Here is a 68,397-nt window from a genome sequence, read left to right on the forward strand (position 1 = left end):
AAATTACCACCACTGCGCAGCTTAGTAGTCCGAACGTAGTCACATCTTTCTTACTTTTTTCATCCACTGGGCACTTTATGTTCGTTTCGTCGAACTACTATATTGATCCGTGCGGAGGCCTTCTCTCGTCTTAGGGGTGTTGATCCAATCCCCCATGAGTTTCTATTTTAATTACTGTGGAATATAGAGAATCTTGGTAATGTCCGACTGAAAAAGTGGCAATTTTATCCGTCAGCACCATTCAACAGAAAAGTAATTCTTAGCATATTGGCAAAGCAAAAGTTGTAACTTTTCTAATCAAATTTTTAAAAATGCTGGTGTTTACAAACTCTGTTTTTCATTCATCTTCAAATAGCATCATGTCTCTTTGCCGCTAGTTTCATGTGGTTTCTGAGAAACGGCAAGAATAGTCAAAAATGTGGAGCTTCGGTTTTTTTCCCCCTTATTCCAATGTTATAATATTTGATTTTTTTAAAAACTTAAGGCTGCAGTGGACTCCTAAAATCGTGAAAATCACTCGAAAAATCGATTTTCTAATTTTGACCACTTTATATTAGTTAAATGATATAAGAAAGCATATTAATTATTAAAATCATAAGAATTTGTAAGACATTTGACAATATAAGAATTATTTTTCTTTTTTATTTCAAAAACTTGTTATTGTGAGAGTTTTGTGTAGTGTTTCTCAAAACAAAAATTTTGCATCGAACTGGAAATTGAAATAGTTCCGTGCGCTATAATTTTAATGACTATAAACTTTTTTGACACGTTCTCTAGATCAATAAAGAAAACTTGTAGAGAAAAAGTTTCGAAATAAGGTGCTATAACATATTTTATAGTCATTTCAATGTTCCAAAACGTTCATAGAGGGATGAATTTAATTTTTTCTTTTTTTTTTCTTTTTGTCGAAACTTGCTTTTATTGAAGTTATACTTCTTCCAACAAGGTTGCGTTAAACGTTTAACGCTACATTTTTATTGGCCGGGAAATCACGTGGTAGGATCCAGTTTTCCCTCATTCATTTCCATATTGTTTTGGTTCTCACTAGCATAAAAATAATAAAAGTAATAAAAGTATTGTTTTTCTATAAATATTTTTTTAGTTTGTTTTGATACACATATAATTTAATAGGGTAGTATTTTTTATTTTCAAATTTAGTGGATAACAATTGTAAAAAATGAGTGAAAACAATCCCACGGACAATGCGACGGATTTAAGGTTATGTCAAGGTACGTCTCTTGTGAATATCAATTGATTGTTAGGTTTTCTCTTCTGAAATTACATTATGACGCATTCACATACATTATTAATACAAATACATTTTCCAGGGCGAGACGATGAGGCAACCAAAAGCACTTCCACTGGTTCAAGTGGTCCACGAGGAAAAAATGCACAATATTACCGTGATTACAGAGCACGGAAGCGAGCGGAGCAGGAAAAAAAGTCGTTGAATAGAACTAGTGATCCTTCTACGACTGCTGATTCTTCTACAATTAACGTCGCAGGTTGTGAAATTTAAAAATAGTGCGCGGAGGGACTCCACGCACTATTTTTTTTTTTTCTTGCTTTGCGAAACTTGCTGTATGAAAATTAGTAGAAAAATGTGTAAATATTTTGAAGAGAAATTTAAATAGAGTTGAAATTAACAAATAATCTTTAAATTTAAGGAAAAATTTAGCACAAGGAGCTTATTTGAACTTCAAAATAAATCGACAACTTTCTTGAAAAAATTTAAATTTTTCATTTTATAGCATGAATTGTGCATCAAATTATTTTTTTTTGTGTTCTCTCTCTAAATATAAACAATCCTTACATGCTACAGCAATGTAACATTATTTTTTAAGAAAAACTTAGTATAAGTCCACTGTAACCTTAATAGTTATCACAAATTTACTAGCATATTTGAGGTCAAGTATTAAGATTGGCTGTTGCGTGAAAATACGGTCATTAGAAAAAAAAAGTTCATGGTGATACCTTTTTTTCCTCACATTTTCACAATGAAATATCTATATATATATTTCTCTTACACGGCGACAAAAAAAAGCCTCATTTCAACTCCCCGAATGGCAACGCTAGAAAATCGACCAATCATTGCCGTTAAAAATGTCGCATGCCAAATCTAGCTGTGGTGGCTCAACATATAGCGCTTTTTAAAACGGAAACTAAAATAACAATTCAGCTGCGGCAATTTTATACTATTAAGCTAGGCAGAAGTGAGTAGTCTTTGTCTATAGATCTCTATTTTAGTATTTTGTTGAAAGCGCTTTTTTTCACGAATTTATAAATTACGAATTTATTTGACGATTTTTGATTTATATCACGAATTTATTTGTTTTATTATTGTTATTAGTTATTCATTGAAAAAATGAGTCTCAGTCAACGAGTCTTTACTTGAATTCAAATTTATTTTAATGACTTAGTATTTACTAAAAAGATGCAATTTTTTTAAAAAAAAAAGTTTTTACATGGATTTGAATGATTGTTTTGAATTCTTAGAATTTTGTGTATATGCAATGTACTTAAATTAGTAGCGAGCGCAGCAAACCATATAAGATTGCGTGGCAATTTTCGGGGGTTGGCGAGCGTTAGCGAGCAGGAGGCGCAGCCCACTAGTACTTAAAATAACTTCACTTCATAAAATTTTAAAAAAAGCCAATGAATAAACATTTTTAATATAAAAATGATGACGTATACACAAAATAATTAATTCAGCTATTTGATATGTCAGCTATTTTAAATTATATCTGACATTTTAATCTTCATTTAAAATTCGCTTAATACTCAATTCAGTTTGAATCCATCAATATATCTGAATAATAGACATTGCATGTAGAACAAGTCACGCAAACTATTGTCATTTTCTTCACATAGCATCGATTTCGATTCACACAAAAACTGTCCAATCGATAAAAATTTAAATCGTTTTCATTCTCACCGCTTTTCAATAAACTTCAATTCAGATAAACTCTCGATTCAGATACTGTAAATGAGATTACCTCTCGGCTTAATATTTACAGCCGTGTTATTGACCAGTTATTCCAAACGCAGATTTCGCCAAAATAATAAGTGGACGATGCCAAAAAATTTCTTTTTACTTGATTACTTGGTGGTCACTGATCTCTGGTTTTTCGTGCATTATTCCATTTCGTAGGCCGATCTTCTCTACTTGTTAATAATTTATCTCTTATTATACCGCGAAATGCAGCGGAAATTTCAAAGCGGAAATGAGTAGGAAGTAATGATATGCTTTTTCTTTGATGCATGCTAAAAGAGGGATTTTTTTTTATTGAAAAAGTTAGGGAGGGGGAATTTGCCTTATGTGTTGTCAGGTTTTGTAATTAATCATTAAATAAAAAGGAAAATTCGCCAAAGTAACAAATATTGGTAGTCTAATAACTGTTTATTTTTGACAAGAAAAATTTCTGTGCAATTAATGGGGTGGAAGTACTACAAAGAACCTAAAAGCGTAAATTAATAATTCTAATTAAAGTAATACAGACATTCAAAAATTAAGCAGTGCGTTATGTTAATAGCCTTTCATCTAGCTGCTTCTGGAATGCATTTTTTGTTCTAAATAAATAGGTTTCTTTTAAACTGAGCTCTTAATGCAAACATTAAAAACACTTTTAATTAAATTATGATTAAAATTCAATAAACAAATATCGTAATTTTCTATTTGAGAATTAGATTTTAAGCTTGTTGGATTTGAATTAAGTAAAATGAAACCTTTCGAAAGTCAATTAAAAAAAAAATTTAATTTAGTAAGCAAATATTGTAATTTTCTATTTGGAAATCGGATTATAAGCTTGTTGGATTTGAATTAAGTGAAATGATACCTTTTGAAAACCAATTTAAAGTTATTTTTGAAGTTTAATAATTATAGTAATTTTCTATTTGGGAATCAGATTTTTAGTTTTTATGATTTGAATTAAGTGAAATGAAACCTTTTAAAAATGAATTTAAAGTTATTTTTAAAATTTAATAAATAAATATCGCAATTTTATATTCGGGAATCAGATTTTAAGTTTGTTTGATTTAAATTAAGTGAAATGCACCTTTTTAAAATCAATTACATAAATTGAAAAAGTAAAATCATGACTTTAAAAATGATTTTATTTCATTTACGTTACATAAAACAGTTTCACTGTCAAATTTCCTTTGTTTCTAACAATTTGTGTTATTTAACATGAAAAGCACTGAAAATGAGTTAAAAGGAATTATATGATTTATCTTTGATGCACTTTAAAAAAGGGATTTTTTTTTATTTAAAATGCTAGTAAAAAGGAACTTGTGCTGAGTTGTGCTGTCAAATACTGCAGTTATTAACCCTTTAACGGGCCCTTTATTTCTATTAAAGGTAAATTAAAGCAATTTTGGAATTGAAATTGTTTTAAGAACAGTTATTGATATAAAAAAAAACACAACTTATTTAGTTTATAAAAATGCCATTTTTTTTGGTGGTATTTAACATGACCTAACTTACTGACTTTCATTTTTCTTTATTTATAAAATAAATTCCGTAAATGCCATAAACTTCAAAAGGAATTATGTATTTTATAACTTTTATACGTTTTTTAAAAGTGACAAATGGTTACCAATTTTATTCAAACTCACTTCAAGAAAGCTGAAGTTATTGAAAAATGGAAACCTAAATTAAATGTGGTAAAACGTGGTGGTAAGTATACTAAACACGGCCTTCAAAAGGGTTAAAACGGGAGAAATTGCTAAAGTAACAAACACTGGCATTCTTGTAACTGGTTATTTTAAACAAAAAAAGTATCTGAGTAATTAACAGATAAAAATGCATTTTATTCGAGTATTTGTGTACATAAATCAAGAATATAAAAAAATTAATAATTTATTATTATTAAAATATTGTTAAATTAATTCGGTTAGTTATTAGAAAATTAAATTCAGGCAATAGGTTACGTTGTCGTATATTGTAATTAATCATTAAATAAAAATAGGAAAACTCAAACACTCGTACTCCTAACTGTTTATTTTTGACAAAAATAACAATTAGGCGAGTAATTCAAAAATAAGAATGCCTTTAACGTGAATATTTTTGTACAAAAATTAAGTTCACAAGTAAATGAAATGAGTTAATTAGAATAAGAAATGAATAACATAGAAATAGGTTTTCTTTCAGAGGTATGACTCCAATATGTTAAGCAAACTTTCCATTGCAATTAAATGTTTGCCCAGTCTAATAAACATTTCACAGCAAGTTGTTAATTTGCATGTCAAATTCGAAAATTGAAAAAAATAATTTAAAAAAAATCAAACTAAATCTTTGTTTATGAACCAGTTTCTAATCCGGAACTGAATTTTAAGTGAAATTATATCTTTTGATAACCAATTTCATGAATTAAAATTCCCGTAAAATATGTTTTTTTAAATCGAATATATCAAATTTGCTACCAAAGCTTTTGACAAACTAATAGCACGAAATTTAGCGGAACTGAATTGGAAATAGTTATACGCATATTTCTTTAAACTATGAATAAAGAGTATAATTTAAATCATACGTGACTATTTTATAAACTGTATTTATAAGTCTATTAAGATTTTAAAAAATGTTAAGAGAAAATTACGAAAAATTAAACTTTTACAATTACACCAAATTTTCATTATAAAAACCAAACTTTCGATAAACTTCTTGAGAACTAGTTAAGATTTTTTGTAATGTGAAATATATAGTTCAAGAAGTGTTCGTTTAACATGCATGTGAATTTACAGCATTAAGATCATTTGTGGAATTGTGTTAATTTAACTTAAACCAAGTAATTTTATATAAAATTACAGCGATTTACAATTATGACAATATAAGAGAAATAGAGGCACACAAACTCTTAACTTTTATTATTACTGAGATAACTTTTTATTTTAGAATTTTGCTATTTTCGCAATTATACTCAATTAAACAATACTTTGCGAAACCTAATGTGCAAAATGTTTTGACCTTCAACACCAAAAAATAAAAATGTTCTTAGACATTACTCTAAATAGACTGAATAATTGCTCTAATCTTTGTCATCTTTCATTAAAAGAAAGAAATTTTTTTTTTATTTCTTTTTAAATTTTTAATATTCAGAATTCTAAAATTTTTCAGAATTAACATTTAACATTTTTTTACATTTCCTTACAAAGTTCAAATATTTGTATTTCGATATTTTTTTCTGAGTTTCAATTTACTAAAACTTTTCCAAAACTTTTTTAAAAATTTTAATATTCAGAATTCTATTATTTCATTTCAAAATTCTAGTATTTAATACATCTTTACACATTTTTTTCTTTCAAAATTTTAGTAATCAAAATTCTATATTTTTCATATTTCTGATATATAAATCTTTTCTTAGAATTATTTTTCTAGCATTCAGAATTCGATATTTTTAAATTCTAATATCTAATATTTCTTTTAAAAATTTCAATCTTATTTTCAGAGTACTAATAGCTAATATTTTTTTGGAGAATTTCAATTTTATTTTCAGAATTCTAATATCTAATATTTCTTTTAAGAATTTCAACTTTATTTTCAGAATTCTAATATTTTTTTAATTTCCTCTAAACTTTTAAGAATGTTATGAAAAATATTTATATTAGTAACTAAAACTTTTTATGAAATAATTTTAAAAAATTGAATAAATGAACTTTTTTTTCTTTTCAAATTGAGTGGGAAGCCTATAAATATATCATTCTGGAACACTTCACGCAATAAGACAAAAACAATAAACAAACAATTTGAGTTTGAGGGACATCTTGTTTTCTTCCATTTACTGTCTTGTTTACAATTGATCAATAAGGGTTTCTATGGGAATTTCGTTAATAAACAGTGGTTAAACTCCAAGCTCGTACAACAATTAGGAACTCAATCGAAATATCAACAAAATTGTGCCAAATACAATTTTACAGAATATGTTTTTTTTCTTTTTTTTATGCATCGTAACTTTTATGTTATGAATGAGGTTATTAACTATCACAGAACTGAATGCTAGATGTTCATTTTCTTTCGTGAACTAATTTCTTAAAAACTGGACCGAAATTCTAATAGTAGAATTATCTGTAAATTGATTCTGATTGATTGAGAATAGATTTGTAGTGCTGACAAAGCCTTTTTTTTTTGGCAGGCTATGAATAAGTAGAGCTAAATATATGCCTTTTTTAAACTCCTCTATTACGATAATTTTTATTGTATTCTCACGTATCATCATGAGTATCCTGTCTTACAATAAATACCGAATACATAATAATTATCAGTAAAAATACCAATAACAAGTTATAATTACAGACAATGAAAAAACCGAACACTAAAATGCTTAAATTCCTTTAGGCAACGATAATTATGAATGAGGTTATTAACTATCACAGAACTGAATGCCAGATGTTCATTTTCTTTTGTGAACTAATTTCTTAAAAACTGGACCGAAATTCGAATCGTAGAATTATCTGTAAATTGATTCTGATTGATTGAGAATAGATTTGTAGTGCTGACAAAGCCTTTTTTTTTGGCAGGCTATGGATAAGTAGAGCTAAATATATGCCTTTTTTAAACACCTCTATTACGATAATTTTTATTGTATTCTCACGATCCATCATGAGTATCCTGTCTTACAATAAATACCGAATACATAATAATTACCAGTAAAAATACCAATAACAAGTTATAATTACAGACAATGAAAAAACAGAACAATAAAATGCTTAAATTCCTTTAGGCAACAATAATTATCAAAAGAGATTAAGTTGTAAGCATTTGATAATTATCAAATACGATAACATGGGTATTATCGATTACGATAAATATCAAATACAACATTATCATGATCATAATCTGTAGCAATTATCGAATACGATATTATCGTTGTTATCAATAGATTTCGTTAAAACGAAGACAATATTGTCAAGCAAAACATTATGCAGCTTAGTTAACATGAAAAATACCATGGTATATCGTGAAATATTGTTGTTTCCTAAAAATATGTCATAATATGTCAAAATATGTCATAAACTCCAACATCGTAATCCTCCTCCACATAAACCTCTTGCAGGGAGGGGATAAGACAATTTTCCATGCTATTTTAAGTAATTTCTAAAACTAAATAGTATTCAAAATTTTAAGAATATGAAAATATTTCAGAATATTATGAAACTTTCAATACTTCTTTAATTCTTTAATACACCGAATCTTTAATATACCGCAACAATACACCTTATTCTACACAATGACAGGCAAATTGAATTGATTATAGTGTTGAATGGCACAAATTTAAAAAAAAAAAGACATGCTGCGACAAACATGCTGCGTTTTTAAAAATAAGTGAAAGGTTAAGATCCATACAACAAATTTATTTTACTAAAATACATAAAATTGTTAAAACGATATTTAACACGCAAATACATTCGAAAATATACAGAATAAAATCAGATAGTGTTAATATGTTAAGTGTTAAGATGTTATCAGATAGTGTTAAGCGTTAATATGTTAAAATGACATAAAACAGTTTCAAATGGTACGTAGGATACAAAGTGAATAAAATTAAATAAAAACAATGTAATAATATAATAAAACTATAATAATAAAATGAAGAGCGTGCGTCTCTCTTGCAACCATTTGATTTAGCGTCCTGAAATTGGAACACAAGGTGCAAGAGGCAATTTTAGACCTTGATCATAAAAATCATTCAAAATTCTCAGTAAGATCATTCGGGAGAGTACATTTGAAAAGTGAAATTTTTTCATTGATTGAGGACTTGCCATTGATATAAATTAAACTGCAGGCAATGCTGCTTTATCAAATATTTTAAACACAACATCAGTGATGTTTATAAATTTATAGCTCTAATAAGTTAAAAATGGAGTTCATCGTGCTTTTAATGTTTAATTGTTTTTTACTCTTAATGTCTGGCAAAATCAATGATCAGCGTAACGCGTATTCTGAAACTAAATGCTTAATATTAGAGGGGTATCTGTGTGTTGCTTGCACAGAAAGTATCCAGTTAGACTTTCTCCCAATTTTTCTATTTATTCATTATTATTTTTTCGATTAACATTCCTAGCTATTTTATATTCTAGTAATTTATTTCGATCGGAGGTGTGTGCCTTAGTTGCACAAGAACTCCGTTGCTACAACGCAACACCCCTCGCCCTTGTACAGAAAGTAACTTTAGCAGCAGCTGAATAAGACATGTCTGGATGTGGAGTAAAGGCCCCAGCACGGGTTACCATAAACAAGAAATTTTTAAATTATTAAAAAATTATTAAATAATAATTTATTTAATTGTTATTTTTCCACATTTAAAAAAAAATATTCAAAGAATTATAAAAAATGGTATTTAAGCAGTTAGTTTCGAGATTGGCTGTTAATTAAATGTTTTGATCTAATATAGTTAAAAAATCAGAATTTTATCCGCGCCAACAAGTCTCATAGCCAATGAGAATCAAGCTCACGTTCATCAAAAGCTGAAAGCTAAATCATGTAATAAGGTTTACGCATTCATATTTTTATTTTCTATTGCCTAGCTGGCCTAGTACAGGTGCCTAATAATCTTAGTAACAGGTGTGTGGTGAATACCATATGGAGTCACTTATTTCCTTGCATTTGGGTTTATACTTTAGTCGAAACGTTATATAATAATATCATGACCGGTCAATATCATGATCGGCTGTTCGGGGGTTCGAATTCCAGCCTTCACACAACAATACTCCTTTCAATATATGAGGCATTCCCAGTGTCTTGCACTCCTCAATTGGTGACATTTGGACCATCGGAATATGAACCCAACTATTTGTATTTATGGCTGAACCACAGACCAGCTTGACATTAAAAAAAGTATAACTTTCCATCCCTCACAATAGATGGCACCACAACATAAAGTAATACGTCATATTCCTCGGTTTACCTAACTACAATCTCTATATTACCTCACAAAAAGCGCTATATAACCCACCTCCAATGTATCTATCTACAATGTCCAATTTAAATTTTTCGGTTTTGAAATCTCGCTAGCAGTAAATGGTTACAGAACCGTAAAAGTAAATAAAAATTTCTTGTAAAATTTACGGATAATTGGATGGACAGACTGCTGGTTATTTCATCGCTATTTTAGAAGGAAAATTCACACTATTTATAAATTTTACCATTTGTAAATTTTTGAGAGTAAACACAAGAAGCACTAATGTTGTAGAACTATTTTCTCTGGTACGTTCGTTCATTTAATCATTTACCATCGAGTTTGCAGTTATTATCAATGCAACATTTATGAATTGGGTTATTTATAAGCACAGTGTTCGTGGCCAATTCTATACAGTAGTTTAAACTTTGAAATACAAGACACATTCCCTCAAAAATGATTTAAAAGAATTATATTTGTAAGATAATATGCTAAATCAATTTTTTTTTATAAAAAATCTTAGTCCCAAAAATATTTCAACTTTACACTGCTAGAAAGAAATGGCTCTATAATGGTTTCAGCACAAAAAATATCAAGAAAACAAGCATAAAAATGTCATCTAAAATAGAAGAAAGTGAGAGAAAAGGCCTTGTAGGAGAAGTTAAAAGCAGAACTCATTGCTTTGTTTGCTATAGTATAAAGCGTCTGCAGTAATGATTTATGTTCTTAAATAATGAATAAAGAAATATTCAAATTGTCAATCAATAAGAGCTCATCGCGTTTAATCAACTGATGGTCGTCTCAAATGTCACATCAAAATATGTTATTGAATTTTTTTCTTACTTTTTAATGTAGGACAAAATAACAAGAAATTCATTTGATTTCGCGTGACCGTGTCTTACATAGAAAAAAATAACTGTAATAATAGTTAATCTTCATATTTAAATTGTTTCCGTTGCCATCAACAGAAGCTCTTCTTTAAAATTATTGTTACTTACCATCGATACTTCTAAGCATGATTGTTAGCCTCGACACCAAGTCACTGACGACTTTATTTAGGTAACTCATGGAAATAACTTTTGTTTGAACATGGTAAATTAATAGAAAATTAACCAAGGTATATTAAGAAATAAAGGTATCTAAACTGTTTGATTCAGCGTTTTTTTATTTCCTTAAATACTTTATGTAGTTCGTTCACCAGAAGTTGACACTTGGCTTCACCTTCTTGTACGAAGAGTGCATTTACGCTTAAAATTGAGACAACCCTTAATGCGCGCCAAACGCAAACAGTGAATTCTTTTTCAGTCACTTAATTCGCTTTATTACCTGCTATTATACCTTTCCTTACTCTAGATAATTAAATACATTGCAACAAAATGTCTCAAAAAAGCCAAACTATTCACTCAAAAGAGAAATATCATCAAATTTAAGAAATATTTAATGTTAAAAAAATGCACATAAAGATTGCGAAAATAATATTTTTGTCATACGATCGCCAAATAGCAACCTTGTTTAGAATTTTTCAAATTCTTTTTCAAAAAATAGCGAAATAGTATAGTCGGATTAAATGGGATGAAGGCGGAGCCAAGTGCCAACTCCTGTTGAACGAACTATAATTGTGTTCAAGTTTAAATAATAATCCTCATTAACATATCCTTTTTTAAAATATGTGGAAACTAAAAAGCAGGAATAAAAAAGAAAACTTGATTTACTAAATTTCACTATTTTAGGAAAAGGAGTATATTAAAACCAAATTTTGTGATTATGGAAATAACTATTAAATTATCATAATCAAATTTAATTAATACAATTAAATTAACAAATAGCATACTAAACATATACACAACATACATATATGCTAACATATATACTAAACATATCTACATAACATATAACATATATACTAAGTTAACATATAACATATATACTAAATTAACATATAACATATATACTAAAATAACGTATAAACATATATACTAAACATATATGTTGCCACAATCCGTATATTTAAATCACAACTTGGCTTCATGGTCAATATAATAGAAAATATTAAAATAAATTTTCTAAACAGCTTAAAATTGCATTCTAGTTTGAATATTATAATTAATTTCCAATAAATTCGAAATATTATTCTAAAATATGCGAATACTTCAAAGAAATAGTTTGGAAAGAAAAATAAATTCATTGAATTTGTTTAGAAACTAAAATCATTATTTTAAGTAAAAGACTATAGTTAATGTGTGTGGGTGGCGTATCTAGAGCTTTATCACTCATATAATGAACCTGACATTATTAACTTTACTAAACGACAAAGAATTAAATGGGCAGGCCTCGTTATCAGAATGGACGAAGACCATAACACAAAGAGTTTTCAATGCCAGATCAGTTGGCACACGAAAAAGAGACAGGCCGAATTTGAGATGGATAGAGGGCCTAGAAAAAGACCTTTTGGTCTTAAATACAAAAAACTGGAAAACACTAGGAGGAAAAAGGTTAGCCTGGAAAAAATCTTCTTGAGATGGCCAAGTCCCACCCTGGGCTGCCGAGCTATTGATAATTATGATGATCATAGTTAAACCGAATTTTATAATTGTTTAAAAAACTATTAAAGCAATAAAATTACGAGAGTAATTCTTTTTGATACTTTAATTAAAATTCTATAATAATTCTTTTTGATACTTTAATTAAAATTCTATAATAATTCTTTGTGTGAATTTAATTGAAATTAAGTTTAAAATCATAAATTGCAGTACATAGTTTTTTGAAAGAGTTCTTTGGTGGCGAAGTTAAGCTTGTTATTAGTGGTCGTAAACCCGAAAAATTGGGTCGGCTGTTCAACGATGATTATAAAATAAAATAAGATGAAAGCTCGAGGAAGGGGCAAATTTTAGGTTTTCATACTGTGCCTAAACTATGAATTTTAAAGCTTTTTTCAACTTCTTAGTTATTATTTCTACATTAAGTTTTTTTAAGGCATGGGAACTGGCCTATAAATTACGATATAACAATATTAAAACCTTTTAAACTTTACACGAGCCCCGGAAACACAACTGACACGAATCATCTGATTGAAACTTTGACACGAACTATAATAAACTAAATTCAGCTTCTTCGTCAACGGTTACTAATAAAATTATCAAAACTGTAATCTATGCAATTATACTCTTGTTAATGAAGTCATGCGTTTTTTAAGTTGATGCTAATGTGATTTTTAAACATTCTATCATTTTCAAGAAAATACCCTTTTTTTTAAAAAAAAAATAAGCTTCACTATTGTCCTAATTTATATTAACTTAAAAATCCTATCTGACAACTAAAAGTTGCCTTTTTCTTATAGTTTTTATCTTGATTTTTTAATCTTGGTATACTTGGCAAAAAAATTAAACTTTCATATATCCTATTAATAATTGAATTAAATTTTAATAATGACGAGCAAATCAATGTTAAAAATTTATTATCTTTCATCAAGTACTCCATACATTATTTGCTTTTCCTATTAAATTTGAAGAAAAAAAACAGCGTTTTTGTTTTATAAAATACATATCGCTCAGAATTAATTAAAAAAATGTATCATTTATAATTATCTATTAAAATATAATTTATTCATTAGGTTTCAACTTCACAATTGTGCTCTAACTTTAAGAATGAATGTACAGATAAGAAATTTAATAACTTTGTATGAATTTTCTTAACTTATAAAAGGCCTTAATCATCATTCTAACAGCTTTCACTTGGCTAATTAATATTTATATTTATATCCTAATATTTACTCATTAATTAAATTTCAGTGTCATTAAATATCAACTATTGTTAGGCATCAAGGAAGTTTTGGGTAAAACGTCAAAAATCCATTTTGCTTAAAATATATATGTTTAACACTTACGGTATTAACTATTTATAACCTTTTCATAAGCATATCATAAACTTATTTTAAATATTAAAAGAAAAATTGTAATACACCTGTAAAGCTAATGTTAATTTAGTATGAATCGATACCAAATAATTGCATATTAAAGCTAATAAAGCCATTGCCATTTTTATTTCAAAAATGTATCCTTTAAAACTGCCTAATACTAACTCACAATAATTAAGAATAATATGTATTTTTGCAATTAATGTCTAAGAATAATATGCATATCATTTATCATACCACCATATTTTTGATTATTTCATCTAATCCAATACCAATTAAAAATGTATTAAAATTTATACAAATTAATAAAGGAAATTTTATTAATAAAATTTGCTTATTTTTCTAAATTTAGTTAACCCTTAAGTGACATCGTGTTGCATATACAACAAACTCTTAACCCCTTCTTTCTCGTTCCCGTGATATTGACGGGCTGGAGTGTTCAGTAGTAACGCGCTAATAAGAAAAAAACTAATTCATTTCTTTTGCCCGGAAAACATTTTATTTCGCATTTTACACACCAGATAGCAGTACCAGGATATTTTTTAAGGTAATTGTAGATAGTTAGTTTATTTTAAACGAGATTACAGCACTAATCAAATAGGTAATACAAATACGAAAGCCAAAAAAACAGGCACTTTTATGACCGTTTTCTTGAAAATTAACCGATAGTTAAGGGGTTAAAGCATTTACAATTGGATCTATATTTAACGAAGTCGTTTAAACCCGATAAAAAGTTTGTTATGTGGAAAATTCGTTAAATAGAAAATCTCCATTTGAAACACTTAAACAACACAAAACAGGTTTTAAATTCTTAAACACACGTAATTAAATTAGCAATTGAATACACCTTTACTTGTAAATTATTATCTACCATCGAATTGTTTCAAATGTTTTTTACATTTTATCATATGAAAGTTTGGTGATGATTTCTTCATTATTTCCGTCTTCCTCACTATTTATTGCTGCATTGTTTTTATTTTTCACACTGTCCCAAAATATTCGATTCAGTTAATGTTTCTGCGGTTGCAGCTTCAGAATCAATGAAAAGAACATCATTAATCAGTACATCATCATTAATTTCGCTGTTCTCTCTTAGCTGTACCCACATTTTTTTTTTCAAGTTTTTCTAAAGCAGTGACTCCCAAAGGGGTCTATATCAACCCTCAGGGGTCGACAACAACCTGCAAAGGGACCATGTCAAGTGAAAAAAAAAATTGGGGGTCCATGAAATGAAAATGGGGGTCAACGATAGTGGATCTCACGATAGCAGGTCGTGACTTTTAATTTTGGCATTTCATGAATGGAATAATCAACATTAACTGATAGCACCTACTTACTTACATTATAATATAAATGCATATATCTATCTACATAATTTATAAAAGTAGCTATGAAGTAAAAATTTTATTAAAATTTAAGTTATTAGGATTAATTTTTGATGCATGAAACTGAATTGTTATAAACTAGCAGTCGCGCCTGCAGCTCCGCCCAAGTACGTTTTTATGTTCTCTGCGTGTAAGGTTTCATTTTGTAACAAAAAATTATATTCCGCGCTAAATTGTAGCCTAGCCTGTGTCAACTCTTTAGCTAGGCTAGACGTCTAACTTTATTTGCGCACAAGATCACTGAGATTTGTTGCTTAGTTTTTACGTGAAAACGCAATAAACAGGACAACAATACGGTTTTGTATACAAACTTATTTCTGCAATTACAATATTAGTGGTGGAGTACGGGTTTCATAGTGCACTATTTTATTCCATCTACATGTTAATTAAATTAAATTAGTAATTAAATTAGTTTGAGTTTAATTAATAAACGTTTAAAATTAACATGTTATTTTCTCTTAAGTTTTTCACTCTACACTTCACTAAAGTTAGAAATTTAAATCTTTTACAGTGAGTAGCACTACACCAGCTGTCATTTACAAAAAATCAATATGAGGTAAGCAGGGGGTCTACCCAAGACCGAAAAACATGGCAAGGGGTCTACGAGTCAAAAAAATTCAGGAACCAATGATTTAGACAATTATTGCAATCCTGCAACAATGCTCTTAAAGCATATTGCTCAACTTTTTTCTACTACATGGCGATATTGACGTTATTTTGGAATTTAAGTTTAATTTGCTGCTCACAAAATTGAACACGTTTGTCAGGAATATTATTCAAATTGAAATGAATGAATTGAATTGAATAAATTTCATTGAATTGAAAGGTTTGAAAATTTGAATCTTTATGCCATTTTTCACAATGTTGCAGAAATTCATCAATCAATGCTTTGTCATTTTACATAATGCATGCTTTTAATATACTTTTTTTGTTTTTTATGCGCTTGAAATGATGTATTCTAATCTATAAGCAATTTTTTTCTCAAATCTGAGCTGTTGAGATTTAAGACTTTAACTCTAACTGTAGTCTCTAAAGCAATAATTAATGATAGTGTATATGCTAAAGTCAAAAACATAAGTTAAAAACTTGAAACTGTTAAAATTACTCAATGTTTTTTTCCAAATTAAGTACGTTAAAGCTTATTTATATGTATTTTTATAAGTACAGTATAATCTCGATAAATCAAAAATCACACTACCCTCAAAAAATTTCGAGACAGCGAGTTTTCGAGATAACAAGTTCAGAACAAAATGTTTTAAAAAGTAGAAAAAAAAATATTCAGAAATCTGATTCTAAAAAGTAGAGTCATGAAATCTACGAATAACTACTAATAAATATGTTGTTGTTGTTTCTAATGTCACTTGCCTCACTAGCAAGCCTACTTGGTGAAACCGAGCAAATTTAAGGCAGAGGGTGCGTTTCTTGTTTTTCAGTGACGCCATCTATGGCCAAGATTACGTCTGCAGCCACACACACGTCACAGCCCGTTTAAAGGGTGGACCCATTCATACATTCATACATCCATTCATTCATCCACAGATCGTAATTTTGACCTGAATCAGAGAACGATCGACCTCCAATCCAGTACACTCAGAGGTATTGATTTGTCATGGGAACATGGAGGACCTTGCGACTCGACAGATTTAACGTGCATCAGTCACCATTTACTGCACGGAGTGTCTTCGGCCGGCGGGGTTCGAACCCACGAACTCTCGGACATGGGACCAGCGACCTACTGACCAGGCTGTCCCGGCCAATAAATATGTATGTAATGATAGCTGACTATAAGTCTAACTACATCAATGATATTTTTATTTTTAAAAGTTAGACAAGATTAATTAAGCATTAAAAAATAAATAGTTTACATTAAACTTAAATTGTTTTTTTCTTTTTTTTTCCAGAAAAAAATTCATTTTTTATTTCGAAAAAAAAATTCCCATAACAAGATTTTGTGAAGAAACTCTTCGACATAGGCATTCAAATTAACATTAGGCAGATATATAGTACGCAGGAGAAAAATATTCTTTCGACAAAACAAGACTTTCGAGATATCGAAGTTTAAGATATTGAGTGTATACTGTATAATAATAGTATACATTAAGCATACATAATTTCAACGATTCAAAATTAAACATGGCTGCTTAATAGTCATAAAAATTGAGGTAAAAAATAATGTACATTTTATTGAGAAAAATAAAAATGAATAAAAATTGGATTATGTGTAAATTAAATCTGTTTTCCTTCTCTAGAAACTTAACCCTTTCGCGCCGATTGTCACAAATACGTGACAGCATAAAACCGTATCAATCAGGGTAAGAATATAAAACTGGTAATCAAAGTATTTCTTTAGCAGTTTATTTGTGGGCGGAGTTATAATTGTTTGATTTATTTAATTCACCATTACTTTGTTCAAAATAAAACTATTTAGTTATACTTTGAATTAACATTGATTATATAAATGATTAAACTAACAATAATTAACGTAAAAGCAAAGTATGTCTGTCAAATTAGCAACGACTACATTTAACTTACCGTTTTTTATTTAATTACAACTTGATTCTGATTTTGTACGAATGCTTTTCTGAATTATCCGTCCCCAAGGGGTTAATACTGCTAATTTCAAGCATCCCAAAAGGCGTTTCGTGGAAAAGTCACAGAGGTTCGAAGATTTTTTTTTTTAATGGTATTGATTTTTGAAATTGTAATACTACTCATATCTATCCTTCAGTCCTAACATAATTTATTTTTATGAAATCATTGCTTAAATAATTTCATAAAAATAAATTACGTTAGGATTTGAAATCAGTACCAATAGAACTCTCACCAGCACACTAACAAGACTCCGGACTGGACACTTTAGGGGGATTCATGGTGACGGAACAAGGACCTCTGCAAAAATTGCCCAGACATAGAACTAACCCCCATACATCTTTTCAACTGTCCCGCTATACTCGCGCAATTGCAGCAAATAAGTGACAATCCGCGGGCTGACTTATATGAAGAGAATTACCTTCAAATTGCAAATGTTGTATATAAGACCTTTGATCAAATTTGAAATTATTTTCTGTTCATAACACGACACTAACCAACGTTAGGATTTAATGTTCGGATAATGTTAAATTGTGCTAGTATATATTGTATAGTTTAAAATGGTGCAAAAAAATGCATATCTTACAATTCAAAAAAAAAATTTTTTTTTGGACCAAAATTAAATAAAATAGTAAAAAAAATTTTATTTTTATAAGTAATTACTTTTGATAAGTGAGTGTTATAGTTGTGAACAAAAATTTTTTGATTTCTTTAAAAATTTCTCGAGGTATTCCGAAGTACGTAAAAAGTGAAACTATTAAGATCTCCGCTCTTTCGACTAAACTATTGGGATCATAATCTCCAAATTGCTATTTGGATTTCTGTCTATCAAATTAAGGGTTATCCATGTAAAAATAGCAATTAATATTTTTTATGATAGTTTATTTTTTAATTTTATAACAGTCGAGAACTTTTTAAGTTATAACGTATAAAATTCTTACATTATTTAAATTACGTAATTTAAACGATGCAACGATGTAATAATAATAACGATGTAACAATGTAGAAACGATTTAAACCACGTAATTTAAATGATGTAATAAACTTGTTGGTAAAATGTCAAAAGAGTCGTATTTTTAAATTATAATTTCTAAGAATTATTAAACCTTTTTAGTTTAAAGTTTGTATTTTGTCCTTTAAAACTACATAATTTTAAAATGGTGCAAAAATATGTATATCTTACAATTTTAAAAAAAAAAATTTGACCAAAATTAAATGAAATGTTAAAAAATTATTATTTTTGCGAGTAATTGCTTTTGATAAGTAAGTTTTAACGCCATGAGCAAAAACGGTTAGGTTAGTTTAAGAATTTCTCAAAATATTGCAAAATACGTAAGAAGTGAAACTAATATTAACTAACACGAAGTTTTGCCCGCTTTTCTGACTAAACTATTGGGATCATAGTCTCCAAATTGCAGCAACCCCCTAGATCCTAAAAAATCCATATCCGTATTTTTATTCAGAAAAAGTAAGTTTTTGCTTCTGATTTTGCAACTTAAAATGAAGACTGTAGTAATTAATTAGCAAATTTTGATTTCACCCTTTTGAACCACTAGGATTGGCACTTTTAGAAATGATATTGACTTTTGAGACTTGTAAATATTCATATTCAAACATGAATCCTAACATAATCCATTTTTATGAAATTACTTAAGTAAAATGCCAAAAATTAGAAGCGAAATTTTAGAAGAACCAACATTATAATAAAAAAATTACAAAAAAATATTTGCATTTATACAAAATCGCTTCAATATCAAACATCGAATTTTTGAATTCAAAATAAAATGACCAAATTCATGATCAGTTAAAACAGTTTTATTTTTCACATATCATATTCAGCTTATTTTATTTATTTTCAAATTATATACACACCAAAAGCATTTAAGAACTAGACTAGCAGTATGTGAAATCAACTGTCCGAAAACCTAATTTTAAAAACTTTAATCAATAAATAAACTTTACGTTCTTCAAGTTAAATATTTCCACAAAAAAAAATTCGTTGACCTTTCTTTGGTTAATACAATTTTTATTTTTATTTTATAACCGTAGATGAACAGCCGACCCAATTTTCAGTTTACGACTACTAATGTTCAACTCCGTAGCCTTGTAAATTTGAACCCAATCCAGAAGACAAGGGAACCCCTGGGTCAAATATTGGGGAATATATGCTTTCGTTCAGGACCTTTTGATGGAACTAACCCGCATTTGCGTTACATAGAGAGGAAGACTACGAGAACCTCCCACGGTTAATCTGACGGCAAGGGGAATAACCCATGATACATCTACCACTGAGGATATTTTACGTCAGCACTGTGGTTCGGAATTCGTATCATCCAGCCATCGCTGAGATTCGAACCCCGTTCACCTCATTGGAAGACGAACACTCTATCCCCTGGACCACCAAGGCTCGGTTAGTATAATTACAGAGGCTGAAAAACTTCATCAATTTGGGGTTGCGTACATCTTTACATGCACTGAATTTTCGGCTTCGTGTAATAATACTAAGAACGTGCATTTGAATAGAAAATCTAAAATATAATGAAAATTTAATGTCATCTTATCGGCTTTCTCTTTATTCAACTCGCAACGAATTAAGCATTAATTTAAAGCTCATTGAAAAATTTGTAGTTAATACCACAATTCCACTGAGAAAATACCCTTCACATTTTAATCATTTTATTTTAAAAAGGATTTCAAAGATTATTTTAATTTGCACACATTATTCTTGTTTTATCTTTATTAATACACTAATCTACCTATATATATCTATAATCTAACTAGTCTATTTAATTTGTATCTAATCTATAATCTATCTATATACAACTAATCATTATTTAATTTCAAACATGTAGATATTTTATTACTTAATTCCGAAATTGTAACTGAACAACTTTTCTTCACGTTTACGGAATTTCTGAGCCTAATAATGATCTAAAGTAAAAATGAAAATATCAATTTCAACTTTCAACAAACAAAAGATTTTTAATTTCAAGCAAGGAAAAGTTTTTTGCATTTAGTTGAAATGGTATCTAAGCAAGTAATTTTCACATTTACTTAATTTTTAATAACCATTGAAAATAATTATCCTAAAGAAAAGTCTGAATTAAAATTGGAACCTGCATAAATTATTCTTGTTTAAAATTTATTCATCTTATGACAATATTTAATCTCCGGCATTGATTTTTTTTTTATTATTATCATTATTATTCGGGTGGAAATTGCAGCTAATCAGACTATTTAAACATTTATTGAATTACTGAAATCTAATAATAATGTGTATTTGTAGAAATTTGGTTAATTCATTTTTTCAAGATTTCATTCATATTTCATCTCTTTTTTTATCTCATCCACAAATTAAAGTCATTTTAACCCCAAGCATTAAACATTGCAAAATTTCAATTTTCATCCTTAAATTCATTCAAAAATTTCAATTCAATGCAAACAATTTTCATATTCGTTGAATTTTCTAATTTTTTGAATGTGAAATACGAAAATAATGAAAATGTGCCTACATTAGTCATTATTAGACAGGTTGTTAATTGCCTCACTATAAATTAAACACAGCATAGAGTAAATAACGATTGACACGCTCAATTACAAAATTGCAATTACCAAACTTTGTAGCAGACCAAAAAAATAAAGGATATTTTTTAGAAAAATCAGGACATTTTTGGAACAGTATACATATACCATACTACTTATAAAAAAAATGCAAACGACAAAATAAAAAGTATAATTTTCTCTACTTAATTTTAATCGAAGTACTTAATTTTCTTCTTAATCTACTTAATTTTACCGCAAACGAATAACAAAATATACTATTTGTATTTTCAAAACTACTTTGCTTGGAACAGAAAGTAACAGTGTCCGGTAAAATTTAATCAATAAAAAACTTAAAGTAGTTTTAAGTAAATATATGTAAATGTTTCAGATTACTGTTGCAATGAAGAAGAAAAATAATAACCTGTACCAATTAGTTATCATTCCCTCATAACAGTGAACAGTTTTGTAAAATTTTAGATGATGATCTCTCATTTCATCATTTGAAAATTCTATGATTACTGTATTGTTGATTGGAATAGATTCTTTTTGAAATTGCATAAAAAGGACGAATCAATAATTGTGAAACTGCGGAAAGCCATCCGACAAGATTTTATACTGTATTTGCTGAAAATAGTAAATAAGCATATGTGCCCTGAATTAATCATCATAAAATTTTTATTAACCAAAATTATTACTCGATTTCTCTTTTTATGGAATGTCTGAATTTCCGCTAAAGTTGAAACAATGGATTCTGTATGTTAGGCTCTAAGCGTGAACCAAGTTTATAATCAAGAGACTGTTCCTAAGTTGAAATTATTAAATTTTGCAACTTCTACAAGCAATAGTAATTAAAATAAAAATAATAATGGATCAAAAATTCAAAATCTTATGATTCTTCAATCTATTTTTCAAACATACATATTCCTATTCGCATAAAACGAAATGTTCTGAACCCACAAAAAATCAGAAATATCGGGTTAATCAAATCAACTCTTAAAAAATGGCAAATAAAAGCAAAATATTTTTAACAGAAAAATCTGGAACATCGGGGCAGCTACTAAACTTGAATTGCATAAAACTTTTGTTTCTTGGAATTTTCGCCTTTAAATAAAAGTTAAAATAAATGTTTTCATGCATATGAAATGTGGACGTACTCAATCTGTAGAACTGTGACGATTTAAAACACAATTATTAACACAAATTTTTAACACAAGGTGAACAATTTAAAAACGTGATTTAACAAAATTTTTCACATTTACTGGATTTTTGATATAAGAAAAAAATATGAATTTGAATGTAAAAGACAAAATAATAAAAATTCAAATATGCTTGATTTTTAATCATGTGACAACATTTTTAACACCATGATTTAACAAGTAGTAAACTCAAAGCAAAATTAAAATTTAAAAAAATCTTTTTTTATCGTTACTGAATGTTTGACACTTTATAATATGATAATAAAAACAAATTTTGTATGCAAAAGAAATAAAATTAAAATATGCAGACATTAGTTTCGGTTTTTATTTCTCACTACAGAATAAACAATGTTTAACTTCAAGCATCAAATCTTGTGCTCAACTCAAAATTACACTTAAAAGAAAACTCTTCGCATTTACTCTTTTATGGAATTAAATAATGATATTAATTAAGGTAGAAATTTGAAATTATTAAAATATTAAATGTACTTACATAACTTCTGTTTATTCCATGCAATTTTAATACCAATTAAAACACCATTATTTCCAGTCGAGTGCAAATAATCCAATCTATATAAATCTCTCCAACACAAAAAAAGAACACATATAAATCAAATAACTCGTAAAAAAATCTTCCGCCGAGGCGAACAATCAACCACTAATCAATCAAAGATGTTCGATGCAAAAGCACGAAGAACACGAAAATTGTCGTCTGCAGAAGAAAGTTTACTTCTTTACTCCACTCGGTAAGAGAGTCGTTGCCAGATTGCATGTCACTAATATGCTTAATATTCATAGCTTCACAAAGGGACACGTACACAATGAACTAACTGCGTAACTATGGTGACGAAATTGTATACGTTAGAGCATTGAAGGGAAGGGAACTTTGTTAAAAGGACATACAGTGCAATGAAATGTAGCTTTGACGACATGTGGAATTTTTTGCAGCGATTTAGGATTAGGAACTTGTGGAATTCCGTGAGACAGATCGAAGACGGAAGAGATTTTCGTGATGGTGACGCTTCTCCTCCGTAACGTTCGTTCTAAGCGTGTATAGAGCCAATTATGTTTCTTTTTTCGGTAGAATTGTTTTTGTAACTTTTTAATATTAGATTATCAGAAGTGCGTGAGAAAATAGGGTTGAACAGTCCAAAGTATAACGTTTTATCACTCACTTTAAAGGTACTTGGGTTTTGATATCTATCAATTTTTGTAGGCAATAGTTTTTACAGGAAAATAAATTCAGAGCATTTTTGGTATTTCAACATTTGATTTTCCGCCATATTTTGTCATCAGATATTATACATAATATTATACACATTTATAACATACCAACATATAGCATATTAGTCTAAACAAAATTATACACGTGATATCGACATTTCTCAAATTTGTAATATGTCAGTTTACGTTTTTGTAATTCGTCAGTTTACGTACCGCCTTATTATAATACATGATACCGACACCACACTCTTCTTTTTTTTTTCGAAGAAATTGACTTAAGTAAAAAAAATACGTACTTGTGTACTTCATAACCTTTTAGTTTGTACATTTTTGTATTTCCATTCCAAATTTATGGGAAAAATACACGTACTTTCTTATTCATCAAGGGGAGGGAAACTTAGTTTTTTTCCTTTTTATTTAAAAAAACTTATGAGTTCTTAAGTCTGTTTGTTCCCCTTGTTCACTAACAGTGTTTTCAGACACTGAACAGTTCTTGGAGAGCAATTACGTATTCCAATTACCCTTCCTAAATCATCCCAGACATGATCCATAAAGATGAGATCTCGAGATCTGGCTTGCCGATCCATCAGGTGAAGATCTTGATTTTCCAGAAAATGGTAAACTAGAAATACTTTGTAATGATTTCGCAATTCCATTCATTAAAATAAAAACAGGGCCCACTACACTCTTAAAAAGTCGAATATAGGGCTAAAAGACATCATACCTATACCCCGCATCAGTCACAGTACATCATACGAAAAGGCGTGGAAAGGTGTGCGGGAATCCAGTATCATGCCTGCTTATATTAGCAAACATCAGCAGCCAATGGTCGATGTTTCGGACATCAGAGGCCAGATAGTGGTTCCCTGGTTTTGTTTTTCTGGAAGCATGTCGAGAGTCAGTGGTCAGGCTGAAGAGGGGCGCATCAGTGAAGAGAACATTCGACAACTGATCCATGCTCCAATTTCTATGATCGCTGCACCATTCTAAACGGATTCTTCTATTGAAAGAAATCAACGGAATACAAACAGCACGTCTTCTTGCAAACAGCCCTCTCTTATGAAGCCTTTTGGAAACAGTAACCCTTGAAACTCGGCTTCCTGTGGCAGTATAGAGGTCATGAGACAGCTAAGAAAGCATCCATGACTCTTCGCTGTAATCAACAAATGCCGATCTTCGTTGGTCATTGCGTCTCTTGACCAACTTTGGCCACTCTTTCTCTCGACAGAATCCTGAAATTGTGTCCATAAATTGCCCACGGTGCTAGGTGTTAAATTTAATTCTCTACAAATCTGGATTTGAAAGCCGTGCTGGCCTAGCGGATAGAGCGTTCACCTTCCACTGAGGTGAACCAGTTTCGAATCCCAGCGATGGCTGGTCGATACGAATTCTGCATCCGGCTTGCACTGTCCACAATGCTGACGCAATATATCCCCAGTGGTGGACGAATCATGGGTCAGAGTCCCCCTGCTATCAGGCTAACCGTGGGAGGTTTTAGTAGTTTTCCTTTCCGTGTAATGGAAGTGCGGGTTAGTTCCATCAAAAAGTCTTCCACGAAGGCAAATTTCTCCCAATACTTGTTTCAGGAATTCCCTTGTCTACTGAATCGGGTTCAAAATTACAAGGCTACGGAGTTGAACAGTAGTAGTAAACTTTAAAAATTGGGTCAGTTGTTCAACGACGGTTATAAAATAAAAATAATGACCTGCTTAAAGTCTCTCCAGATTTCTCCACTTATTCCATCAACTTAACGTTGGCAGTTATTCATATCTTTAAAATTAAACTAAGAGAATCGTTTAAGATTGCTACAAAAAGAAAGCACCACAAAAATCGGCAATATATGCAAAAGGAAGAAGAGCAGTTTACATTTTAGTCAGTTGTTTTCAAGAAATTTAACAAAATATGCGAATTCTTTTAATTTTGAACACCGGTTTATTTTGTCTCTTAGCATGTTACAGTTGGCCCAGATGGGTGGACAAGCAGTCAGGCCATGTATGTCTCTTTCTCTCTGTTTGTCCTCTGCAATGTGAAGTGTAAATATCATGAATGAGTAACCTTGGCAGAGTGGCGAGGGTAATGTAGCTCGCCTCAGTGAATTAGGTCCACGTGTGTCCACGAATTACGCAGGTGTAGGGTTAAATGAGCAACAGTTCCGACATTTTCCGTGGCGAAAAACGTGATACTAGTTCAGTGCCAGCCATTAGATAAAAATTGTTTCGTTAGGAAAGTAGTCAAAATTTCGATTGGCAAAAAAATTCCGCTTGTAACGGTTTGGAAATTTGTATTATCACCCAACGCCGAGCACTAGTTAAAACTTGATAACTCTACACAGTCTATTTTATGATTGCAAGGCTCGATTCATACAAATAGCATTAACAAAGTTACTTTTAGTACAAAGTTACTTTATTACAAAGTTAACAAAGTAACTGCGGTTACTTTTTTTCCATTCACTACCTTAAAATAATCCCCATAGTCTAGGATTTCATGTTCGGATAATGTTAAATTGTGCTAGGATAAGTTGTATAGTTTAAAATGGTGCAAACACATGTATATCTTATAATTCCAAAAAAAAAATTTTTTTTGACTGAAATTAAGTAAAATAGTTAAAAATTATTTACAAGTAATTACTTTTGATAAATGAATTTTATAGTTATGAGAAAAAATAGTTAAGAACTTCTCGAGGTATTGCGAAATATGTAAAAAATGAAACTAATATTAAGTTATCCACTCTTCTGACTAAACTTGGGATCACAATCTCCAAAATGCAGCAACCCCACAGATCCTAAAAATCCATACCCGTATTTTTGTTTAGAGAAAGTACGATTTTGCTTCAGATTTCGCAACTTAAAATAAAGACTGCAGTAATTAATTAGCATATTTGAGTTATTCATCCTTTTGAGTCATTAGGATTGGCACTTTTAGATTCTTAATTCGTAAAATTCCGATTATTAGAACAAAAGTAATTCGGTTATTCAAGGTGGGTTTTTTTCCGTACTGATCGTACCTTCAGATATAAATATCAAACACCCTATATTAAATCTCTTTTATTTTAATTGTTCTAGTTTAAATCTTAATTTTGAGCTTTCTAAGAATTCAGAAACAGAAACTCAAACACACTTTTTTAGAAACCTTTCGCAAAAAGTCATAAAAATTGTTTCACCCAGTATATGCCTTTTAGTGCCCGACATTCTGCCCTTCTTTTTTTTATTGCCCCATAAAACTCAGTCATTATGTGCCCCCTAATACCAACTTTTATGATTTAGTTTGTCGATTTCATAGGAAACCACTGATCATAAAGCTGCATTCAACGTCAACACAGTAACTTAGCGGCGAAATTATACCCAGATTTCATGACCGAGATTTTAACTAACGGCCCATTGACAATTGGGGAAAAAAATACTCGATTTCCGGGGAACATACCGTGCATTTTGGGGAAGGAATTTCGTAAATATGGGAACTTCGACTAGTTTTCAATCTCGAATCATTTACCACCCTGGCGTCGAATTAGTATTCCATAGCTAGAGATAATTTCATATGGTGAAATTAGCATTTTAATATTCCTTTTACTACAATGAAATTTCGCTTACAAAATTTTTCTTTGACAATCCAGCAGATAAACTAAATTGACGAATTTTGCTTTGTATTCTTAATTCTAATTTGTTTCTTTTTAAGTAAAACTGGGGGGGGGTGAACACTTTAATAAAATAACAGTTTCTGTCTCTCTTTTTTTATTTACTCTGAACTTAACTATGAGCCTTGCTTTAACTAATCGCGTAATTGAATAGTGTCCCTGACTTAATATGGCGGGTCTCAGCCCCCTATTTTTGCTTTAAACTTTTTTTAGCATGTGTTCGCTACTGCCCACCAACCCTAAAAATTGCATCGCAAAATTAAGTGGAGGCATAATTCAATGATGCCCCAGAAAGCATGTAATCTTACAACAACTTTGTGTCGAAATTAACTTTTTATAGTTACGAAAATGTTTATACTAAAAACCTTTTTTCAAATACAGCAAAATGTTGCAGTTTCAAACCTTTCATCCTAAAAGGACTAAAAATTATTTTTTTAAGCTTTTTTAAAAAGTGTTGTCATTTAGGTTCATATTGACGTTTTAACTTACGTCATACTAGCGACAGGATCAAATTGCATTGTTCATTAAAATTTCATGAGAAGGTGGATTTTAGCTAACCATACAAGACTTTGCGAAAAGAAACCTTATAATTACCTAGATTTATGATTATTTTCTCCTTTAGACTAGCTATATTAAAGGATTTTTTTACGCTTGAAAACCCTCAGTCAATCTCGATTTAAGGTTTTTTCATAGGTCGTTTTCCAAGGTTTTGGATTAGGGTAATGAACTTAAAATAGAGCAGATTGCCACAGATCTCGTTTTAAGGTTAGAAGGTTAAACCGCAAAACAAACCTTTTTAGGTTTACACTGAACGGTTTTTGATGAATGAAAATAAACCTTATTTTGCTATCTGGGTGCGATTAGTTGTAGCAAAGCCTATTCTCTAGTTGAGAGTAAAAAGTGTTCAATGTTTATTGAGTGTCGACAGGGGTGATTGTAAGCCCATGTCAAAATTCCGGAAAATTTCTTGAGTTTAAAAATTTAAACAAGGTTTTTTTGCTTCCTTTTTCTCAATATTTCTTAGTTTACTTAAAATATATTTAAAATTTTACACATACCAATGATGACCTGCAGAAGTAATTAAAATTTACAAATATGTCTTTTTTTCTTGAGTTTATGATTATAACAACTATTTACTGATAAAAAATGAATATTAATCATGAATATAAGCTTATAAAGTATCTCTCTGACTCTCCCTTACAAACAAATAAAATAAACTGTGTTTTTAAGTTCCACCTTTGAAAATTTGATTTCTGGAAACTTCTGTGATCAATGAATTTTTGAAACATCTGGACCTTCGATCTCCGGAAACTTCCGGATCACTGTTAGCGAAAATTCAGGAAATCCGGGTTTTTTCCGGAACACAATCAGCCCTGGTGTCGATCAAAGAATAGACACATATGGAAGGTGTTTCGCTATCACAACCCTTACTACATATTTTTAGAATCCTTGCCAAAAATGAAAACAAAAAAGTACTCTCGTTAGGGGTCAAAAACTAATATTTGAGATAAAAACAACTGTTCGGTCACAAGTAGAAGTTAAAATTTAAAAGATGAAATCCTGTTTTCTTAATGATGAAATATGACAGCGTAAACTATTACATTGCGTATATTGTTTGAGCGAGCGAGTTGGAGATCTTGTTCGCTTGATGATTTTAGATAATGAGTCAATTGGCTTTCTTATTCGGTATGTGTAACTTACGCTAAAATTTACTTCTATTTTTGCTTTCAGGATTTTTTCCATGATTAAGTTTTTCTGCGAACGGTGTTCATGCTAATTATGCATATATGTTTGTAGCTAGTGAAAATATTCCCCTTACGCCGTTGTTTATTTTTTCTTCCTAATTCGAAATTTTGTTCAATACAACCACGCATAAAAAACAAGTGCTCACATTTAGATTGCTTATTATAACAAAAAAATATGAAATATTTCACAGTAATAAAAAACTTTGAACAATTTCATACTCTAATGTTTTTACAATTAAACATGTATATTGTCTGAGAATTTGCGATTACGCGTAATAAGGTTCAATAAAGTAGGATCTTTTAAACTCAAATTCCTAAATTGGGCCGCAACTTCTTCATAACTTGCGAGTTCAAGGGACCCGAAAAGTTTCGAGAAAAAAAAATTCCGAAACCGCGAGACACGCACAAAAATGATGCGAATAAAAATAAACCTTTCTTATTATACTCTGCTAAAAGAAAATTGAATGACACGCATTTTACCACGTTTATATTAACTTGCCTTCGTGTATGTCTGTTCGGGTGGAATTTTGTAATCGATTTTAAACTAACTTCCCGACTAGCTACTGACTTCAAATTTGGCACACAGCTCAGAATTGGATGACAATGCACGAAAATGAAGAGAAAGAAGATATACAAAGTAAAATAAAATTAAAGAAAAATTAATATTTTCGCGATTGTCCTTTGTTGTCGATTCGATTATTTCAAAGTAGTGTCACATGTCAGTTGAAAAGTTTTGTGTAGAGCCCCTGAATTAGACAGGCCGACTCATCGTCTATTTTTGCTCCAAAGAGCTAACATAAGCACAATACTAACATAACGTTAACTTGTGAACTTTATTGCTCCAATACTGCTTGATAGGTCAGCTCTGATAGTATAGGAGCCTTAGTTTTGTGTACAGTGAGTGAAAAAATTGAGTTTTTGGAAGTGAGTACAAAAAAAATTCAAAATAAAAAATAATATTTTTAAAAACCACGTTTTTGTAGTGGAGAATAATAATTAAAAAATAAAAATTTGAAAAACGTGGGGCGCATGGAATACATAACAGTACATACACACATTTTCTTACTCATACACATGCACAGCCACATACACAAACATATTACGCATACACATCCACATTCAGATACAATTACAATTGCAGATATACATGCACACACTAATATAACATTACTGTCATGTATTTCATGCGCCCCATGCTCTTCGCTTTTCAAATTTTTATTTTTTAATTATTATTCTCCACTACAAAAACGTGGTTTTTAAAAATATTATTTTTTATTTTGAATTTTTTTTTTCCTATACGAAATTAATACGTCACGAAAGTTTCGAATCGGGCATTTGAGTTATTTTAAGAGGTAATTTTGCTTTAATATCCTGAAAAATCAATGTCTTTTTTTTCTTTTAAGCAATAAAAGATTTCTATATAGTTTCTTAAAATTCCGATATTTCTAATAGGATATTATTATAGCAATTTCGAATTGCGCATATGAATAATTACTTTTAAACGCAGGCGCGCAATTTGCACAGATTTCGTAGGAATTCGCATTGTTTTTCAACCAACTTTCTCCGTGGGTATACCCAGGGCTAAAGGGTTATACCCATGGATTTCTAAAATCCCGATATTTTAAATACGAAGCTATTGTGAGTCATGAATCTCCAATTGCGCATATAAGTAATCACCCATCGGTTTGTTCGATTTTGTACCATCTTCCTCGTATATTCCTGTTGTTTTTCAGCAATTACTGATTCAGATTTCTACATGATTTTTTGAAATCCGAATACATTTAATCGGATATTATTTTGCACGAGAAATTTTGTAACGCGTATTTGAATAACTTTTTGACGCAAGCATTCAATTTTCGCAAATTGAGTCCTGAATTCACGTTTTTTTTATAACTTTTGANTTTTTTTTTTTTTTTTTTTTTTTTTTATATAACTTTTGATAACAAGTATGAAATTCTAATTGTAGAAATCCTTACATTTTTAAAACGTAACTTATACGACTCGTTAGTCTGAAACCAAGCAAATGCTAGTTCGATTTTGCACTTATTTTCATCGTAAATCCATGTTGTTTTCGATCGCAATTCCGCAGTTAGTCCTATGGATTTCTACATGCTTTTTTAAATTTTTACTTTTTTAACACGATATTGCTTCAGAACGAGGAATCAGAAATTTGGGGAACATGCAACAATGCAAAGGTTGTTGTTAATTTACGTCGCAATAGAGTTGCACAGTGGGTTTTTGGCGACAGTCTGGGAAACATCCCTAAGGATGATCCGAAGACATGCCATCACAATTTTGATCCTCTGCAGAGGGGTTGTCACCCCCACTTCGGTAGCCCGACGACCTGCATGCGAAGTCGAGCACTTTGCGGTAGAACAGTTTAACGAGAACCCATACCGCACACCCTCGGTCCCTACGCAGACTGATCCAAGTGGTCACCCACCCGCACACTGACCGTATCCAGTGATGCTTGACTTAGGCGATCTGCTGGGAACCGTGTCTTAACAATCAGTCCACTGCGGGACTATGATCCCTATGCACTACTAGAAAGTCAATATATTAGTCTGGATTGAAACTAGATAGTTTTAGTCTGAAACTACTCTTAAAATTCAATTTCTTCCAATATTTATGCTTTAAAAAATGGAAAGGCTCGTTCACATAGCCCAGTGTGGTACTGTGTTTGTCCATGTCCCAGTATTACCAACCATATATAATAACTAAATATACCTGAAAAATAACCAAACATTCATCAAATAGATTCCAGATTTTTGACAGTATAACAAAATCCATATATTTTAACACTTTTATCTTCAACGATTGCAAAAATAGCATTTTGTCACTTACCCATGATTTAATGAAAAATTTTAACAGCATAATTCACACAATTTTGTTTGACATAAATTAATAAAAATTAACATGCTTTCAATTTGTACTATATCAAAACTATTAAATTGAAAGTAAACCTGATTAAAGTTCAGATCATCATAGTTGACCAGACAGGCCAATGTGGGCCAATGCCTTCCTCTGAAGATTTCTCCATAATGACTTCCGATTTATCTTTTATCTCAAAATCTTTTCATTAATTGCAAGGCGCGTCCTTCCTAGGTTTCTTGTTCAAGTGGATCTAAAAAGCAATATCCTTTTTATTGTGTTGTCATCACTCATTCGAATCACGTGGGCCAGCCATTCAATTCATTCTATTGATTTTTATGTATTTAATAATATTGGGTTGTCATTAAATCTTGTACAGTTCAAAGTTAAATCTCCTTCTCCAGTTATTGTTTTCATTTACATACTTTTAATTTGCACCATATCAAAACTATGTGGAGTATACTTTGTTCAAGTATACTCCACAAAATCTTTCTCTCAAATATTGCGATACAATTTTCTTCCAGTTTTGTCATTGTCCAAGCTTCATACGTCAAGCATATGTCAAGACTGTCCTGACAAGAGTTTTGTAAAGTAAGAACTTTGTTTTTCTAAAAAAATTTAAAAGAAAAGATTTTCCTAGATTTAATAAATCTTCTCAGCCCTATTTGCCTGATAGAGTCGGTTTTTTATTTCAGGAGACATTCTGTTATCAATAGTAATAATTGATCCTTAAACTCCTTACTGTTTCAAGATAGGTGTCTGGGACTCAAAAAGTTTTTTGAGAATAACTTACATTTTTAAAGTTTACTTATTTAGGTTAAATGTTACTAAAAAGAAGTTCAAAAGCAGTAAAATAAATGATTCAAAAATTTTTATTACACTTATTAGCAGATTAAACACTGGCTCATAAAACAACAACAGCAAAATATATCATACATACATTAAGCTCATGTTTACACAAAGATATGGATAATATGTAATTAAGTATCCTTAGCATGAATCTTCAAAAATTAAAAAACATTATGAAAGTTCAAGGAATATATTCATAAAGTTTTTTTTTTTTTTTTTAAACAGTAATACAAAATTGGTTATTCAAAATTCATCCAAAAAAATTTCCCCATTCAGAGAAATATCTCTTATCGCTGATATCAATTTCAACATCATGTTGAAATACATCAAGATGCTAAAATATACATAATTTTAAGCGAAATTAACTTCACATTGACTAAGAATGAGAAAAGCCATAGTATATTCCAGGAAAGAGCTTAACTCAAAGCTATTTTGATTATATTCAATTAATATAAATTATATTCTGAATATGTTTAGGAACTGAAAACTGTTACACACATCAATGAGTTAATAATATAAAAATAATATTTAAAACCTAAAAAATAAACATTACCAAGGATAAATATTTCAAACATTGATAACTAAATAATAAAATGCTTTCTTATATTTTTCTAACCTTTTTATTTCTCCTTAACAATCTAGGTGCTGGTAAATTTTCAATGCAAAATCATGGACTAATTTTTTATACTTATATATATATCTTTAAAAAAATAACAAATACTATTAAATTGCCTTATAAATATTTTCCTTCATTATGTAACAATTACAAGTCTGAAGCTATTTAATATTAATAGTTTAATTTCTCAAATTAATCGTAACAGGGATAAAACCATATTCCTGTTATTTAAGAATCAATAACTTGTGACTAAAATAATTAAATTCTAGGATAGAAATGCTGAAAAATTTTGTGACAATACTTTATCAACAGAACTTTATTCCAAAAATAAAAATAAATCTAATATCATTTCTTATTGTGTTCCCTAGGAAAAATTAGAATCTTAAAAAAATGGAAGAATACAGTTCCTGCTGTTTAGTGTGCTCAATTTGGTAACTGAAGTGTTAGGGTTCCAATAAATATTTGAGTCTACAAACAGAATATCAGCATTGCACAAAAAATAGATATTCCATTCTCAGTTTTGAGAAAAGAGCATAAATGCACAATAGAGTACATCAAAATAAATTTATAAAGTTTAATTTTCAATTATAAATCCTATGTAATACTGCTTCACAAGAAGCAATTTTTAATTAAATATAAATTAAAATATTTTCGCTTAAGTGAAAGTATTTTAATTCACATTTAAGATTAATATGGTTTAAGTTTCACAAATTAAATTCACTTCTCTTCAAAAGTTTTTCATTTCTAGCAAATAGTAAATTTAATTTCACTTCCTTTAAGCTATCTCAATTTTTCACAGTACTTGTGCATCTGTCAATTATACACATTTCTATTCTCTTTTAAAATTGGGGACAACAAGCAACTGATCAACTGGAAGGAACTGAATACATGTACTGACCAAAATAACTTTATTTATGCTGTATTCACATTGTTTTACTTTTTTATACATAGCACAAAATATAACCTTATTGAAAAACTGAAGAGTCCTCCGTTAAGAAGTCTTCAGTTTTTTTTAAGACATTAAATACCGGAAAATAAAAAAATATCTTAACTAGACAATGTTATGTTCAAAAATAATTTTAGAGTTCCCTTTCACTGGCAATAATAGCTTCTACTTCATTTTACTTAGTGTTTACTTTTTAAAAAAAATTTTAATAATATTCTAACAAAATATTCATATGTTCCTGAAAACTAAAGAGAATTCTCTCTATGATCCATTGTTTATTTAGGTAAGATAATTCATAAATAAGTAATCCAGGGGTCTGTCTAGGTTTATTTTTAAGAGGTACCTATTTTGTGAAAATTTAGACATAAATTGTGAAAATGAAAAATTATATTAAAAAATCAACACAAAAATATGGCTAAGTAAGGAAATGTTTTCAAAAATTGTCACTACAAATAAAAATCATTTTCAACTGGTAAATTTCTATATATTTTTCCCCATATATTCAAACACAACCTTGCTATTGTAAAATTTTGGGCTAAAAATTTTATTCAAATTTCAAAATCCATAAAAATCACTGTCCATAGTTCAATTTCAACTTAAATTTAATAAAAGCATGCACTTAACAGAACTAGTACTAAAAGTAATTTTAATTATTAGAACGTTTTCAACTGTGTCATAAAGAAAAAAAGTTTCACAGAGAAAAAAATAGTTCATAAAAAAATAAAGGTCTGTTAGAATAAATTTACAATAGTGTTTAAGTTAATGTTCGAACTTAGACTTCCTGTAAAGTTTATAGAGGGATAGCTTCGTGTCGTTTCATTTTAAAAACCTCAGCAAAAAAAAGCTCACTTTGTTATGATCGGATCAAACACTTGCTACCTTTTCGTAAAAGACAGCTGGCAGAAAAACTTCTCTTTTCCATAAATTGCAACTCGAGCGGGTTTGTATGAGAACTTTCTTTCTTATTTGTGAAACTATTGTTTTTCCTAAAGTTGGCTTTGTGAAAGTACTGCTAAACGGTAGTAAATTTACCCTGGACAGACCCCTGTAATCCATTTCATTTTGATAGGTTTGAAATATACAGGGTTTGAATATACACACATCAAAAATATCAAGCAAGTGTTTGAAACCACATTACAAGAAATTTAAAAGATAAAACATAGCAGACATTTAATTTTAAAATTGACAATTTTCTTCAACTAATAAACAAATTTGTAGAATTTTAAAAAAAATAGACATCCATTATCCAATGACCTATTTTGTTTGAATTACAATGATAATATAAGATAAACTATTTCCATCAATTAACATAAAAATATGAGCACACTATAAAAGTTTTAAATATTTTAGAACCAAATTACAGCAAGCTTAATGTAGGAATAAATAAGCATATAAAATTAACAATATATTTTATAAATGAGTTTGTCCATAATTTTTTTTTTAGATGAAATAAAAATAGTTTATTACAAAAAGTTTCAGTTTAAATTTGATATACTAATCATTTGAAATAAATGAAACTTTAAATTTATAAAAGTAATCAAAAACCTTTAAAGTAAATATCTTAAATCATTTTGATTTTGATACAATCATTTTTATAAGAATGAATTCAAAAATTTGATAATCAATTTGTAGACATAGATTAATATATTTTTCTGCTTCGAAAATTTTTTATACAATTTTGCAAAATTTTTAAATACAAAATTAGATAATAGAAAACAAAAATAATTACTATAAATATAAACATCTATAACATTTAACTTACATAAAAAATCTGGAGAAAAAAATGTAAGAGGTTAAACATAATCTTTAACTTCATTCCAAATTGAGCAATAAAACAATTTAAAAATATTTCTGCAAAGAGGAATGTATCAAATAGTTATTCTCTTGAAAAAAATTCTATGAACTTAAAAGAAAAACTACAATTTTTCCATTGGTAAAATAACAAAAAAATAAAATTTCTCTTAATGAATATACAAGACTAATGAATGTAAAAATATACTCTCCAGTGAAATTAATGATGTATTTTAAAGTAAATGCCAACCAATAATTTTAAAGCTGAGAATTTATCTATTTTATTTGAAAATAAATATGATAAATATATTAGAGTTTTAAGATGCCATTTGACTTCATTTAATTGTTTTTTTCCTTGTAATTTTTATCCTTTTTTTTTCAATTTTTCTCTAAAACTCTTTTTCAAAATCCATAGGTTGAAGGTGCACAACCTATGCCTTGAGGCCAAATACGACACTTGAAGGAACCTGCCTTTCAATTAAAAATAATTGGAAAAAACTACATATATAGCAAAAGAAATTTAACAATTATTTTCACCAGTTTTAATAAACTTGAAAAGAAAAAAAAAAACATTAAAGTTTAAAAAAATATATAAAGGCACAAATTCAATTTGCAATTTCTTTTAACCCAAAACTTGTTAAAAACAAATGTAATTTCAGAAATTATTTAAAAGTTAACGATATAAATAATTCATAAACAGCAAAAAAATTAATAAAATCTATTAGTTTTTCGGCAGAGAGAATTTAAAATGTGTTATTACTTAATTTTATTTTTAAAAAAAACTTAGTGTAACAAAACTTCCATTTTTTTAAAAGTTTATTTATACTGTTTTCTATTTTAAAATAATTAGATAGTGTTCTTATTATACAAAACATAATTAAGTTATTAAATTAACAATGGATATAAAAACCAAACACAGTTCAGCATTTCAAAAGTCAATTTTTTTGTACGACCTATTTTTTTTTTACCTGGGGCCCTTTTCAAAAAAAAAAGTGTGCATACCAAGTCTGGTAAAGATGAGTCATTAGTCACTAGATGTAAATTAATTATATTTTATTAGAATCATTAGTAAAAAGAAATAAAGTATTACTTCTAGACGAAACCTATTAGAAATTATTGCAAGTCATTAACTTAACAAGCAATTAGGCTTTAATATATGAAACAGCCAACATAAACTATGCCTGGAAATATTTATAAAAACTAAACTAGCGTGAATAGCAACTAAAAATTGCATTTTTCATAATATTGCAAGGAAAATAGATTTTGAAATGGCAATAAAGTAATGTGTAACTAATTACACCATGTACTTTTAAATAAACCCTAACTAGTTTTGTTTTTTGATGGGAATATAGCTTGCAACTCCAATAAAAAATTTAAGAAAAAAAAATTAAAAACATAAAAGATTCAAAATATTTCTAAACTTAAAGGAGAAGGAATCAAAATTAATATTTATCTACATAATATATAGTTTTTTAATTCGTTTGCCTTATATTACACTGTTCAGGAAAAAAAATAAACTGAAAATATACACAGAAATGAACATAAATTACTGAACATATGATAAGAACTATGAAAACTGAAATACAATAAAACTGAAGATTATGTTGATATCGACCTTTTGTGCTTTTTATGCTTATGACTTTTATGCTTTTCTTGGCGGGTTCTGTGCTTATGGAGATACTTTGAATTCACTTTCTGTCGGCTTTCATCCTGATTATCAACAGAATGCCTACAAAAATCAAAGAAAGACAAAATATAATTGTTATTTAAATACTTGTTATCTTTATCAAGGGAATATATAATTACAGCATCAATGACTGTAAAAGATTAGAATACATTAGAAATACACCAAATGCTTAACTGTGGGCTAAAAGTAGTGAAAATCCATCACAAGAACAATATCAGCCAAACAAAAATGCTTTAAAAACAGCCAGAGAGGGCATCCAAAATATAGGTGAACTAGTTTGATTAACTGATAAGCTCATAAGATTTATTTAATTAAAATTTGTTCAGAATAAACTTTGAGCACCATTGGCTCAGGGGATAGAGCATTCTGCTTCCAATGAGGTGAACCTAGTTTAAATCTGAGTGATGGCTGGTTGATATGACTTCTGCATCTGGCTTGCACCGACCATAGTGCTGACATCAAATATCCTCAGTGGTAGACGGATCATGGGTTGGAGTCAGACCTTACCGTCAGACTAACCAAGGGAGATTTTTGTGGTGTTTCTCTCCATGTAACGCAAATGCGGGTTAGTTCCCTCAAAAAATCCTCCACAAAGGCAACATTTTCATACCAATACTTGATGTAGGAGTTCTCTTGTCTTCTGGATTGGGTTCAAAATTACAAGGCTAAGGAGTTGAACATTAGTACTCGTAAACCCAAAATTAGGTTGGCGGTTCAGCAACAGTTATAAAATAAAATAAAAAATAAAGTTTAAAGTATCGAATAAATGTTTCAGACACAAAAGTAATTCCAAAAGGGTACAGTACAGCAAAAGGGTAGGAAAATTATTTGAACGCAACTCTTTGAATCATGTAGCATAGGTTTTATTGGTTTGTCAATTTTCACAAATGTCATAAACTCAATTTTCGGAGAAGGGAGAAAGTTTCCCAACTGATTAAAGTGACTTTTTAAATGCCACCTATATACTTCAGCGATTTTTAAAAATTGTACTAATTAAAAAGTTATTCAAAGTATGTAGCAAGTTTTCAAATGCATATTTTCAATCTGTAATGCAACATATTTTCAATCAAATTGTTATTCAACATGGACAAAGATGAGATAAAGACAAATAATGATAATTATTAAACTAAGGGAAACAACGTTAAAGAGCACCAAAAAAAATGATTTTATTGAATTTTAATGATAATTATTAAGTATGAAAATCATCAAAAAAATATATATAATCCAAAATATAATAAAAATCTGAACATTTTGAGGTTTGTATATAACACAGTAAAGNTTATTCAACATGGACAAAGATGAGATAAAGACAAATAATGATAATTATTAATTATGAAAATAATCAAAAAAATATATATAATCCAAAATATAATAAAAATCTGAACATTTTGAGGTTTGTATGTAACACAGTAAAGCATTCTCGCAACAGCTAGTTTGTTGAGGTTAAAGATCTACAATATTTTCAACAAATTAGGCGAGACAACGAGAGCATGGATGAAAATTAACAAAATAAATGCAATTCTCAATCATCAGAGATTTTCAGAAGCCTATATAAAGCGACACTGAAATAATGTTTTAAATGTTTAAAAAAACTAGACAACAAACACTTTTTATTTTCACAATTTTGTGTCCTTCATATTGATATTTTAAGCTATTTTCAGAGTTAGCATAGAAGGTTATGGCTGTAGATAAGCTTAACTTAACCTAACAATCATTATTAACCACTGCAAACTCACAACAGTTATACATATTATTTGCAAAAACAAATTTATTATATGTGTTGACAGAGTCTTTAAAACATGGCCTTTACACTAATTTAAAGTTCCAGCAAACAGAGAGGAGTTAGGTAAAAAGTCAAAAAGGCTGAAAATAGAAATTCAAAAATGTAGTGCACAAAACAAATTTTAAATAGAAAAAATTCCTGAAAAATGAGCAATAAGTGTATTTAAGAAGCATATATATTACTAGAACATTATCAATATTTTAATAAAAAATAATAAAAATATCGACTTACGAACAATGCTGTATAAAAATTATTATTTTTTTATTTAGTGAGAATTTTGATCTTGATGTGAGATTTTTAAATCGCTTGATTATGTATTCCAATAAGAGATTTTTTAAATCGGGTGAATACAAATCGAGATGCGCAATTTTAAATAGCATGGATACGACTCCAGATGCATAATTTTAAATCGCGTGAATACGAATCCAGACATGTAATTTTAATTGGCATCAATACGAATGGAGAGGTGTAATTTTAAATCGCGTGGATACGACTCGAGATATATAAAATTAAATTGTGTTAAAACAAATTGAGATATGTAATTTTAAATCGTGTGAATACTAATCACAATGCATAATTTTAAATTAAGTGAATATTCGATCGATATGATTTTCAAATCCAGAATATGCAATTTTGGATCGCGTTTACATGGATACAAAAATGGGTACTAAAAAAAGATTAATTTTTCAGAAGTTTGAAAAAAAGCAAAATTTTATTAAAAAATTAGAAATTTGTTTGTTTTTTTATATTAAATTAAAAAAATAAATAAATAAAATAAAAAAAAGAGTAGAATTTAGCCAAAAAGCTGAAAAAACTCATCCTTGAGCAAAATAAACGCTCGGTGGCTTTGCGCTGTCGTGCCACAGGCCCCTGGTTCAATCCTCGGGCCGGGCAAGGCTGACTCAGCCTTTGATCCCTTCAGTGGGTCGATAAATGAATACCAAGCATGCTTGGGAACTAAACACTGGGGGTTCCGCATTCGGCTGACCACCTGACCGGAACATCTGCTCCTGCACCCCAGAGCCCAAGGTCAAGAAAACTGAGATGGGCCCAGTAGGCCTTGGCCCTCTATGGGCTGTTGTGCCACTGAGTTTAGTTTTTTTGAGCAAAATAAAAGTTTACCTCTTTTTCTTTGGTGTATTATCAACTGTTTTTCTATCATCAATTGCTGGACTGGTCATTGATGATGATGGTTCAGAGATCACTGGTTTGGATGAATTGTGCATTTTAACATGGAACTTCAGCAATGATTCTACTCTAAAAGATTTATCACAAAAAGTGCATTCATATAATGGTTCCTCTCCAGACTTTGGTTCTTGTTTTTCTTTTTCAACAACTTTTTCTCTGACTTCACCTTCATCATCCTGCATGCATAATGAGAGTTAAATATCAATAAAAATAAAAGGTAAATAAGAAAAAGTTTGTCCACAGAAATTTTCTTAGGGCACGCAACAATAGAAAATATTAATTAAAATCATTCAGAAATCATCTATATATATTTTTTGATTGAAAGAATAATATTATACATGGGTAACAAAATTTTCACAAACAATTTCAATAATTAATTAACACACCTACTCAATGAACAAACTTTGGTAAAAAAATAATGTTTTCACAATGCTGGAATTTTATTCTTAAAAAAAAAAATCATGCATTTAAATAATTAATGAACATATATTGGGGACAAAGAAGAAACAGAAAATAAAAATCCAATAATTTGTTTCCTTGTCTTTGTATTAGGTAATATTTTTTTTATATCTTCTAATCAAGGAAAAGATATTTAATTATAGAATTAAATTTTTAAAAAAGGCAACTTTTCATGATTCAGAGCAGATTTAATATGACACATAATAAGCATAAATTATAATTACAGGGTTGCTAGTCCAATGGAAGAATAAAATTTCCTGACTTTTCCAGGTTTTACAGACATATTTTTAAAAAAATTACAATCTAATGTCACACTGAAATACAAAAAAAATTAATATTTGACGTTTACAGTTATTAATATTTAACATAGCATTATAGATTATATTTCAATTATTGACAAATAACAAAAAAGAAACTCCTGCACAGAAAATGTGGGGCAAATATCAGATGCCTGGCATTTGCCAAATCAAACTATCTCATTCTTTCAGATTTAAGTTCAAAAATATAAAATTCCCTAACTTTTCCCTTATTTATTTACTTTTTGATAATTAATTTTCAAATTTCATGACTTTACCAGATTTTTCAAATTTTCAGATAGCTTAGCAACCCTGTTATTATTTAAAATAAAGAGTTAAAAAAAGTTACAACAAATTAAAATTTTTCAGGGGAGGCAAGTGTGTCATTTTCACCTCACTCCCATTTGCAAATGCCCAAGACATGATCATTAATAACTAACTTTTCATTAATAACTAACTATCCAAGACATGATCATTAATAATAACTTTTTAATAATTATTTATTATTTTTAATTAATTTATTTCATAATAGTCTAAACATTTTTGAATTGTAAAGCATTTGTAATTGTGTTGTTGTATATTAAACATCATTTTAAAAGAATGTAATTAAATGAAAAATAAAAAAAAAATTTGCAAAATTACAGTTTTGAGAATTTTTAAAAAACGTTTTTTGCTTAAAATTTGGTTTCTCATAAGCTATTAAAGTAAAAAAATTCTTAAAAATTTTGTATTTATGTCATTTAAACATAACTACATTCTTTAAAGTGAAGTAAAAATTTATTATTTACAATTAAAAAAAAAAATTTGACAATTATTAAACAANATGTCGCACTGTCAGCTTTATAGACAAAATGAATAGTGAAATAAAAAAAATTGATATTTGACATTTATAGTTATTAATATTTAACAAAACAATATAGATTATATTTCAACTATTGACAAATAAGAAAAAAGAAACTCCTGCAGAGAAAACGTGCGACTTGAGAAATGTGGGGTAAATATCGGATGCCTGGCATTTGCCAAATCAAACTATCTCAATTTTTCAGATTTAAGTTCAAATATATAAAATTCCCTAACTTTTCCCTGATTTACTTATTTATTGATAATTAATTTTCAAATTTCATGACTTTACAAGTTTTTAGATACCTTAGCAACCCTGTTATTACTTAAAATAAAAAGTTTAAAAAAAGTTACAACTAAAATTTTTGGGGGGGAGGCAAGTCTGTCATTTTCACTTCACTCCCATTTGCAAATGCCCAAGACATGATCAGTAATAGCTAACTACCTAACACAGAAACATTAATAATAAATAACAAAGTAATAATCCAGGAAATGTGTGACACAATAGTTAATTGTGAAGAGAGGAAGTTTGGATCCATTAATAATATTTTTACTTTTAGTATATTTTCGCATGTCTTAAGTATTTTTTTAGTGAATAGAAAAAAATTTGCACACGCTTATAAAGTTTGTTTACAAAAAGAGAATTCCATGAAAAAAATAATACGTTTTTAATAATTATTTATTATTTTTAATTAATTTATTTCATAATAGTCTAAAAAATTTTGAATTGTAAAGCAAACAATATTTAACATCATTTTAAAAGAATGAAATTTTAAATGCAAAATAAAAAAAATTGAGCAAAATTACGGTTTTGAGAATTTTTAAAAAACATTTTTTGCTTAAAATTTGGTTTCTCATAAGCTTTTTAAATTTTGTATTTATGTCATTCAAACATAACTACACTCTTTAAAGTGAAGTAAAAATTTATTATTTACAATTAAAAAAAATTTTTTGACAATTATTAAACAAACTATGTAAAAACAATTAACTATTAAAAAAAATTCTATGGAATTAACCTTCAATGAACAAGTTTTCATTCTGCTTATAAAAATTTCTTGAGATGTAGCAAAATAACCTAAAAGTGAAATTAGCATTAAGGGATCTAAACTTTCAATCACTCTACTGCCTAAACTATTGAGACCAAGTTTTTCAAATTGCAGCAACCCTACATATTTCGAAGGTCAGGAATTCAAATCCCCTTTTTAACAAAACTATATAAATACTAAGAGATTTCTGATTTCATAAACACATTAAAATCTGCAAAAGTTAATAACTATACTTAAGATTAGGCTTTCAAACCACTAGTCAACTCCATGAATAGCAGACAAATGTCTTGTCCGGTACCATTTTTAAAATTTTAGCAAAATAAATTTTTTTGTACTAAAACTCAAGAAAAAAATTTATCTTATGAAAGAAAAAAAAACAGAGAGTATAGTACTAAAAAAATTATATTTTTTTGAATAGCTAAGTCAAACTGTCATGCAAACCAGTATAATATACCTGAACATGCAAACGCCATTCACAGAAAAATTTTTACTATAACTAAAAAAGAAAAATCTACCTCTTCAAAGAAGATTTGCCTTTTTGAATTCCTGAGGAGGGGGGGGAAGGATTAAGTTTTTACACCTTTTTTGATCAATACAATTGCAGTTTTAAATTGCATTTAAAATGACACACCGCAATTCCTATTTATGCTATTTAAGATTTCGCACCATGTTTCATACTTTCACGATTTTTTTTATCAAATATGTGGTTTCATCTTCACACAATTTAAAAGCCACTAGTAAGAATTGTGTTCAAGTGACTTTAAAATTATATATTTGAATTCGTATTCATACGATTTTTTAATAAGGCATCACAACTTGTATTCATGCTCTTTTTCAGACAAAAAAAAAAAAATTCGGGTGGGGGGAATTTTATGATGGAATTGATCCACGGAATTGAAGATTGAGTTACACAAGGTATCTGCTACATTTTAGATTTCCAAATTCATGACTTTTCTNAAAAAAAAAAAAAAAAAAAAAAAAAAAAAAAAAAAAAAAAAAAAGGTGTGGGAGAAATGTTGCACACGATTAGCTGATTATGAGTTGTATTATGATTCTTACCACTATTTATTCAAAACAAAGGATGTTTCATGTGACTATTGTTAATGCAATTTATCTGAAACAGGGGATGTGTCATATAATCGTAATCGATTATAGTATACACCTTAGGAGGATGGCAACAGGTCGGGGGTGACGTCAGCGTTTGTTGTTGAACGGAACCACGAGGTTTAACATGTTTCATATAATTATTCTTGACTATTAATAAAGTTGTATTTAATTTAAACTGTGTGTTTATTGAACATAACAGGCATCACAACTTGTATTCATGCTCTTTTTCAGACAAAAAAAAAACAATTCGGGTGGGGGGAATTTTATGATGGAATTGATCCACGGAATTGAAGATTGAGTTACACAAGGTATCTGCTACATTTTAGATTTCCAAATTCATGACTTTTCTAGACTAATTAAAAAAAAAAATTTATGATTTAACGAAGTTACTATTTTCTCTGGAAAAAAAATACAACAATAAATTTAAAAAAGCATTATAAAAACATCGATTGAAATTATAGGTATAACAAAAAGTGTTATACTCTGCATCTTCATATTTATAGATTTCAAAATTAAAAAAACAGAGTAATGAAAGAGTTAAAGTAATAAAATAGCCGAAAAAAATACAAAAGCAAATAATTTTGTCTCCTTTTTTTCTGCAGAATTATATTCTAAAGTGCCGGCCTGGTGGCCGAGCGCGCCTGACTGCGAAGCCATAGGCTGCGGNTTCTGCAGAATTATATTCTAAAGTGCCGGCCTGGTGGCCGAGCGGTTAGCGTGCCTGACTGCGAAGCCATAGGTAGCGGGTTCGAATCCCGCTTTGGGCCTGGATGTTTCTCTCTCTCTCTCTCTTTGTGCTGTCCTCTGTTGTGTGTGTGAATGTGGCCCACCCAATAAACGGGTTTGTGGCAGTGTGGCGTGGGCAATGTTACTCGCCTCCGTGACTTTGGTTCACAGGTGCCCACTGGGTAACGCGAAATGAGCAACAATTCTTGCATAGTATAGGCAAAGATTCAAATTCAGTGCCTGTCATTGGAAAGAAAAAAAAATATTTTAAAGATACTTTTCTTCTTTATCAGAAAGGAAAGAAATACTCCTGATTTTTCTGGTCTCATTTCAGAATAAAAACAGTTTGCCAATGATTGGCTTGCTTCAGCTAGAATTTTAAATTGATAAAATAAAAAATAAATAAATAATAAAAAAAATTCCGAAATCACAGAAGTTTAAAAGATGATTGATGATGGGGGGGGGGAGAAATTTTACTTTAAAAATAAGATTTTTTGGCTACCTAAATGTGTGACTTTTCATGACATTTTATGACAAATTTTGTTAAAATTCATGACGTTCCATGACTTCCCAGGTGCGCAGATACCCTGGTTATAGTACAGGAAAATTTCATCACTAAATCTACAGTTACTCGAGGTTCATCACTAAATCTACAGTTATTCACTCAATCTACAGTTCATTATATTACAAGNTTTATGACAAATTTTGTTAAAATTCATGACGTTCCATGACTTCCCAGGTGCGCAGATACCCTGGTTATAGTACAGGAAAATTTCATCACTAAATCTACAGTTACTCGAGGTTCATCACTAAATCTACAGTTCATTATATTATTTTATTGCATATATATTAGACTGGTCTAAAAAAAACTTTTTTTTAAAATTTGCAGGTCTTAACCCTAAATACTTGTACACATGACTAAAGAAGCCCCCATGCAAAATTTCAGCTTATTTCAAGTACATTTAGAGGTAGCTCAAAGGCTTTGAAGTTTTTACTTTGAAATCTTAAAAAAATAATTTCCATATTATCACTATTTATTACTTATTTACTTATTTTCATAAACAATGGTCATATATTATGATAAATATAATAATTATAAATATAATTATTATATTGTTAACATTTTGCTTCTTGTTTTGGCAACACCAAATTACTTCATTTGGGTCATGTCAACAAACAAAATTAGATTTAGAAAAGACTCTGAAATTTGGTTACTTGGTTTTCCCATAAGTGAAATAAAAGGATGTAAACTACCTTCCATTAATGAAGTACTGAGAAACTTCTTCTTTCACCATGAGACAAAATCAATACATGAAAGTGCAAGTCACACTGTTGCTAGTGTGTTGACCTTCTGGAATAAGGCTAGAATTCCTACAACCGAAAAGCAGAATGCAGTACAAAAGTTAGAAAAATTAGCTAAGCGGTACCAAAAATTGAATAAGAACAGAAATCGGCGTACGAATACTCAAGAAGACAATGAACAGAAGTTTATCAAAGAATGCAAGATGTTGCGGGATATCGCTCATGTCGGTGCTTTTACAGATGATAAAAATTGAAGAGCATAAGAAGTTTTTGCTTAAACAGCGAGATGGATTTGAAGGCTGTATGTTGTCAGTCGACAGAAAACTTGAGAAGAAAGAGAAACGCTCATCTAAAAGATATGAGACACTACCATCTAATAGCGTTGATATGAATAAAAACAAAACTGTATGTTATCCTTCATCAAGTGCTGAAATTAAAGAAGACTGTGGTTCAACTAGCTCATCCTCAGAAAGTGATACTGATGATGATGCTTTTCAATATCCCAGTACTTCAGAAAAGACAGCAAAGGGGGGAAAAAGCAAGCTTCTTTCACCTAATTTGATGTCTGCATTGGATCGAACAAAAATCTCGGATCGCAGTGCTACATTTTTAATTGCAGCAATAGCCCAAACAGTTGGAATAAATGTAAGTGAAAGTACAGTTTCACGAAGTACACTTCGCAGACACAGAACAAAATTTCGAGCCCAGTTAGCGAAGGATTTGAAGCATAACTTCAAACCTGATGGTCCGCTTGTCGTCCACTGGGATGGGAAACTCATGGCTAGTATTTCTGGAGAAATGGAGGAAGTCTACAGCCTTCCTATTCTTGTCACAGGAAATGATGTGGAGAAATTACTTGGTGTGCCAAAACTGCCAGCTGGTACAGGCAAGGCAATTGCAAAAGCAGTATTTGATACACTTAATGATTGGGAGATCATAGATAGATAAAATTCAAGGCATGTGCTTTGACACTACATCTTGTAACACTGGTCTTCACACAGGAGCGTGTACATTATTGGAACAGAAGATTGGAAAACAGCCCTTCAGTTTGGCTTGCAGGCATCATATTTATGAAATCATTATTGGTGAAGTGTTTTCTGCAGTATTTGGACATTCTAATGCACCTTGTGTTCTCATGTTTAAGAGATTCCAAAGTCACTGGAATTTTACAGACAAATCTTCTTCCAGAAGAAACAATAGTACCTTCAGAAAGTTGGAAAGTATTAAAAGAGGAAGCTATTAAATTTGCCAAACATAATCTTACGTTTGAAACAAAATCATTGGCAAGAAATGACTACAGAGAGTTTTTAGAACTGACTTTGATTTATCTTGGACAGGTGCCTCCACGTGGAGTACATTTTGCAGCACCAGGAGCATTCCATCATGCACGGTGGATGGCCAAAGTTATTTACTGTTTAAAAATATACATGTTTCGTGAACAGTTCAAGCTCACACCAAAAGAGGCTAAAGGGTTGAAACGATTTAATGATTTTAGCACACACTTGTGGAAGCCTGGTTTCGCTGCTCTAACGCAGCTGATGCACCTTTCATAGACTTAGAATTTTTGAAACATTTAAATTTGGTGTTAAATGAATGCAAAGAAATCTCAAAAGCTGCAAGCAATGGGTTGAAGAGGCATCTGTGGTACTTAAACGGAGACTTAGTCATGCTCAGCCTATTCAGCTGTCATGTAAGCACAGAAGATAAGGTTTTAATGGTTGATAAGTTGTTTAAAATAGATAAACATACAGAAGATGTAACCAATGCTTCTAAACGATAAAAGGAAAAAGAAATCGGAAATGTTAATGAAAAATCATTGCATGATTTTGTTAATGAAAAATCTTGGATGATATTTAAGTCATTGAATATACGAGGCAATTTCTTACATTCGTCCCCATCGGAATGGAAGAGATTTGATTCTTACCATGATGGGGAAGAGAAAGTGAAATGTTTAAAGACAGTAAATGATTGCGCAGAGAGGGGCGTAGTGCCCATTACAGACTACAATGAACTGATAACTACAGATGAAGAACAAAAACAATTCTTACTTCAAGTTGTGGAATCATACAGAAAGAAAGTTAAGGACACTAAAAAACCACACTTGTTCAAAATGTATGATTTTTTATTAAGATTTTCTTCATATATGCTTACTAATAAATATTGTGTTGGCTCGCTACCTTATATTTTATGATATAAATAAGAAATATGTATATATGAGTGTACAATTCATGGTTTTTGATGGGAAAATACAAATAAAGGCATAGTGTCAATGTTTTTTTCGTCATTTATTTATATGAAATGCAAAATCCCAAACTTCAAAGTCTTTGAGCTACCTCTAAATGTACTTCAAATGAGTTGAAATTTTGCATCGGGGCTTCTTTTGTCATGTGTACAAATATTCAGGGTTAAGACCTGCAAAATTTTAAAAAAAGTTTTTTTTGGACCAGTCTAATATATATAGTAAAAATATATGCAATATATAGTAAAAATATATGCAATATATAGTAAACTTACCTCCTCCAGAGTTATCTCTTCATAGGTAGGACGTTTCTCTCCAAGCACAACTACATCTTCCTCCGAATCAGATCTATTTACTTCCATTTCATCTGGCTCATCTGGATCAGAGTCTATTGTAATGCGAAGATATTCAGGAGCTCTCTCTGCATCCTCAAGCAATAGAACACCACTGTGAAAAAGAGAGCTTTGGCGTTTTGCATTTCTAGGGTATGGCGTGTTATACCTATCACCCTCACTGCGAATTGGTGAAGTCATCATAATTAGGCCAAAAGAAATATGTAAAAACTTGATGTTAAGTCAGATAAATTAGTGATTTTATGGCGATATTGCAGTTCGAAAGTTTTAAAAAAAAGGTAAATTATTTGGTTTTTTTAAACGAATCAAGTAGAAATTTTAAAATTGAAAATATGAAAAATCCCGGTTTTTAACTAAAAAAATCCTTAATAAAGTATAAAGCTTTCCAGTTTACTGAGTTTTACAAGCATTTCTTCGTGTGTCCATTTTACTGCAGATAATCAAATAGTTTATAATTTTAAAAATAATCAGGCAAACTTGCAGTAGATTAACATTTGTAAGCAGTAAATCAGTTCCAACAAGTGGCAAGTGAAAATATTTCTTAATGTCAAAACTTCGGTTCAGTCACATATTTTCTGGAAAAAGAAATATGTATTAATATAAATATGAAGTTTCCAAATTATTAACTAAAACTGCAACAATAAACATAGGTTGGATCATGAGACAAATTAAATCATCTAATTAAAATTTGCAATTATGAAAGATTTCTGCATTAATATTAGTCAGCAAGAATTGGGTAGTAAATTTAAAAATAAAATTAAAAAGCGAAGTTGAAAGGCAGAGACTCTAAAATAGTAGAAAAGTGATCAGTCTTTAAAATAGACATAAAAAAATTTTTTTTTAAAAAAAAGGCAAGGTTTTCCTTTTTCTTTTTCCTGTAAGTAAAAACATAAAATTCTATACCTTCTCAATAAGAATTAAATAGTTTTGGTACAAAAAAGTTAGACTAACTGGCTTTTAGATTAATTTCAAAATATTAATTAAATAAATAATTTTTTAAAAAATTGAGAATTTTTCAAAGTGAATAAGTAAGAATTTAGAATTCGTTTCCAATCTATTCTTTCTCTTATTTTTTTTTCTATTCTTTTCCTAGTTATCAAATATTTTTAAAATTTTATAATTTTAAAATTCATTAAATATTTTGGATCCTAGCTCATGCTTTTAGGATTTTTTTGCCTAAAGCCTAAAAGTTTTTTTTTTTATTTATTTACTTATTTTTGTAGTGAAAGGAAAAGGAGCAAATAAGCATTTAAAGAATTACTTTTGCGATCCATTGCACAGAGTGGAGAATATGTCCAAGTGCATGAATAAGTTCAACAGAAAAGCAGCACTGGGAAAACTTTTGACCTGAATAAAGTAAAATATGTATATATATAACGTTAGACATAAATTTCTAGTAAAAAAAATTAAAATGTAAATTTAAGAGCATTTTAGCTTATTTTATTCCTTATACATATCAGCTTAATGTCTAATAAAAAGAGTAATATTTTCTGTTGTGTTAAAGATAACATGAATAATTTTATGAATAAAGTTGTTCATTCATTAAGTAATCTATAACAGTCCACCCCATGGCGATTTTATGAAATCTCGCCAAACTAGGATTCGGGAAGACATGGTGCAACCTTACGGAGCGTCTATTTTGAACGTCAGCTGTTCAGAATCACCTACCAACTGTTCGACCAACTATTTTAGGCCTAAAATTTTGAGAGCCCACTGCAAAAAATTTTTTATACCCGATTGGTTAATTGATATGTTTACCACTGTGTGATATGTTTACCACCATCTTGTTTAGAAAAAAAGGTAAAAAGGTTTATTTTTTAGCCTTTCATGCTTCTGATATCTTCCTGGATTACCATTGTTACTTATTTTTTTAAAATTCTTTTTTGTGCAGAACCGGTTGAAAAAAGATGAGTGAATTTTTAAGTTTATTGAATGCAAGAGGTAAGAAAGCGATGATTGAATGGTGTATTTTCAACATCAATTTAAGTGATTTAAATTTTTACATTTTTAAGCAGCACCGGTCCAAAATGGTGAGCAAATGGACGAGTGAATTTTTACTTTATCGAATACAAGAGGTAAGAGAGCGGTGATTGAATGGTGTATGAATCAAAATTTACTTTTGAAACCGTACACATGCCCTAAATTTGGAGAGCATATGAGTTTGATTGAACGAAAGTATACGGTGGATGGTTTTGAAAGGAAATGTCAAAAGCATAAATTCAGTGTGGTTGCGCATGATGTTTGTCTGAACGTTAGGAGTGTCAAAATATGAGCGATCACAATTAAGGTAAATTATTTCTTATTTTATTACAATAAAAATATTTTATTAAAGTTGTAATCATTTAAATTGTTTTTTTTTTTATAATAAAAAAACAATGTTGATCCAAGTAATAATCACCAACTTGGCGAGAGTCAAATAGTTGCTAAGGGGTGGACTATTCCAGAATTTCACCATAAAGAACATTTAAAATTCTAAAATAAGAGAAATATACTATCATTTTAATTTCCCGCCAGTAAGAATTTACAAAATAACCACAATTTGAAGGTGGGAAGCAGACGAACTTTAACAGTTACAATTACAAAAAATTACAGTAATTTTTTATTATAGTCATTTGGTAATTGAAAGTAATTCAAAAAGGTTTATTTACATTATTAGAAAAAGATTACTGTGAATAGAGGTATTAGAAAATCCAAAAGACCATAGATTGAATTAAATAAAATTATTCATTTAAATAACTAATCGAATTCTAAATTTTCAGCTGAATATGCAGTTAAGTTCAAGAAACATGGATTTTTTCCACGAAAAATGAATTGCTTAACCTGAAATATGCTTAGAAACATTGACAGGAAATCAAAAGTTTATTTTCATAGGGATTTTATAAACATATATATGAAACGGTGGCAACATATTTCTGAAATACTACTATGCACAAGCTACAATTCGAATCCTTTTTGAAAATTAAGGTAAATTAATTTCAAAACTAACAAAACAATATTGAACATTCGTTTACAAAAACTCCCTAAATAAATTTAATTTTATAAGAATTGGGAAAACAAAAGAAGGAAAAAAGAGAATATTCATCATATTAAAACTTTCTTTCATAGTGTAATACTTATTTAATAGCAACATACATTAATAATTCCTAAAATATGTTGAACAACTTATCTATCACCAGCAGAATAGAATAAAAAATAAAGCTTCTGTGCAAGTTCTTCACAACATTGAAACAAAACTACAAATTAAAACAATCTTCAAGATCTTATATCTTTCTCTATGAAAAGAATTAAGATTTAAAAACGAAAAAAAAAATAAAGACATAAAAGATATTTTAAAGAACTAGGCAGTTTTTGTTGATATCTCATTATTTCCATATAATATTCCCATTTACGATTAACAGAACTAGAACTGGGTCGTTCTTTCAGCTGGAAGAAATGCTTTCGTTTTTTGCGTTCGTAAGTAATACATTTTGCACATTTAAGAAAGCCTATTTTTTCAACTTTATAAACTCAAAACTTTGAAAAAGTCTAAATCATGGAAAGCTCGACAGCATACAAACGAGAGCAAGAAAAAAGAAGATGACAGGTTTAGCATGATTGCCAGATATAATTTAAAGATATGTGGTTCAAAATTATGATAAAGTTTTGCAGCAATAAATTTGATACATCTGCGTAGAATATTAATCAGATTCGCGCTTCTTAAGCAAGTCTGTTGCATGGAAGGCCTACACTGCATGCGATTCTCCGAAGTCCGACCACCGCCAAGGGAAAAATGAAGGCGACAACCAAAACATTCACCCTGCTGGTGAAAAATAATCGCTTATGAAAATTCACATCAGCGAGCGCGAACTAGATGAGATTAGCGGGGTTTTGGTTGGTAAATGCATTCAGCAATGCAATTCTCTGTCTGAAACCCTTTTACGCCCGCAATGCATTATTCCTTCAACGAATTGCAAATGGTTTGCGACATCATGCTCCTTCAAAAGATGCGAAATACCATCTTGACTGGATACGATTTTTCGAATCCGAATTAGACTGAATGAAAATATTTACTCGAGAAAATTTCACCAATCAGGTTCTCGTTTGCATTCAGTGAGAATAGTTCTTCAAGGAAACGCGAAGCGCTCCATTAAAGACACGTGAATCGCATGCAAGGCGAACAGTCCCTAATGTAATGTAAGTATATTGTTGAGCTGAAAAATCTAAAAGTTAACAATGACTAATTAATAATGTTTGTATTGGAACTCGTGTAAAACTCCTGCCGATGCCAGTCGTATCCAGCCGAAAAGAGTATTGTAAAACAATGGATGGCCTTAGGGGTTAAAATTGATCATAAGGCTTACAGGTTATAATTTCTGACTGATTTTTACGCCTACGGCCAGCCGCACACTGAGGAAGCAAAAATGAGGTGAAAAACCTCCAGCTTTACTCTTGAATCTCGACCAAAGGTTTTTCAGGGGTATACTAAAAAAAGGATTGCACATTGAGGAATTGTAATCGCCTCCTCAACGAAGGCGTAGATTCCGCTATTTGTGTTAACTGGCGAGACCCAATATTGAGTCTTGTCACGGCTGTCCCACTCACAAATGAAACTTGGGTACTTTGTAAATCCACCTTGTTAACCAAGAAGCATGGAGATAACTTTCAAATCACCGCAAATGTTCCAATTGTGGTCGATATATTTTATTTATGTACAGGACGAGGGCCAGATTTTCGTAGCATTCTTTTAAGTGTACTGAGCGTCCAACAGGTACAGATGCATACTGGCTCCCATGATGAAGAAGAACAGCCTCGAGGGTTCTTTTAGAGGAATCTATAAACAGCCTCCTCTCGTCTTTATCTTAGATGACACTAAATTTGCTCATCAAACCATGGAACATCAAAACAATAGCCCAAGTTTCTTTCAGTCTGGAGGCGCATATATAACAAAAGTCATCTGGGAAATTTTCACAATGTCTCGAACCCGAAGCCTTGTTTCACGAAATGCACAGAAAAAAGCAGACTTTAAAATGACTCCCTAATAGGCTTGTTAGTGTTTCTGAGAGGTCAGCGAAACTAGACAAGGATTCTCGCGTCACTATTGGTAGAGAGAGATTGTAACAGAGTGAGGGACGATGACAGGAAGTAGTGATAGAGGGGTCCTTTTGTAGATTTAACCTAACCAAAGTAGAATGCTGGTCAGTCAAGAAGAGAAGAAATTAAAAAACGAAATTTTTTTTTTATGGTAAATGCTCATAAAAATTCCAGTAAAATTGAATTTTTCAAAAAAAAGTGACATGATAGAAATTTTTGATTATTATTTTCCATTTCAACACCAAAAAATACATTAAGTTCAGCTATCAGACCCCTTATATTTTTTTCATCACAGGCCTGTGTAATTAATAAACTTTGTACCATCCTTCCACTCTGCAACGATGTTATTATATATGCCTAGCGATATAGAAAATATTAACTAAGTCTAAATAACTGGAAAATATTAACTGATATTTTTCACTCAAATGATGAAAAGCTATTTTCTTTAATTAAATTAAAATGTTTAAAAATTATTTTGAACATTTTTAAGAAGAAAATAACATTTAAAAATCTGAAAATAAACAGTTTTTAACTTTTTTTTTAAAAAAAAAAAGCTTATCTATTCTTGAAACTGATTAGTCATATTTCTTATCAGTCTTTTAAGAACAATTTTGAATTCACAGAATTATTCTTCAAAGTTTGTATTCAATAAAATTAATTTACTATGAAAATTGCACATCATAATTAGCACGAAATAAGTCTTCATAGATACTAATCACCAAATACTATCAATTAAAAATATTTTTAAAAAAATTAGCAAAATTCATTAAAAAATAACTTTTAAAATTGAAAAAAAAAAAAAAAAATTAGAACTAAAAAAGAGCGCCTATTCTGTAATGTAAATAATCAGCTTTGAAAACTAATTTTTGACAGCATAATTTATGCCTGTAATATTAATTTTGAACAATTTTGTGCACTTAAAATTGTTCTAGTGAGCATTTTTTGAAGTTTTCATTCAGTATCCTACGAATTTATTTTTATTTGATAAATAATATTTATTTTTAAAATTATGTAAAATAAATTCCTTGTATGGCTTTATTGTAAGTAACTTCTAGAACAATATTCTCTAGAATATTATCCAGGAGAAAGTTACAGAGAATTTTATACCTCAAATTAAATTATCTAATGTAGAAAAGAATATTTCCACTCTCTCCTACTAATGGATTTTGTTTAAGACTTATATAAAAGTATTAATAATTTATTATTCGATTAACATTGTAGTTAATATTTTTTTTGCACATAACCTCAAAAAAAAAAAAAAATGGATTTTCGTTTTAGAAACTTGAGACACATACATAAATAGTACCAATCCTATTTAAACTTCAAATTCTCAGTGAAAAATAATTAAATAAATTTATTCAAAAGAAATATTGTTTATTACATTTATATTCCTAACATTACTTTCACGACCTATATTGTTAATTCAATTCTAGATCGTCGCTCATTTTGAGAGAAACAAAATCTCCTGCAAAGAGGAGGCAAGATTTTACGGGAGGCGAAAATAGCGTTGAATCTATTTGAGAAGATTGTGGGAGTCGCTAAGGTGCTTGCTACAATCCCTATGGGAAACAAATTTACCCCATCTTCCGTATTCCTACTGCTGCCCGCCTAAGCTTACAAAAACACATCGTCCAATAATATTATATTTAGATATTTTTCAATATAATGCTTTCTTTCAATCTAATTTTCAACGAAACAAACTAATTTTCACGAAAAATGATGATGCAGAATTTTTCTATTCACAAAAAGTAATTAACACTAAATCTCTAACAAAATAAAATAGGGAGAAGATGGCTCCTGATTTGTCAGTAAAATTAACAATTGCATTGTTATAAGAAGGGAAATAACAGACACTCCTTAAGTTTCTTACTGCATATTGCTTTTAAAGAAAGCATCCATTTAACACTTTTAATTGTTCTTCAAATTCTAAACGTGTTCTAGCAATTGCAGATTCAAGTTACTCTTTGCTTCTTCTTAAAAGTAAATACAAAATTAATTAAATTGCTTCAGTTAAATAGTAATTTTATAAATTTTCACTTTTCAGAATGCATTATCAGTTTAAATGTTTTATAATTAGAATTTAATTTTAGTTTTTTCTCTCATTTTTTATGAATAAATATATATATATATATCAACTATATAAAAAGTAAAATTGAAAGTAATGTCCTTGAAGGTTTAAGAAACTGAAGAAGTCAACAGAAAGCCAGGTGATTATTACCACCATTTCTCCCCTAACTTGAAATACCGTATGGTGAACAAGTACTTCATTATCGTCTTCGGATCAGGTTTAAGTTTGTAGATTTACTGCCATTTTAACAACCTAACTGTATCATTTCTATCGAACATTTTTATTGTAGTCCAACTGAAACCATTTTGTTTGTCATACATAATATATTTATTATTTGGAATTTAATTAAATAATACTAGAAAATGTACAGTTCTTAAAAAAAAAAAAATTGGTTTAAATAAAGGCTAATGAAACATAATTTTTTATTTTTGCAACGTATAAAACTTTAGATTTACCTATTTAAGAGGCCCTAAAAAATCATCAGACAATTATTGATTGACAAAAGTATTGCTTAAATAATGATAGTAAATGGTTTCATATCATCTTCTTTAATGGATATATACTAAAACCGCTATATATGAATATGGATATACAGTACGGAACCCGTTATCCGGAAAACCAAAAAACCGGAACGAATTTCGATAAATTTTCCCGCCATTTAAAAAAAAAAATTTTTTTTTTCTTCATAAGATTTTAGAATTTTTCATTTTTTTTGAAAGATGTTTACCTTACCATCATTTTGAAAATAATCATTGGTGTATTACTTCATCGTTTTTTCTTCTTTTTAAGATTATTTCCAAATATTATTTTTTTTATTGGGATTAACAATAAAAAAATGGCTTTTTGTAGCGATTCAGAAAACCGGAAAAATCAGTTATCCGGAATAGCGATGGTCCCGATTGTTCCGGATAATCGGTTCCCTACTGTATTTGGNTCAATAAAAAAAAAAAAATCAAAATAATTTTAGCTCATCTTCATAATTATAAATTGTATAATAAAGGTCCTGAATAGTGATATCTTAAACCTATTTAACTAAACAATTTTAATATCTTAAAAATGAAGGGAAAGCTAAATCAAGACAATTACCTCTTCTAACATTCAATTACGAAAATTGGATTTCGGACAATATTTAAGAACAATTTCAACAATTTAGAAAACAAATTCTCAAGATTAATTTTAAATTATTTTAATAACAAATTTAAAGATATTGTAGATGGACGAAGTTATATAATCCTGTCTGTTCTGAATGAATATTAGAAAAAGGTATGCAAGTAATTACTACTGAATAGATGATGCATAAAGAGGTGGTTCAATTACATTTATAATGCCAGGAAACTTTGGTTACATGTCCTTCTTACTAAAACTTTAAAATGTTTAATCTTAAAATTACTTTGATTACCTATTTAATGAAAACTAAAAAAATTTAATTAAATATAAACTTTATTCATAATGTTTTACTTAATAATTCTAGACAATTAGCATAAACAAAAGGATGTTTCAGTCAAATGCCAGCAAATAAGTTCAGAAATTTTGTAAAAAAAAAATAAGTAAAAAATAGTTTTTTTTCTGATAAATATACAGTTTGTAAGTTTAATTACAACTACTGTTTGGTCTGTACTTTTCTTTTTTATCAGTGGCTGAACAAATTTTAATAATGTGAAATAATATTGATGTAATTATAAAATGTAATTAGCTAAATGTTTTGTGCATTAAGATTGTATTTATCAAATGTTTTGCAAAGTTTAAATAATTCTTTTTAATAAAAAAAAATTAATAAATGATTTTTTTAAAATCAAACAATAACTGGCTAAGTATAAAAATTTTGTATTATTCTCATTGAAATATGCTTAAACTGCATCAATTAAGACACAAAAAAAGTTTCATGCATGCAAAAAAAATACTTTACATAAGGAATAAAATGGTGCACATACACACCTTTGGCCGATGATGAACAAATCATGTAGTTGAAGACAAGTTATGATAGTTTGTTTTATTTTAGTTACAGAATTTGCAACTTCAACCCATAATAAAAACATATGATTAATCTGAAGTGGAATAATTATGCATTTACAAAAAGTTGAATTGTATATTTTCGTATCGTGATCTGTCACGCCAACAACAATCGCCAAATTGATTTTAAACCGGATTAAAAAAAAAACAAAAACATGTATATAAGATTGCCTGGGGATTGAGTTATACCCTTCAAGTTGATCCCTTTCTATGACGTTTTTTAACTTCTACCCGAAGGTTGCCAAAACTTGGCGATTATTCTGCCATAGATCACGAAACTGAAATCTCTCCAAGTCGATTTTGGTAATAACCTTTTCAAGTTAAAAAAGAAACTAGTATAGTTTGAAAATTTCTTAACAGAAAATGTCTACTCCAATTGAATTATTTACATTTTATTGATGTCTTCACTATTCTTAAAAATAGCGGAAAATTAAAATTGGGGGAAAATATATGACACAGTGATAATATTTTTTTTTTTAAATTCAAATGGCGCGTTTACTCAATGATTTAAAAAAAAAAATTAACTGGTTTAAATCAATCAACTCAGTTATAAATGTTTCAAATTACTTTTTTAAGTAAAAAAAAGAATGTAAGCTGATTGTTAATAACACTCAATAAAGTTTAGGATAAATAAAAATTTATACATAATGCTCAACTAAAAAAATTTTTTTGTACAAAATGCAAAATTGTATCCATCAGATATATATATTTTTAATCATTTAAACAAGATGGTTCTGTTGAAAAATAGGTCTTCACAATCACTTTAAGAGTAAGATTTATTTATACTATAAACAAGATGGTGTTTATTTAAATGAGTTCCCACAGTTTATTTAAATGAGTTTCACACTGCATATACAAGGTTTCTCAACTGTTTAATAAAAATAAATGTTTATTTAAATAATTTTTCCGTAAAAATTTTTTATCACAGGTAAACTATATGAATATAGTTTTTTTCAAGAACATACAAGATAATGTTCAATTAATAGATTTTATGTAGAAATGTTTTATTACATATTTTACATGAATAAGTTTTTTTCCCATCTGAACAATATAGTGCAGATTTAAATTAACTTTTTAATGAGTAAGACTTATCACATACATCTCATGAATAATCTTTTCTCCAGTATGAACAACAAGATAACGATTTAAATTAGCTTTCCGCGAGAAAGACTTATCACATACAATGCATGTATAAAGCTTTTCTCCAGTATGAACAACAAGATGACGATTTAAAGTAACTTTTCGTGAGAAAGACTTACTACATACACTGCCTGTATAAAGCTTCTCTAAAGTATGAACAACATAGTGCAGATTTAAACTAACTTTTTAATGAGAAAGGCTTATCACATACGCTTCATGATAAAGGCTTCTCTTCTGCATGAACTAGATAATGAGTATTCAATTGACCTTTCCATGTAAATTTTTCATCACACACATCGCATGAATAAGGCTTTTCTCCAGTATGAACAACATGATGACGATTTAAAGTAGCTTTTCGTGAGAAAGACTTATTACATATGCTGCATGAATAAAGCTTCTCACCAGTATGAACAACACAGTGCCGATTTAAATGAACTTTCTGTGAAAATGTTTTATCACATTCAATGCATGAATAAAGTTTTTCACCAGTATGAACAGTTTTGTGTCGATCTAAATGAGTTTTACGTGCAAATGTTTTATCACATACACTGCATGAATAAGGTTTTTCACCAGTATGAATAATATAGTGCCGATTTAAATGAGCTTTGATTGCAAATGCTTTATCACATACACTGCAGGAATGAGGCTTTTCTAGGGTATGAACGAGATAATGCTGTTGTAATTGAGTTTTCAATTTATATTTTTTATCACATGAACTGCAGGAATAAGGCTTCTCTGCAGTATGAACAACAAGATGCTTTTTTAAATTAGAATTCAATGAGAAAGACTTTTTACATACATTGCATGAAAAAGGCTTCACCCCAATATGAAGTAAAAAATGTTGATTTAAGTTAGCTTTTAATGAGAAAGACCTATCACATTCGGAGCAGGAATAAGGCTTCTCACCAGTATGAACTAGAAGATGCTGATTTAAATTAATCTTCCTCGCAAATGATATGCCACATGTAGTGCATGAATAAGACTTCTCTTGATGAACAACATGGTGCTGATTTAAAGAAGATTTTAAAGAGAAAGATTTATCGCATACTTTGCATGAATAAGGCTTCTCTTTACGATGGAGAAGAGAGTGCTTGTTTAATTGAGCTTGGCAAGCAAATGTTTTACCCTTGGCAAAGTTTTACCACACACATTGCATAAGTGAGCCTTATCTTCTGAATGAACAGCAGACAGTAGATTGAAACTACTTTTTTGAGTGCAAGAACTCATTTTCTTTAGTTAAACATACGTTTGAACAAACTCTTGAATAAACACAGTATACACCTAACGAAAATAAAATAATTTATTTAACTTTCTTTATACGCAAATGCTGGATCATATATGGGCAGCATGAATGAAGCTTCTTTTCAACACAAAGAAATGATTATTAAGGAAATTCAAGACTACTTTTCTGCTAACAACGTAAAATGTTTAGATAATTCACCTTCAGTGTGCAAATTCTTTCATATGGTAGGAGTAAGATATAATAGATATTCTATGAATACTTTTAACTACCTCTAAAATAGAAAGTTTTTTTATTCCCACTTGGCATAAGCTTTTTCCAGCACGATTACAATAGGTTTATTACACTCGTACAAATAATGTTAAGCTTTAATATGAACAAGAAAATGTTTATTTATATCGGAGAGTATGCTAATGGAAGAGAGAAATTAAACTCTTTTTAACCGAATTTATAATTATTTTCATACAGAAAAACACACTTTTGACACAGTGAAAGGTTTTAACTGCCTAGCTTTGTTAAACTATTCATTTGCTTTTTATTTAAAAAATAATAATAATAATAATTGGCGATCGAAATGAGCTGCAGGTGGCGTAGAGCAGAACTTTCTTCCTATGGCAACACTTCCCATGCTTTCCCCATTAGCGTGTGGAAAGTCATAGAGGAAGGAAGTACGTTAGTTTCTCTCTTGATTTTCATATAGATTAAAATCTTTAAGTTGGAAAACTATATCGAACTGAAAATTACGCTAAACATAGTTCTAAAGAAAAGTATCACGGAAATTTAAAAAAATATTTTCTATTAAATAAAAAGGAAAAATATTAAGAAAAGGGAAAATATCGTAGTACATTCCTATACGACTGAAAAAAGGAGGAGAGCGAAGGGAGAAGGGCTAAAGCCATGAAACCGATCTCTCCCCAGATGGCGTATTCGAGTGTTGCGATCACCAATAATAATCTTCTTTATGACTCAAGCAATTAAATTTCAAAGTCGCCGCATCACACTATTGGTCGAAAATGACATTACTACGGTTTTAAAAAAAATTAAGTTATATGATAAATGGAAATGAATTAGTCATATTTTTCATAAACCCGAGAGTCCCGCTGTGGACTGATCGTTAAAAGACACGGTTCCCAGTAGAGCACAGAAGTTAAGCCCCAAGTAGCACATAATATTATATAACATCAGAAAATCGGTAAAATCTTTCACATAATGAAAGAACAAAAAAATTTTATTGCATAAAATCAAAAAGCAGATAAGGCCAGAATAGCCTAGTTGGTAGGGTGTTATATTCATGGTCGAGATGCAGTGAGTTGGATTACCACCGATCGAAGACAACGTAGTAACTTGTACGCGCTAAATCAGTTGGGGTCACAAACTCTTCTAGTTTTCCAAAACAAATCCAAACCTCTGGGGGTACTGAATTAGAGATTGATCGTTCTCTGGTTCAGGTCGAAATTGCGATCTGCGGATGAGTAGATGGTGTGTGAATGCGTCCTCCCTTTAAAACGGGTTGTAACATATGTGTGTGGCAGAAGTCAAACTCTTGTCTAAAGACGCCACCACTGAAAAACAAGAAGAAGTGCATCCTTCTGCCTTAAGTTAGGATTGACAAGTGATTCAAGTCAACAACAGCAAAGAGCGGATAGCTCTTATAACATAATATCATAGCATGGATATCATTTATGACGTAAAATCAAAGAACGGATAGTATTTGTGACTTAAAAATCAGAGAAAGGATGGTATTTGGCATAAAATAAAAGAACGAGTAATACCTAATTCATAAAATTTGAGAATGATAGTACTTATAACAAAAAATCAAAGAACAAATTAAAATCGACCAAAAAGATGTAAAAAAGAGAGTGAGGGCCTGTGAAAGGCTTGACGATCGCCTGGAACACCAGGTTAGAGGCACGCCGAACGAGACTCAGGTTTATGTTTTATAAATTATTAAATTTTTCTTTTTTAAAAATATTATTTGTTTGAAATTTGTATTTATAGGTTTTTTTTTAAATCTTTTAATTATTAAGTTGATTTTTTCCCCTTACATATAAGTTTATTAAAGATAGAAGGAAAAGTGCGCAGCAGAAAAGTCATTTTTGGCAATTTAGTTTCCCATTTTCCAGTTCCCCATCTCTTTTCTAAACCAGGGGTTTCCAACTTACATCTGGCGGGGGGCCGCAATTAAAAACTCCAGTCAAAAGGCGGGCCGCAACTTTTATCAAAATTTTCTATAGGACTCGTTTATGTCTGAAGGAACATTAAATATTACAGTCAGATTTTAATCAAAGTTTTTTCTAATATCAAAAAGCAAATTAACAAGCATTACAAATAATGCTTGTCACGGATCATTTTGAATCTTCTCTTAATCAGAAACTTAGTGACAAGATTTTTTTTCTTTTAAATTTAATTCTATGATAAATTAACAGTTTTTTTCCCGACTTATTAGGAATTATGGCAACAAAAAAAATATCGAGCATCTGAAATTAATTTTTTTTTTATTTTCTGCTCACGCGATATTCAATTCAAGGAATTTAAATAAAATATAATATTCTTTTCCTCTTTCATGCGGTTTAAAATTTACAAATGTTAATAATTTCGCCCAAAATGAGTAGTTTTAAAAAGTTAAGGGAGAGTCTCTTCGAGAAAATTTCTACATGCTGAATTATATTCGCAAAATACAAAAAATGAAATAAAAAAGAGCAACATACACGATTATTTTTGGATTTGAATAAATATTTACTTGGGTGCAAAACCTGAGAGATAAGATTTTTTTTTGCATCGTTGGTTTGTTAAATTTCATAGAAATGAAGTAATAATTGTACAATTATTACAATAATAGTACAATTACCAGCAGATTTCATAGCAATTTTCGGGGGTTGGCGAGCGTTAGCGAGCACGGGGCGCATCCCACTAGTTATATTTATTTGTGTATTTCGTCATATCTCGAGACCTTTTTGAGCGAATTGAATAATTTTTGCACATAATTAAAAAATTCGCTAATCCAAAGAGAATTCCATGCAAGATATAAATTTTTCATGCATTTCATAAATTTTTCATGCCTATAATTTTTTAGGAATAAATTTAACCACAAGATGATAGGAACATTTATTTTAAAATTATGAGCAATTTTATGGAAGGAAAATGTCTAAGAAAAAACGATTTGAAATAATGCTTTTAAAAGAGGTTGAATAAAATATTTCCTATGTAGCTTGTAATACCAAGCAGAATAAAACAAATTGTAAGTTGCTACAATCAAGTGTTTAAATATAAAAACATATCTCATAGGATGAAATTTTAAAAAAAAATGAAGCACATAACTTTCAAACAATAAATTCTTTTATTTGAAATTGATTTTTATTCAATTCAGCATTAAAATTACATAAAAAACAATACTGACTTATTTCTAAAAAAATTGAAGATTTCCGAAATTCGTTTATTTTTAAGTAGTGAACCATAATCAGCTGCATTAAAATGCTCATAACCTTGAAATAAATTGTCGTAAACTTGAAATCGGGTTTTATTTAATTCTGCTTATTATTCTAATAAGTAATAACAATTAGCTTAGTAAATATTAACACCGGTAAATTGCGAAAAAATAACATGCAGCGAAATATAATAGTACCGTGATCATAAATGAAAAAGTGAGCTAGTATAGATATTAGTTTTCAATTATCAAATATCAGGCAAACTATTGTTCTCAACAATTACATAAATTCAGTAGCTTATGCAAGATTATTTTTTCTTTTTCGTTTAAATTCAGAACTATTTCTCAGGAGAAGACTGAGCAGTAGCTCGATAGCCACTTTTGTCTCGCTGCTGCAGTGTTATTATACATATAAGCGCCATTCACCGGCTTGCTCGGAACTGTAGAAAGTGAGCTAGTTAATTTGAAGTGTACTTTAAACAACCTCAAAATTAGCTTATTTATAAATAAAATGACTTCATACACTCCAATCAATGCCTGACTCTCTTTAGTTGAAATAAGGCAAATTTTTTATAACTCAAAAATACAAATTTTGTTGTAAGTATCAGAAAAACAACCTGAATACCTTAAAAATAAATTCCTCAATCTAGTTGATATGAAGTCAACCTTAAACAACCTTATGATGCGCTTAGATAAAAATAAAATGACTTCATACATCTCAATAAATACCTTACTCTCTTTAGTTGATATACGGTGAAATTCTTATATCCCATAAATACCTCTTTTGCTACAAGTGTAAGAAAAACAACCTGGTACACCTTAGAAATTCAAAATAAACGTTGTCATTTTCAAAATAAACGTAGACAATGCTGGCTTTAGATAGGCTAAACTTGACCAGACAGTTATGAATAACTGTTGCAAATTAACAGCAGTTATAAAAATAGCAGATTATTCGCAAAAACCTCATTCTTTACGACGCAGCTTTCGAAAAACAGCCTTAACTGTCCACCAGGGGTAAAGGTTTCAAGTTTTTCCTCCACTCACTTCTTCCCTATAGACCAGGGATGGGCAAACTTTTTTGGTCGAGGGCCAAAAATCAAGAAAAAAAATGTTTGGTGGGCCAAGTAAGATCTTCAAAATTTAAGAAAGAAAAAAAAAGCGATATACAAGTTTTTATTTAAACTAGGAGGCTCTGCCCCCTGCTCGCTGACGCTCGCCAACCCTAGAGAATTGCTACGCAATCCTATGTGGTTCACGCCGTGAACCATGGGTCGCTGCGCTCGCTCGCNACTTGAAACTTTGAAAATAATCTTTTTTTAATATAACAATTAATGTCCGATGGCCCATTGTCCAATCGGACGTAGCTTGATTGCTTAATATTAATTTCTAGGGTATAAATAAATAAATAACACTGATGTTAATTCAAGCATATAGAAACATTGCTGTTGTTCTAGTGAAGTTTTTTTTTTTGCTTTTATAAGTACATTAGTATAGGTAGTGAAGTAGTGTGCATCCCAGATAGCAAAATAAGGTTTATTTGCACTCAGCAAAAACCTTTTAATGCAAACCTAAATAGGTTTTTATGCGGTTTATGTGTAAACCTTCTAACCTTAAAACGAGATCTGTGACAATCTGCGCACATTACCTTAATTCAAAACCTTCGAAAACAACCTTTTATATGAAAACCTTAAATCGAGGTGAACTTAGGGTTTTTAAGCGTGAAAAATCCTTTAATAAAGCTAGTCTCAAGGTGAAAATAATATTAAACCTAGGTAATAAGGTTTCTTTTCGCTGTATGATCAGCTAAAATTCACCTTGTCGTGAAATTTTAATGGACAATGCAATTTGATCCTATCGCTAGTGTGAAGTCAGCTTAAATGTCATTCAGGGACCGATCAAGACAAATTCAGGCCCAAGGCCCACACAATTTTCCGGGCCCCTAACAAAATATTTTGAAGTTAAATTTCAGAAGATTGTCCTAACATGAAAAGAATGTATTGAACTGCAACTTTTGAAAGCAGACAATTGAAGATTATTTTTCTAAGATAAAGTTTACGCATCTAAATATTAAAACAAAATATAAAACAACAAAACAATGTTGTATGAAAATAAAAGTAATTTAGTGACCACAAACAATTGAAGTCACTGATTAGCTGAATTATTTTAAAGATTGTGGCCTTCCTTCTACAGCTTTACATATTTGTTAAGATTAAGCTTTTAGTTCTTGTTGACACTAATCATTTACAAGAGACTTTGCGAATATGCATTCTTGTTGCATTTGCTTAAGCCGTTGATGTAAAAATGGCACTAATTAAAAATTTAGCTGTACTTCTGAATTTGATTAGTGCAATGTTTACACGAGATTAGTTTATCACAATACAAAAAAAATTTGAAAATAAAAATGCCTTTTTTGAGATAAACTGTTTCTTTCAGTACTTTTTTTTAAAAGTAATATTGTGGACTTTTCACTAATTTTTGAGACCCCCCCCCCAGAAAGTGTGGGCCCTAGGCTCATGCCTATTAGGCCTAGGTTATAATCAGGCCCTGTTATGGACCTAAGTGAGCATTTTACCTAGGTGACAATACTTTTTGACAAAAGCTTTAAAAAATAATTTTTAATCCTTTTAAGATGAAAGGTTTGAAACTGCAATATTTTTGCTTTATTGAAAAAAGGTTTTAAGTACAAACATTTTAAAGACAATAAAAAGAAAATTCCGACATGAGGTTCCATAAGGTTATATGCGTTCTGGACATGATTATCCAAAAAATATAAAGGGATTCTTTATCGAGATATATTCTCTGAAGTTGTTTGCAGAATAACTAGGTTATTTGAAAAATGAAAAAAAAATCTGGCCCTTTTACGGCCCAGGCAAGTTTTATGCACATTAACCATTAACTAGATAAACTATTATATAACTGATTTCTACAATTTTACTGTAATATATATAATATTCAAAGACGTTGATATTTTTCCTGAGCATATGAAGAATCGCCTTTTTGTCTTCAATTAGCAGTTTTCCAATTAAACTTTTAAATGATTTTTTTATGGATAGAATTTGATTTGGTGTTATTTTTTATATCGTTTAGCGAGGAGAAAAGTTTCCAAATATTTCACTATATAAAAAAGTCTCACAGTAGTTTTCAATTTTTAATTCTGTGTTACGTGCATTTCACAAATGGGATATTTTTCCGAAACTTTTGACGAGGTGACATACAGGTGGCGGATATGTCTGCACAGGTGGGAACTTGCCACATCCAGTTCATGTGAGAATCACAATCCAGTGGATTTCCTGCAAAACAAATCTGTTTTATGACAAATACATTATAAACTGACAAATAGTCTGTTTTATGGATGGTTGACAGTGTAAAACTAAGCATAGATGCCGCTAGGGGTTAAATTCGTTGTATGATTTCCGGGTTACTACTTCCGATTGATTGTTACGCCCGAGCTTGAAAAAGCACGCCACTTAGCATTAAGGCCTGTTTACACTATCCAAGTTCTTGAATGTCACTGATTGGTCGAAAGAAAACCTTGCGCATGCGCATTGTTCATATTCAACATTATAAAATCATACTTGCATGAGTTTAAAATTACTAAATAAATTAAAATAAAATCATAGTAACACAAATAGACCGTAACAGATCAATTTATTTGGACTAAAATGCATGACAATAAACAACAAAATGACAGAGTCTGATGCCTGTTTGTTGACGTCATAAAACCTAAGACGCTAATTGGTTAAGGGAGAAAAAACTTGGATGGAAAGTAGAACATGCTCTACTATCATCCAAGGATTTGGACCTTGGATGATCGTTTACACGATCCAAGTTCAAAGCAAAACAAGTTTCCATCAATATCAATCAATCTTCGTCCAAGAACTTGGATCATCTAAACAGGCCTTTATTAAACTTGTAATAAAACTTTCTTTGATATTAAGCCTGTTCACGCATCACCTCGTAAATATACTATAAGCGGAGATGTACACCGGAAGTTCTCTAAATTTCTTCCGGTTTTAAGAAACTTGTTATTGTTTACATTCAGTCAAACATCCATATAAAAAAGCTCTCAAAAAATGAAGCTAAAAAAATAACCGTAAAATAACGGTCAGCAATCCAAAAAAAAAAACCGAATCAGGAAAATTTATTTCAGTTTGAACTTCATAAAAAGTGGTTAGGGAGTGGTTCCATAAAAATGTTGCATCGATATTTGTGCCCCGAAATTTATGATAT

The 68,397-nt window shown here is 29.7% G+C and overlaps 3 protein-coding genes across 5 annotated transcripts in view; all 3 read right to left on the reverse strand.

Moving 5' to 3' along the window:
* The window catches only part of LOC107446398 (protein tyrosine phosphatase domain-containing protein 1-like), a 102,578-nt gene extending 79,292 nt beyond the window's left edge, over positions 1-23,286 (reverse strand). Inside the window, exon 1 of one of the 2 annotated variants that reach the window (XM_071184465.1) lies at positions 23,010-23,286. The gene's annotated coding sequence lies outside the window, so the exon portion shown is untranslated. The remainder of the gene's footprint in view (positions 1-23,009) is intronic. The other variant, XM_071184464.1, reaches the window with a different exon arrangement.
* Positions 23,287-32,841: 9,555 nt separating this feature from the next.
* Positions 32,842-53,266, reverse strand: LOC107444109 (uncharacterized). 2 transcript variants are annotated; one of them, XM_043041022.2, is made up of 5 exons: positions 52,348-53,266; positions 50,477-50,562; positions 49,138-49,790; positions 40,782-41,023; positions 32,842-37,918 (listed from the first exon to the last, which is right to left on the reverse strand). In XM_043041022.2, the coding sequence occupies exons 3-5, from the start codon at positions 49,396-49,398 to the stop codon at positions 37,789-37,791; spliced, it is 633 nt and encodes a 210-aa protein (XP_042896956.1). In that variant the 5' UTR covers positions 49,399-49,790; positions 50,477-50,562; positions 52,348-53,266; the 3' UTR covers positions 32,842-37,788. The 2 variants fall into 2 exon arrangements, with proteins under 2 accessions (XP_042896956.1, XP_042896960.1); XM_043041026.2 differs by lacking the exon at positions 52,348-53,266 and having other exon boundaries at positions 50,477-50,651.
* A 5,057-nt stretch (positions 53,267-58,323) lies between these two features.
* Positions 58,324-60,612, reverse strand: LOC107439940 (zinc finger protein 28-like; the record flags this gene model as incomplete). Its single annotated transcript, XM_043041108.2, is given in 1 exon segment — positions 58,324-60,612. A coding segment is annotated over 1 exon segment (895 nt), but the record flags the coding sequence as incomplete, so codon positions are not given.
* Positions 60,613-68,397: the final 7,785 nt, after the last annotated feature.

The sequence above is a fragment of the Parasteatoda tepidariorum genome, chromosome 8 (genome assembly GCF_043381705.1).
Source record: "Parasteatoda tepidariorum isolate YZ-2023 chromosome 8, CAS_Ptep_4.0, whole genome shotgun sequence".
Taxonomy (NCBI): domain Eukaryota; kingdom Metazoa; phylum Arthropoda; class Arachnida; order Araneae; family Theridiidae; genus Parasteatoda; species Parasteatoda tepidariorum.

What these genes read in the sequence shown, in the direction of transcription:
- LOC107444109 (XM_043041022.2), bottom strand. Translation starts at nt 49,398, where the DNA reads ATGATGACTTCACCAATTCGCAGTGAGGGTGATAGGTATAACACGCCA. An exon ending in AAGAGATAACTCTGGAGGAG is followed by an intron (nt 41,024 to 49,137) that starts GTAAGTTTACTA and finishes TTATGCATGCAG; the next exon opens with GATGATGAAGGTGAAGTCAG. An exon ending in AATACACCAAAGAAAAAGAG is followed by an intron (nt 37,919 to 40,781) that starts GTAAACTTTTAT and finishes TGATTTTTGTAG; the next exon opens with GCATTCTGTTGATAATCAGG.